Raw genomic sequence first — 72089 nt, 5'->3', positions numbered from 1 at the left:
TCTGAACAACTCTGCTTCAAAAGGCAAACCATTTATTTATTTATTGTGACAAGAAAGATAAACCCTTTTTTTCTTTTTATTTTCCCCCAAAGGCTACACATATGGGTGCTGCATAACATTATCTTACATTTCATTTCCAGATGAATTTGAACCTTGCCACAAAAGCCAAAAAATATTTATTCCCAGCTTGTATATATAAGGTGTAAGACTGAAAATTGGCAAATCTTCCTTGTCTGTTAGTAGCAAATGCATCGTAAATTATGGTGCATAGAAAAATTCAGCATTTCACCTTGCATAAGCATATAATTCATAGAATACTGCAGATGAAGGAGCAGAGATCTCTTTTCTCCACTACCAATAAATTAACCTCCAACTTTGTTTTCTACATCTGCCAGCACAGTGGTGAACTGAGGTGTTGCAGGCGCCATTGTGATGGACTAAGGAAATGCTAAGGTCTGGTGCTTTACCTCATCAATCTGGAACCCGAATGCAGCTTTCCCTGAAGGTTGCCTCCAAACACATTCCTGAGGAGCACTGACTGGTGACCAGAGCGTCTGGCTGGAAAAAAACAAGTTCTGCAGCATAGAAACAGTGTTAACAGCTCTTCACCAAGACGTGTTGCATCTTTAGGAATATCTTTTCAGCAGTGCTGAGTCAGGGGCTGACCTCTCTGCAGCAGATAAAATAGGCTGAAAGCAACACTCGGGATTTCTTTTCTTTTTAAATTAACAATGTAATACATTCACATGGTACAGTTGCACATTTTCCCCCCACATTGCTGAGGATCTTATCAAAGTTATAGACTAGACACGGGGCAGAGCCCACTTTTACCATGGGCCATAGAAAGTGCCATGAAAGGCTATTCCTTCCACAGCATTTAAGGCACCATATGGAGCTAGCTAGCAGACATGGATTTTGCTCTCAGCCTGTTCAGTGACCCTAGGGAATGCCTTCCTGCTTCACTTTCTTTATCCACAGCCTAGAAATGAAAACACTTGCTTTTTTACTTTTTATTCTTCTTTTTTTTTTTTTTTTTTAACTGTAAGGTTTCTAGCAAGAAAAGAAAAGAAAGATGTTAAAGAGGACAGTATAAATGTCACTATAAGGAATTCTTTTACCAACAAGAAGATTTAGCTGAGTTCTATCTACAACAGAGGCTAATAATAACAAACATTATTTACAAAGGATAAATTAAACTGTATAAACTGTCACTGAATTATCTAATTGGCATTTTCTCTCTCCCAAATGCACTCCAGATTAAGTATGTATTCACAACGTCTCTTAAGTCTTTAAACTATTTATAACTATCCTAAACACCGAAATAATGTATTTACATCAGGATTAATCATCACTATAATTTAATTAGCATTTGACAAGAATTGATTTGGCAGAACTTTTTCCCTTAAAAATAGGAAATGGCCATAAACCAGGGGAATGGCCATAAACTAAATACACTGTTTTTTCTCTCCATCTGCTTCTGGTAAGATGCATTCTTCAACTGCTAATTCAGTCAAGATCTCAGCTTCATTTATCCAGTTAATTAGAGTCAGATGCTGACAACATCAAGATGATAAATCAAATCTGGGTATGCAGGCAAAAAGAAAGCTGCTGCTAACACCAGTGTACATGTTTTGATTTCTTACAGACCTACATATGAAAAGAGGATAAACCAGTAGCACACTAGGAGCAGAATTACAATTATATCCCATAAAAGATGTTCTAAAAGTTGGTTACTAAAGCAGTAACCAGGTAAAAACCTGGACTCAACAGGCAGATCTAGAACCTCACACTACTGCCAAGCTGCAGAAAAACTGAAGTGGTGTGTCCCACTTTTAGGGCACTGGCTCCAGCTACTGTGCTTGATATAAGAAGTTTCTTGTTTTCTCCTTCATTTATGTTTCAAAAAACAGTGGTGCTGACCCCTGTATTTTGTGGAGAACCTGGCCATCCACTACTCACCAGGAGCTCCCAGATCACACCAGACAGATCCTTCCTCTGGGATGCAGTCACCCCAAAATGCCCCAGACTAGTGCAGAGAGGGCAGCTTGTGGCACACAGAAATATGCAATTCCAGAGTTCAAAACATCAAAAGATGTATGCAGTCTGGACTAAAACTGGACTAAAGTAACACATGTGCTGGGGTTTACAGTTTTGTTCCAGAGAACCCACAGGCATTTACACCTTTTCAGAGAGCAGAGAAGAGATGTAAATGATCTCATCTAATTTTTTTTGTGGTTTCTTTTTTGTTTTGTGAGGTTTTTTTGTTTTTGTTGTTGTTGTTGCTGTTTTTTGTTTACTCTGAGGGATCACATCTCTGTCACTAACAAAGAAAGCCAATCATAATTAATGGGAGAATGTGCCACTAGAGTGGCTCATCCTACATTCTATATTCATGCTCAGATCAACCAAGAACTCTGAGTGGATTGAGAATATGCCACAATACAAAGAAAACTTCAAAATTAAAAGATAAAACGTTGCAGCATATGATTTTCTCCCCACAAAACATAGCAAACAAACCAGCCCTTAGCTCTAGAGCAGTGAACAAGTTGTCTCAGAGCATAAAGAGTAAAAGGACCCTAGGGGCTTCTATTGAAACCATGTAACAATGTTGAGTATCAGTTCTACAATGATCTATATGCACAAAGCATACACATTGTTAAAGGATATATAGACTGCAGGGTCACTAAGTTCAGCCCCAAACTACCAAAGTGTTTTCCCATGTCTTTGGTAATATTCCATAGGTGAGCCTATATTTCTTTACCTTCTGCTTTAGAAAGAATTCTACTCAAATTAACTGACTAACTACAACTCACAGACAATCAAAAGCTCTTTTTCAAAATCCTTTTTCGGGTAGCAAAGGATTCATTTCAATCCCTAAACTTGACAAGAACTCCTCTGCCCATGAAAGCCTGCACTATACAATGACATCCCCCAGCCCCCATTCTCAATGTATCCTTTCTCAAGGTCTTGCAACGTTGCTGCATTTCAAGTCCTGGAGTATGGGCTCGGCATTGTTATCTGGTCACAGTGCAGTGATTTTCACTTTACAGACTACCAGCCCTCCCTCAGAAGCACAGGAGTTGAATGGTGGTTCTCAGAATCAACACTTCTGTCTTTTGAGCATCTGCAGCAGAAGTTTTAGTTACTCACCCAGCTACAGAGTGATTCCAAGTGCTATAATTCACAGGATCAGGAAGTTCACAACAAGAGATTATAAGATCATTTTAACTATATGTGGGTAACTTAAAGAGATAATGTTGGATACCTGAAGAAAAATAAGTTTATCCAAAGCTAATGTACCTTGAAACAGGTGAAGAGGCAAAAAGCAGACTTACACAGGAAATTGCAGTTTCTTTTCTGAACGCCCCAATTCCACACTGATACCATGTGGCACTCCTCTCCCACCTTTCTCTGGATTCCTCTTGACAGCAATTCACTGCTTTTACTTAAAGAAACTTTAACAATCTCAGACAGAAACATCTTGGCAAAAACAACGAAAAATACACCATTCATTCTGGCAGGTGCCACAGATATGTTCAGGTGCAGGACTTGAACAGCTCAAGCAAGAGGATCAAAACAGCAGCCAAGGTGAGGAATATGAGAGCAGGACAGACAGGCATTGTTATCCTGGGATGTGCCCATACTGGATCCAGGCAGTAAGACAATCTCAAATCAATCTGCCCAAAGGAAAAAAAACTTATATTATTGGCCATCCTACACCTCCACAAAAAATACTAAGTTTTGGAAAGAGTGGAAGTAAATATTTTTGGGAATCATTCTCTCTCCCATACTGTGACCTAATGGGGTGTTCTGAACCTTCAGGTGAGACACAGCTTATGGACAGGTCACACATAAAAAATTGCATTTCTATCCTGAAGCCTGTCATCAACCCAGTTTTCAAGGCAATATGCCACAAACCAGTAATATAAACTGGTGCTATAAACAGACAGCCCAGACTGGTCCTTGGCACATTGCTCAATTTCACTCGATGGTTTATGCACAGATCTTAACCCATGTTAATCTTACACAAAACTCACACAGAACTCCTGTTTCCAAAACATTCATGTTTCCAGGCTTTGGGAGGAAACTAACACCTTAAACCTTTTTCTTTCAGTTACAAAAGCAAAGATGACAAATTATTTACCTCAGCATACCCTTAACATTAAATCACAGTGAGTATTTTCACTAATAACCTCAAGTTTGTTGGAGTTTTTGGTCATTTTTGTTACAGCATGTGCAATCTATAAGTATCATCTCTAAGGATTTGGTCTGCACAGTATTCTACTAAACACAGTGAATTTCTCAGAGATGGGCTCTCATTTGAATAAGATACAGCAAAACTGTCCCACAATTAAAGTAAATAAATGTGAAGCAAACTTTACCTGACTATACAAGTTACACTCACCAAGACAAAGTAAAAAGGGTAACCTCATTAAAAACTCTTCTTGCTGCAGCTGTTTCTCTTGTGTTGAGTATAAAGTGAATTATCAGTTTGATGCCTCCTGGGTTTCTATTCTTATTCTTGCATAAGGATTTTTACATATTGATGTTCTCCAAAAGTGGGAAAGTGTTTTTATAAACACTGCTTAAATATACACAATGTCAATAGGAGTATTGAAACCTCTCAAGTATACATGAATATTTTACTTTTTATAAAAGTATCCAAAATTTCTAGTTGATTACTTCAAAAGTCTTGCTCTTCCTTAAGCTAAAATCTTATTTCCCATGATATCTGACAATTCACTCAGACTTCAAAATTTATACAAGCTATATCTCAGTTTTTACCACAGTATCAACATAAGCTATGAAACAACCTTCATTCCAAGCCAGGGAATGATCTCATTTCATACACACGTTCTCTATCTGAGTCCAAGCCCCTACAAGGCGAGCACACAATGCAATTTCCTGCAAAAGAAAACCACTGAAATTAGTCAGGGTGACAAGATTAGACTCGGCCAAACTGGCTGCTTCTGACTTCTAATGACACCTAAAATTGTGTTTGAGCCACTCCAGTTGAAGCAAACCCCTGTTTCTGCTCCAGACTGATTCCCTGCCACAATACCATGAGCCAGGAGGCAACAACTGACCTGCAATAACAAGTCCTCACTGAGGTGTTACATATAAAGACATTCATGTAGATAATCAGCAAAGTCCAGGAAAAAAAGTCTGCTGTAATCATAATTTTCCCAAAAAATCACAAGTTAAAAACTTCATGCTCACTTAAACATAACAATACTGCTTCAAAAATGCTGATACAAATGATTCATCAAATGAAATGCAAACACAAATGACAAAATGATCCCTGCAAACCAAAATATATTCTCCACATGAAAGAAGAGGTCAAGTTAAGATATAGTTTACACATATCATAGATCTCTACAGGAAATAAACCTAAGAACCATGAAAGAAGGGGCACAGCATACATATCTATATAATATTAGTATTTAAATATGCATTGGAAAATCCATGTATGTGTATTTCACTGTGAGTAAACTAAACCAGAATACTGAGAAACATGAAAACAATCTACTTATAGCTATTATATCATAGATTTTAACCTAATGGAGACAAGTTAGAAACATCTATTGCTCCACTGAAAACAAGCTGAACTCGCAATTCACTGCATTTTGGTTTTGTGTCCACATTTGTTGGCCTACAATAATTAATTAAATTAACAGAATGCATGGACACGATCAAACAGTTTCATTGGGCAAGCTCAAAACATATCAAATCATCTTCTAAGAAAGTGACAGAGTACAATTAGGAAGATTTAGTTTGGAAAAGTTCTATTAATGCATGTTACTTTTTTGGGACAGGAAAATTATCTGAATATGAATTTAAAGACTTTTTCTCTTTTCATTTATAACTGCACTCTAGTCTTTTTGCTCTTTCACTTTGCCTTCTCTTCATTTAAAATGAAATGAAAGTTATCTAACTTGTACTGCCCAGCATTAGGAAGAGGAGAAATCAAATTCTGGAATATTTGAATGCAGAGTTTGGGACTTTTCCAGGGATCTCAGGCAGAGGATGTGTGATATATCAACTCCAACCGATTTCATTTCAGGAGGCTTGCTTTATTTCCTTATGTTTTGGTTGCTTTTCCAAGTGAACACAAGAGGGCACAGCTCATGTGCAATCTCAGGCTGTATTCACATGCAGTGCATGCCAAATTCAAATCAGTTCTTCCTACATGCAAAGCGGCCCCCTGTGGAAAGCTTACATGCAAAAAACAAGGCAAAGACAGGAAATCTTACATACAAATAATTTCAGTGTGAGAGCTGAAATGCTGTAAGTGAAATAATAAGATTTCCATATGATAAAAGTAAATCAGGACCTCGAAAGTGATGTGTAGTGTGTACAAGTTAAAGTATCTATTTCAGGAAATCTGACACTGATTCAACTAACATCTGAAGATTCTTAATATAAAGCATCCTGGAAAAGGAAATACAGAATGACTCAGGAAAAGGACCAGTCTGATAAGGGTGGGGAAACAAAATGAGAATATAGGATTCTTCCCTGCACTAATCCCTTGAGACCAAGCTTATCAGTCTATTTTTGACACAATGATTATTAAAAAACGTCAGTGGTTGGAAGACTTACTAGTTTCTGTACTCTACAATAGTTAATCAGGTGTTCCACTTAAATGTAAAGTTTGTGCTCTAAGATAATCCAAAGCAATTGTAAAATTTAGTTATAAAACCTGTGTGATAGTCAATAACAGAACAAGCCTTTGTTAAGTTAAAAAGAAAGAAAAATTAACTCTGTAGGGCTGATAAGCAATACATGTATTCAAAAACTCCATACAAGCCCCAGGAAGCTGAACAAAATTGGGGATGAAAAGAAACACGCTTCAGAGGTGACTTAATTCTCATAGTTCAGCTTCCACTCACAGCTCAAGCACCTTCTACAAACATCTCCCAGTGCAGAACTGGACAGGTAAAACCCACCGAGTTCTAGGCCAAATCCTCACCACTCTGTGAAGAGCCTGGACTAAAGAAAAAACACCACACCACACGTAAGGCCACAGAAGTTTCCACTCATCCACAGATAAATCCCACAGGGCTGTGGGGGCAGCACTTTGTGCATCACCCTGTTCCTCAAAGCAGAGCAGTGATAGTCCCAGCAGGAAGGCTGGTCCCTTTTACCAGGTTGGCCAGTGCACCTTTTGCCATATCAGTTGCATTATTTACAGTCGTCCCTCCTGCCTTCAGAGGAGCCAAGCCCATCCATTCATCTGCTCAAAGAAGAAAGGTGCTCTTAGAGCACATGATAATGTTAATAATAAATCACTGGATCATTTAAGCTGAAAAAGACCTTGAAGAACATCGAGTCCAACAGCAACCCAGCACTGCCAAGTCCACCACTAAACCATGTCCCCAGGTGCCACATTTAAATCTCCAAGCAGCTCCTGCTTTTTGCACTTATTGACAATTCATATAAGAAGTGAACTGCTTTGTCTTCTTGGTTTAAAAGCAGCTGTCTTCACGGGGAAAGTAAAGCCTAAGGAAATTTACTGTGAGATCTGGATGAGAAAGATGCAGTCTGAAAAGCAGCTCACGAGGATCATGCAAATGAAAATAGGAGCTGACAGCAACCACACAGTGAAATCTGCTCTAAAAAAGACTGCAATATACAGGCATGATTGGGGCACAGGTTCAGTACATATGCTGTAGCTTCTAGGATACATCACCAATCTGAAAACAGCTTTGACCATAGGATTTAAACCTTTTTTACACTGTTGATCTTAGCATACCGTTTTTCTCTGAATAAATACTTTGCTTTTGCTATTAAAACTTTTCAAAGCCGGAAATGGACTGGAAAGACACTCTTGTCATGGCATTACTGTCAATGAGACATCAGAGAGTGTGGTTCAATTCACAAAAGGACTTGAACATGGCAGTGATCAGCATCAAAATGCTTTGTTGCAGGTCTGAAACTTCACCTTCTTCCTAGGTAAGACTCTTTCTCACAACCCAAAAACCTATCTTAGGCTTCAGATGCCTGAGTTATCTTGTTGGATGTAGATTAGTAGTTCACTTTTCCTTGAAAACAAGCCCAGTGAAAACAACACACCATCCAAGAGTAATCAGGTTGTCCAAAATACAAGAAACCAAAGAATAAAAACTCCTCAGTGAAAAAGAATTCAAAATATCTTCCACCTTCCATAAAAATGCCCTAACCTCTGGGCTGCAGACAGCAGGACAGTGGAGGAATCTGCCACCTCTCCTAGGAGAGCACACCACTGCACACAAGCAGGTTCTGATCACCTGAAACAAAAACTAGTATTTTCTCCTCCCTATTATTTATATTAGCAAGTTCATTACGTCTTTTTTTCCTCAGTATAAAAACATAACTGGAAAATGAAATGGTTCTCCAGCTCAGGTAAAAATAATGAGCAGCAGTTCTATTATGCCCAGAGTTGAGGGCAAAAAGGGAGCAAGTTCAGGGAAAGAGGACAGGAAATAGGAAGGAATAAACACATGAAAGAACAGACTGCTTCTTCCTATTAAGTTATCAGGCATGGTGTACAATTTTAAGCACAATGAAACAAATCTTAAAAACTGCAGCCCAAGACAATATGAGGCACATTTATTTGCTTTTGCTTACTTCAATAGCATGATATAAATTTATCACAGGAGCAGAATTAAATTTTAACTCTTTTCAGAAAGAACAGTTCCAAAAGCAGTAACAGGCTTCAAAAGAAAGCAAAGATCACTTCAGTGAGCATTGGTTTCTGGCTCCATTCTCTGAAATGCTATATGTTATCGTGCACATGTTTGTTTTTATCTGTCACTGTGGTTTATTGTTCAGGAAGTGTAGTATCAGCTGTCTCTTCCCTGCCATCAAAGCTACTTCGTTAAAGTTAATAGTGTTTGACTTCCAGAGGATCTTTTACCAAGGTAACACAAAAAAACTTCTGCTCGTCACTATTTTTGCAGCAGTAAAGGGGCCAGATGGATGCAGTATCCCTTTTACCTTTAAAGAAAGAAATCCACTGCACGAATTTGTTGAAAGCATTTAAGAGTTCTGTTTGTCACTTGCCAAATTACTTGAGCTGTGAGGAATCAAAATGTCGATCACACACCATCAGATTTCAGAACATGCTGTATTAATGAGTGCCTGCCTTGGCTGGTGAAAAAGTGCTGTACAAAGGATTCCTGCACCTGTGTGCGCTGCCTGCTGCCCTGCTTTGCTCCTAATGGCTTTAAGTGCTTGTGTTACTGTCATGCAACTTTCAGCAGTCCTGCCTCCAGCCCAGAGGAACACAGTGTGATAGTCTTAACTAAAGAACATTGAGAGAATATCTGTTAAGATCAATTAATTTTGGCTTGATTTTAATGATTGAGAAGTGTGTGATATGTTGCATAACTTTAAAAACTTTTCCTACGCTTTTAAAAGCATGTTCCTTTTTATGATATTGTCATTGCTTTTTAGTCTCTTTGTATTTATATCTCTTCTCATCTCTATTCTCTGGACAGTACTGTAACCACATCTGATTTCAAGAATAAGGGTCACTCCAAATAACTGACATTATCTGGGGAGGAGAGGCAGACAGGAACTGGCAATACATTTTATGATTTTAATCAGAAATCACCGCTGAAAACTACTGATATTTAAAAGCTACTTACATCCATTAAAATACTGCTGCTTTAAATAAAAGCCTCTGCATTTTAATGAAAGTACTTAAGGACTAAGTGTATCTTAGCATAATACACGTGTGTGTACTATCAGTAAAATGAAAAGGCATGACACAATAACCAGGAAATTTCATGTATAAAAATAAATAACGCCAGTAATGTCTAAAAAGAAAACACGGTTTCAGATACAGTCTCTCATATTCACTAATATTTCTTAAATCTAGCAAATATTTTTCAGCTCAAATATAAGAGGGCCCAAGCTCAAATCAACTTTACACCAGGTATGCAAAATATGCTCTAAAAATTTTACATACCTCAATAACCTGTATTAAAAGAAAAATTAAGATTAATATTTTATGCAGTATTAAGATATTTCCAATCTCCTAAAAGATATTACAATAAAATATCATAAAAAGAGAAAGGATTTATCTAATGCTTACAATTGTAGAATAAGCACATTATAACCATCAGTTAGCCCACACACATCCCCCTTAAACATGAGGAGGAATTTCTTGTTAGCCATTTTTACCTGAATAATCTCACTCTCATCTTTTCAAGATGCATCAAAACTATTCCTGGTATCTCGGAATACATGGGGTCATTTAACTGAGGAACAAGACACTAAGGCAGGTGGGCACAATTTATAGCATTTTACTCTGATTTTAAAAACACGGGTTTTTTTCAGTATGTTTCTCATTTTAATAAGTATGTTCATATGCATGTGTATATCGAACTGTTTCATCTCTCAGAAAACCATGGCAGCTGAAGTGTACAGATCCTAAGTGCAGCAAAACAACATTTTGTTCCAGAGTATCTGAGGTGCATTGACATCATGATCCCCTCCATGTAAAATTATTCACGGCAGCCAGGCTGACAATAAACCAACCTTGTATTTAGACATCCCAAAGCAGGCAGAAAGCATGGCCCGAGAGGGGCGGTGTGAGCAGAGCCGGAGGCAGCCAGCACCAGAGGGAGCAGTCGGGTAACGCTACCGAGGCTGGTGACCCTCCCTGCCAGGGCTCAGGGGAGCTTTACAGAACCTCAGCCTGCTGCCGGGACAGCTTCTCAGAGCACCCACCAAAAAATGAGAGCTCCCCACGCTCGCCCTCCACAGCGCAGCCCTGGCCATTTCACCCAGCTGTCCCACGCAAGGTTTGCAGCTCTTTGCCAAAAGCGAAATGGATGGTGGCAGCTGCAGTCTGATTGCTCTTTGCCCCCTCAGCTGTAATATCCAAATTTTTGTGGGAATGAGAGGATTTCTGTAGAGTTCTTTTATTTTGGTAATACAGCAACACTGCAAATCAAGTGAATTACAAGACATCAGAGGGTATCATACAAGTCTCTATGTGCTCCTGCATCTTGATTCACTTCTAATGCTACAAGTAAATACTGAAAGTCAGCTTTCTTTTACAGATTTTATTCCATTCTGAGGAAACTGGTAGGTTGCAGTGCATACTGAAACACACTGAGAGGAATTTATAAGTCTTGTGAACCTATTTGTTTTACTGACAAAGTGATCCTTCTGCAGAAATCTGGAAGATCCTCAACCCCAGTTTGTTGCCACAGTTTGCTGTGATGTTCTTCCAGATTAGCACAGCTGTAGCACTTCCTGTGTTTGCTGTCTGGAAACCACCTTCTCCAATACCCAGGACTCTTCCCTCTCTAAGGACTCTGAAAACTTTAGTTTCATATTTGCAAAACACAAAGTTCAATAAAACCATCTTCTGTCTGTGATTAGCAATCTTTGCCACTACAACTAAACACTGTTTCAAAAAAAGAGCTTGAAATGCAATCATCACTATAAAAGAAGTAATATTTACACCAAGGTGCCTAAAGAAAACTGAATTTAAAAACCCTAGAAACCAAAAACCAAACAAGCAAATAGATAAGAAAAATAGATAAGAAGCAGAGAAGCAGGCAGAGTTCACTTCTAATCCAGAGCTTCAATCAATAACTATTTTTATATAACACATATCTTTCATAAATTGTTTATCCTATTATAATATTTAAGTCTCCATAACAACTCTGAGAAAGAAAACTGTAAATTACCAGAGAGAAAAATCCTCCACCCAGCGATTATTCCTACAAGTACTAATTCTACTCCTCAGATAACTTTATAAAATAAATCCACAAGCACAAAACCCCACCCAAATTCCACAGAAGCCAGTGTGACTCCCTCCACAGAAGCAGAGAGCTTCACTGACTTCACATGGCTCACTGCACCACAATCTGTCCATTAACATTTTGAAAGCCATTAAAATACTAAAGGTAGGATACAATAAATATTTTTTTTAAAAAGGCTACACCTTTTCAATTCTTGCAATCAGTTTCACATAAGCTTTTTCATAAATTGAAAGGATTATCATCCCAGCTAAACCTTGAAACTACTACCCTGCAACACCTGCAAGCAATTTTTATCTCCAAAGATTTGCTGAAGTTAAATTTCACCAGCTGAAAAGACCATGATCATTATTAAAAGAAATGCAAGAAAATCCCCAAAGTGCAGCAGCATCTGAACTGCAGGTCCTATAAATCAGCCGGTTAGTTTAATTATAAAGAGTGTATTTACAGTGGAATCACTCCAAAAACATTACAGATAGGCCAATTAGTTACAGGCTTCCCTCAGAATAAAGTGAACGTAAGCTGTATTCTTACTTCTGTAGGTTACATGAAGATTTTCATCTGGAAGAAAGTTTAATTATTTAAATTCACATTCTCCTTTTTTTTTTTTTTTTTTTTTTTTCCTTACTGCATGCTGTTGTTAACCAAAGGAAAGATTTAAGGGTTTTTAACCAAAGTATCTGCTGGAAGTTCCAAGTAAAGCCTTGACAGGGCCCAGCTTGCCAAGAACTGTGCTTCTACCAGTAAGCAAGGAAATCCATCTAGCTGCTTTTTTTTTTTTTTAATAGAAAAAAAGGACATTTCCCTTGGAATTCATTTTCTCTTCTAAGGATTCTGTGTGCACAGTGCCCGAGGGAAGCACACCTTTCCCAAGGACAGGAGATCCCTGAGCACGCAGGGCCTGTGGTGGCGGCCATGCCTCAGCCAGGGCAGGGGCCTGGCAGCCGTGTTCCCCCTCCGGACACAGCCCAGGCCAGGCCGTGCTCCCCGTGTCACCCACCACTTGTTCCATGGCGTTTTTGGTGAGGAAACCCAAGGTTTTGGTGAGGAAGGCCCAAGGTTTTGCTCAGAAATACCGTGGCCTCCCATGGGTACGGGCCTAGGCCGGAGGCGGGAGGGGCAGTGCAGGCCCCACTGCCACAGAGGCTGAGAAATGGCTGGGGGTAGGGAAAAGGTCCTGACCCTTGAGTGTGTGTTTTAAGGAAGGGGGCAGCCTCTTCAGGCCTTGCATTTGACCTCCTTACCTCGGGAAAATGCTACAGTCCTTCAGTATTTCAAGGATAATTTGTTCTAACTACATGTATCATCAATGGAGAAATAAAATGAGCATTTCTATGACACATCCTGTGCAACATCGACCACTCAATGAATCCAAATCACACAACATCCCTGATGTGCTCATGAAGGAAAAAGACACTTGTTTTATCCACATTAGATGGCATGAAGGTGAATACCAGGCTGTCACCTCAACCAAGGCTACTTTCAGCACAAAGCAGATCTGTGGTACGTAATTACCTGAGGTTTTCTACTCTATGGACACTATTGTATCCCACAGAAGGATTTGTACCATCTAATGAGAAAGTGGTGGGTGTATCAGAGCAAGATTGGCTTTCAAGGAAGTATTATTAGCCCTGGGCAGGCTATTAAAAGGGCCTTTGGAACATAGTCATAAAAAGAGGGCTGAATTTCAAAGGTAACTCAGCACAACAGAGCTGAGCAGGAACAACTTCACATGACTGCCAAGGAGAATATGGCTGACACTCAACAATTCAAAAAAAAGCAGAAACATGATAAGAATAGAAAGGATGTTCATTTTCAAGCAGAAGATAAGATACGGAATAAAGTTCATTCTCAGAATAGTGCAGAGAAAGATTTTATGGCTACATTATCCTCAAGCCAGAAGATTCCTTAGCGAGTTATTTAAGTAATAGGGTAAACTGAGCCCCAGTGCTTACTGTACACAACGTGGGCTGCTGTGGGGTATAAGCCCTGGCATGCTTACACCACTGGGGATTTTGGCAGCCTTTATTCTGGAGCTCTGGTAGAATTCGTTTTTTATAATCTTTACATGTCCATCTGATTTTATATACATGGACTTTGCATTTATTCATTCCTTTAAGTTCTTTACCTCAGACATTCTGGTTTTAGCTCTCCCTCAAGAAGATGCAATAACCACAGAGAGGATGGCAACTCTGTAACCTTTTACATGCCAGTGATGTTAACTTTCCTTCCTTTTCTTCATTATGTGTAAATAATTTCTACCCATGTACATCTTGGCCTCGTTAATACGTTGGTTAATACATGGGAGAAAGAGAGCTGGGGAAGGAAGAGGTTCTGCACAACAGGAGTCAGCTCAGAGAAAGGATTCCTCATGTCTGTTGAGCATGGCACACCCTGCAAAATTAAAATTTACTGGAGAAGCAGAAAACAAATGGATTGCCAAGGCTTGTGACACCTGCAAGACAAGGCAGGGAAAAATTAATTAGGAAGGTAAAGGCAAAACTGCACATGGTTTTTAAGCCAAAAAAAAAGAGAAAGTTAAAATAGAATCAAAGTCTACTAAGAAATTAGTAAAATTACATTAAGTTTCCTGTAGACCACTCTGCAAGTATACATTTAACTTCCAGAGTGATCTAGGACACTCCTAATGCATAGAGTGTGAGTGTATGGAGTCTGTTATCAAACCAGGAATGGGTATGAACGATTTTTTTGCTGTCAGGAAGCTGGCACTGTAATTGTAACCTGATGGAAGAATTGCAGCTTTGCATGCTGAGTCTCAGTTTCATCATCATTTCAGATTTCTTCATGCCCTCGGACAAATCACCTGATTCTGGCAGGTCTCTTTCTTCTATAATAGAAATCTGTTGGTAATATTTCCCTTCACCCACTCTTTGTCCAAGCAGACAATAAACTCTTCCAAACAAGAACAGCCTCCTGCATAAAAGTGCTACAGTAATAAAGATAATGATTCCTGAGATTTTTTTCAGATTCCAGTAAACTCTTGGTTAATTAAGGAGGAATATCCAGGTTTGAAAGATCTGATAATATTTGAGAATGTTATTAATTATTGTCTAAGGAGATACACCAGAATTCATCAGAAGTTCATTAGTATGTGTTAATATGTACATTCATTAGATGTATTTTGATTAGTTTTATGTGGAAAGGAACAGCAGAATTTTCCAGTGCCCTTCTGTCCTACTGTTCCTTTCATATTTTTCTCCCACTCTCAGCTTCACTTCTTTTTCCATGTTGCCTCTTATAGTTTGAATAACTTCCCATCTGCCACATGCCAAATCTCCTTTAGATCCTTCCTTAAAACCACTTCCTTCTCATAGCCTACTTATGCTGATATTTTCACCAAGACATCTCCATTCATTCCCCATCTGAACTATTGTCCCATAAATCATATTTGTCTTGCTTAGTTTGTCAGCACTAAACATAAAGCATGTCCCGGACATTCTAGCAGTCATTCCTAGTCTGCTGCCACATGAATGATAGCAGGGTCTTCTATCAATTTCTGTACATTTCCCAGCAGGACAGAGGAGAAAAAATAATTCAAAGAACTTCCCAACAGCCCTCAAGGCTTGTCTGTATTACACAGCTGGGAACAAACATTTCTTCCTCCTGTGAACTACAACTCATAGCATTATTAGTTAACCAAAGGTTAAATGTAAGTAACAAATGTTTGTTCCTATTACATCTGACAGTTCCTTACACATATACAAACATCTCAGCAGATACTTAAACATGAAGTTTAAGCCAATGTTTCAAATCTGGAAGCCAATGTTTCAAATGACATTGCAACTGAAACTGAATAGGAAAAAACTTATTAGTCCTTAAAAGTCAATAGCAAATAAGAACAAGTTAAAATTTGATGAGAAAGATCTGTTAATGGTTTTCAAAATTAATTTTGTCAGGTCATATTTAGTCAACCAGCTCTCTATTTCAATGGTGAAGATTAATGCTTTTTCCATGAAACTAATGCCAAAACTTTGACTCACTGGAAATAAAACATTAGTTTAAAGAGCTACTCACTATCATTTGTTTTACAGTAAAAAATAAATTTCTTGCATTAAGATATAAACCATTCTGTCACGTAACAGTATACTGGAGAAGACATGGAAGGTGACCTGTGTACAAACAGCTCATCCACTGGTGCCAAGTTCCCAACTACTGCAACACTTGCACAGTTCACATGGAAAGAGAAGTTTCATTTGCTCAGACTGTTGACTTAGGTTAACTTAACCTGTGTAAAACAGAAATTCCTATGCATAGCTTGCAGGAGCTGGGGATGACTGGCTGTCATTTTCCTTATCCACAGGATGCAGGATGCTCCCTTAATATCAGCAAATAAAATCCTGGCATAGGGCAAATGTTTGAACAGTTTGCAACTACAATGTAACGAGCACCTCTGGAAAATACCTTTACACCTTCAGTATGTATTGCTGCTATGTGAAAGACACTAACAATAGATCCTGAGATCACCTTCAGGCCTGCAAAGACTTCATTTCCACAAGAAAGCAGCAAAACTTGGGAAATTGTGAATGGAAATGGATGGTGTCCAGCATCCTGTGGGATAAATTCATGTTTGTTTAAATCAAAATAAAAATCTTACTTGAGCACTGAACATCTACAGCTAATATCTAAATGAGACAAGAAAAAAGAAATACAGAAATGTTTATTTGTTTAATCTATAATTATATTAACTGTCAGAGCTGCAGTATGGTAAAATCACACCAGGAATACCTGCAACTTTTGCAAATACTTACCTTCAAATTCTCCCATATTTCCCAGAAAGTACAGTGGACAGCAGTTGTTATTCTTACATGTTTAGATGGATGTATTTCATTTTATACTGTATTCAAAGATTTATTCCTTTGTTGGGTTCTTTTTTTTTTTTCTTTGGGGCACATATTTTTGTCAATATTGCTCTCAAACCAAATTATTTTTTCAGACGTTTATCCTCTACAAAATATTTAGACTCATTCTTAACTTATACTGAGATCTAAAACTAGGATTTTTGGCTATAAGAATGCTCTAAAGTGACAAAGTTGAGAAAGTACTGGCAGATAATGCCTTTGGAAGTGGGGACAGATGTATTGCAAAGGCTGAGAAGCTGAGGAATCTGCAGAATTCCTTAATCCAAATGGGTTTAATACTCCTTGCTTTCTCTAAAATATCAATGCTTTGATGTGTGTCACATTTCTTGGAATTACCATCACTGTGAATCTTGGGATTTTGCACACTGTTAAATTTTTGCTTCTAAATATGCACACTAAATATTTGGAAACACTGAATTATCTGAAGAAACCACTGGTGACACCATTGTTAAAGTAAAGGCAATGCAGAGCACATATAAACAGTATGAACTGTATTCCCTGATGTTGCTGTTGTCAAAGTTCCTAATGCTGGTCATGTTTTTGGTTCTACAACATGAAATGAAGGTTGGGATTTTTCAGACGACAGATGAGTAGTTTCAAACAACTTTCTTTCAGAAAACAATAAATCTTTAGTGTGTCTCCACCTGGCTGCTTAAAAATGGAAACATTCAAAGTTTCTAGCTACCACTAATAAGTTGTGCATGTCGAAAACCACTGTGGATTCCTATGCTAACTGCTTCTTGTTCCACATCCAGAAGTGCTCAGTCTGGAAATAAGAAGTGATCTTTCTCTTCTGACAGCTTTCCAAGTTCATTTAGATCTTCATGTTTGAAAAAGAGACTTTTCACATTATTGTGGACTGTTCAGGTACATTTGTGAGAGCTCACCACCTTCATTTCAACCTCTCTGCTTCTAATTCAGGAATGTGCTTCAGCAAATCCATCATTCTAAACCGTGTGCAGACTACAGACTTATTCAGCAATTTTGTGAATGGGAATGTTTTCTTACAAACCATACAGCTGGAACCTACTAAGTGCTTACTGCCACACAGCAGAAGAAGGAATTACATCCAATCTTCCCAGGGTTAGCTGTTCTAGGAAGACCACATGCACACAAAACAAAAAACCAAAACCCCAGAGGAAAGATATTGTTTAGAAATAAAGTTGCTAGATAAAGCTGAAGGAAGAGGTTCCTTGAATGAGAAATTTTACATTGCCATTCTGAATGTCAGACAGAACTTGAACAGCTGAGTGAAAAACAGCAGTTACCTGAATGCAGACTTTACAAAACTGGGAGCTAAGAAGGAATCTTAGAGAGAGTGCTTCAAGGAGACAGTAAGATTCTGCTAAATTACATTTGATATTAGGCTGAGTAGCAGTAGTGAGTGACACTTTTGTTAGGAAGCCAGCACTGCTGGACACAGGGCAGAGTTAAATCCCATCTCTGCTGTGTGAGAGGGAGAGATTTAGTGCATGGCTCAGAGACAGGATGGTTACAATTGAGGATGATATTGTTTACATTTCAGAAGCCTGTGTATTTTTACAAAAATAACTATCATCACCATCATCTGATGCCAAGTCTGTAGTATATGCAGTGATTTACCTCCTGATTACAGCAAAGTTTTTGAGGATCCATGCTGCCATCCCTTCAAAGAGTGCCAATACTCAGAGTTTAGGAAAGCCTAAGTATTTTGTATTCACAGGATATTGTACAGAGCACATAGTTCATTTCTTGGTTCAATCAAATGTCTTTGTTGCAGTTACTCAGCATTGCCACAGGATTTCCAGTCTGCCAGTAAAGCTCAGAGCTGTTACCCCAGCAGCCTGTTCTGCCTGCTACATGACACCAAAATATTTCTTGTAACTGATTAGCAATAGATTGTTTTTATAACAGTGTGTTTCTGTACACATGCCCTCCTCCAATATCCCTTCTCTATTCCCAGGACACAGATACCAACTCAGTAGTCACAGACTACTATATTACATCAGAGAGCCTCATTAAATCACTGCAGACACAATTATCTTTTGTATCCATCAAACCATGAAAGGTTACCTGAGTTACTAAAAAATTCCAGGCGTGTCTTCCTAATAAACAACAGTATAGTGATTAATTGCTGAAAGAATCTGGTGCTTTAAGAGTAGCTTTTATTTGGAAAGTTTAACATACTCATTCACCAGACAACTGAACTCTCCACTTCTCACTTTCTCAGGTCACCTGCAAGCACTAAAGATTTATGTGAGCAAGAAATATTGTTACTTTTTAACATGGTGATGTTTTTTTAAGCAACATATTTCAGATAGAGATTTAGCTCCATGATGCATACAAAGAAAGAGACTTTGCCTTGAGAGGATTTGGTATGAACTGGGTCACAAAGGCAATTAAAAGTCGTAAACCAGATGTATTATGTCTGTTCTATCCTTTTCCTTTGTGTCAACGGGTGAAATCGTAGCATGGTACGCCCTGGTTCATTTTGTCATTCTAAAGCTAGAAATGATGTAAATAAAAAAGCAGCCTTTTTTTTTTCTCCTTTAGTATTGTGAAAGACAGTAATTTTATTCCACTTAACAATAAACTCAAAGTTGAAAATGCATGTGTATTTTTAAAGCTTCTGGTTTTATACATTTCATACAAGTACATTCCATAGTCTGTATTCATTTTTTGATTAATTTGTTTTCTTCTACATCCCCTAGTATCTATGCATAGGATGAAACATATGTAAGTAAATCACACCATTAACACTGTGTTTCCATTCACCTGTGGAATCCCTCATAGGAATTGCTGGCTCATTTAAAGGACACACTAACTTTCACGAGACTGAGCTGCACTTCCAATGTGCTTTCTGCTTCCATGGAGGATCAGTTAAACACAGGGAAATAAGTAAATGATGTATGTTGTTGCTCAGCATGGAGTTACTCAAGTTAATTACACTTTTGTTGGTTTTGGCTAAAAACTAATGCTACAATGTTTACTTTAATAATTTGAAGTAAGCACTGAGCCACTTTAAAATCACACTCTGTAGAGTGCAAAAACTGTAAACACTGCAGAACCAAGATTCCACTTGAAAACAGATTCATTACTTATTTGCCAAACTTCCTGCAGCTGGGGGAGGACTGCTATTCCAGTCAGGTATCTTCATACGTCACTGCTGGCTGCTTCAAAAACTTGGTGGCACTGTGCAGCTGTGCTGTGGCATCATTCCTAAATAAATGCTATCATTGAGAGCCCTTGGCCTCTTTGCTACCTAACAGAGTGGGGATCAGTACTTAGTAAGTTCATAAATCTATCTTATATGTGCCCTTCTCTGCTCTAGTCCCAAAGAGCCACTGTGCCTGGCTCAGGAGAAGCTTAGGATGCTGTGGCATAGAGGTGTTTCCTTCATTCCTTCATTTTTCCTGTATTTTCTGTGACATCAGTCCCTGAGACAGGGATTAATCAAAATGGGTAGAAATTTCCATGGCTGCACCTCAAAAAGTTCACCTTCACGAACCATCTGGTTCTTTCTTCACTTGCTTTGCTTGGGTCATAGCTGTGCTCTGATCTTCACCTGAGGGACTTTCAGACTCAAGCTTGACACTGTTATCTGCATTTGGTGGTGGATGGGGAGGAAATGCCATATGTTGTCCCTAAATAGCTGACTTTCCACAGCCAGACAGAAATGTGCCTGTAATTTGCTTTATACTGCCAATACTTTTTGTAAGAGGAAATTGTTGGGGCACTGGAAGTTATTTATTTTCCACTATATTTTATTAGGTTATTTCCTGTTTTTCTTCCTGTTCCTTTGCTCTGTCTAATTTGGCAGATTGATTTTCTTCTTGCACTTTCCTTCCTTTTAGCTTGTTCTCTGAGTCCTACTAACCATCCAAATTTTCTGGTCATCAGTTGAATCTTAGAAAGAAAAGTTGGCCAAGAATTTCAACATTTAAAATGTGAATAAAGCTTTTCAGCTTGTGTAAACCTTCAGGCTTGCCATTAGTCTGATGTTACAAAGCAGTAACTTCCACTGTGATTTTTTTTTTTTTTGCATATTAATTTTTTCCTTTTAATTTATTTCCCCCAAACTTATGTTAGGACCTGTTTTATCTTGTTCCTGCTCCCTCTAAAGTCAGTTTGACTGAATTCTCCTGATTTCTGCTTAAGGTATTAGCATATTCCCAAAGACTCGGGCACCTTGGTAGTTTGTTGACGCTTATACTGAGGGTGGTAGAGGGCAAAAGAACTGGAAAATAACAAAGCATTACCCACCTGATGAAAATTGGGTCAAAAAGGATATTTTTGGGCTCAGGTAAGCAAACTTACCTGGCCTAAGACTTTTATTGCTGAACATATTCCCCTTGCTTCTCTGTTAATATTCAGTTTTGGCCTCCACCTCCATCTCTGCATATTTTATTGTCATGTTAAGAAGTGAAAATTGCTGATTGCATGATGAAAATTAAGCATATTTCTGTGAAGGTGAGTTTTCCAATCTACCAGCTCACAAATTTCTAGTGAAATGCTTCAGGAAACGAGCCCCTCTGAACTTATGTGTCCCTCTAGACTGAGATAAGTTGAACAATATTAGATGCATCTATACCTTGGGAATAGAGATCACTAAGTTCAACTCACAGAGAAATAGCCCCACGGGACCTTGGACTTATTCAGGCTAGCCAAAGGCCACAGCTAGCACTGCAAAAATTCCAAAATTTGACATATTTAAGCTATTAATTTGAATTGCCAAATAGTCTTTAGGCATAACGTTACAGAGCCCTGAAGTGGAATTGCTTATCAGTTAATTTTACTCATCAGCTGCATCAACATGTGCTCAAGGATGGCAGGAATGTTGTGCTATTCCTGCAAATAATTTCAGTATTTCTTCCCTCAGAAAAAACAACTCTATTTGTATTTATTTTTAACAAAAGCATTACTTTTGTCATAGGTCTTGAAAATAAACAGAGCTATTACAGCACTATTGATTCACATGTCAATGGCACATAAAACAATTGAGTGGCTTACCAAAATGTTATCATTACAAAACCCAAATGAGGGAAACCCATTTATTTTAATTACATATTTAGTAGTAACTGTGCACAAGCCATAGAAACCGGAGAGGGAAACTCCTAACATTGCTTGCCTAATCCATTTCTGAAACATTATCTAAGTTCCAGCATTTGTTAACTAAGCACAAATTTGATAGTGAGGGTAAGCAATACACTCAAAAGAGATTACAGAGACAAGAATATGCTGTTACTAAAGGCAGTGAAAAAATATTTTTTATGCCAAGAAAGAAAAAACTTCGGGTATGACCTGGAAATTTGAACACTTGAAGAACAAGGGTTCAGCATGTTTTGTTTTTCATTTTTGGCACAATCCATTCACTCCAATTTACTGCTCATGTGTTTGGACACAGATTCAACTGTCTCCTGTATCCAAGGATAATGACCTAGGACTCCAGTGATTTAGCAAACCTCAACTCTGTGCAGCCACTCACCCAGTGATGGGCTAATCCCTTAATGGCCATTTGTGTCTTTCCAGTGCATCCTAAGGAGTTCTGCAACACTCGGATTCTGCTGCACAGAACTATGTGCACTTCTTCCACCCTCGTTATCTTATCAGGTAGCTAATTCCCACAAATGATCATGCAGTTTCAAGTTTAAGATGAAATTGCAATTGAACCATAAATTTGTCACTCTCCTGACAGCTGCTAAGTCAGTAAAATCTTGATCAAGTGGGGATTAGTCACTGGATTGAACAATTAAGACCTGTGAGTGCATCTGGCCCTCTGTCAGAGACATGTTTATTGATAAAAAAAATAGTTTATGTAGAGGTTTAAAATGTTATTAATTCTTAAGTGGGATATAATCCTTTATCTAGTATATTGTGACACATAGCTAACTATCCCACTAACATCTTGTTCTGCTCAATTGATTATTTAAACAGAATTAATCTTTTGAAATAATAATGACTGTGAGCCTTAAATTACCAGAGCAGAGTGCAATGAGAGATGTCATTACAAAAAATTGTTTGCTTCCATGACTGTTTTTTTTAATTGTAAAGGGAAATAGCCTTTCAGATAATTCCCTAGTTTTTACTAAAATGTTGAGATACACTAAGCAATATATTACCTAAATAAGAAAAATCTGTTTTCTGCAGAGAACTGCTGTAGATGTACATCTCTGAGCCTTGTTTTGGAAAAAAAATTGAGACACAATGGGATACTGGAGTGCTATTTTGCACTGCTCACTACATAATGGAAACAAATAAAGGAGATAAGCACTTCCCTCAAGTTAGTGACCCCTGTCCAGAGTTTTCTGTAGTAGATACTTCTCTCATTGTATCACGTATCCATGTTTTACCAGGATCTATTTTTGTTAGTTTATTGTAGGAAACAGTAGGTCTCTGAAACATGAAATGTGACTGTTTCGTGGCTGTAAATTTTACACCTCTTATATTTTTAACTTCAAGACAGTTTCTTAACTACAGGTATCTGTGGATTGAGATTCTGGTGGCTTCTATAGTTCAGTTATGGAGTTTTCATTGTGCTGTCAGCCAGAACTCAACTTGCAGAACAGAGCACGGACTAAAAGCCTCATTTCAGACATCCTACAAAGAGCAGCAATTTTTGTTCATCTTTGTGCTGACTGAGACCTCAGCTGGTAAATCAAAAGTAATGATTTAAGGTATGATTCAGCAATGATACCATGAGTGTCTGCAGTCTTGTTACCTGACAGATTCAGTGCCTGCTAGGTCTGCAGTAGGTGGCCATTGACCAAGCTCTCCCAGCACCAGCAGTATCAGCTTTTCTGATTTATCTGGTGTAATGAAAAAAAAAACAGCATTCCTGTATCTGTAGATAAAAATGTGATTTGCTTGCCTAGTGGAAATCTCCATGCTGTACTTGTTTCTTAGGAAAATGATTCACTGGAATTGCACCAGAGAAAGGAGAAAATTGAACTTGCACTTTCTGCAGCCCAAAATTCCATATTTCTGAAGACAAGACTTCTTTGTTAAGCAGATCTGTACCCTTCAATCCCTTTGCTTTTTTTTTTTTTTCCTCAAGATACTGAAACAAAACATTCAGTTTGGGGTTTGAGAGAAACATTTTGTTCAACTTGATGTAACAGTTTTCAGCATTTTATTTCTAAAAAATAAAAAAGGCCCCAAAGATTAAATGTATGTTTGGCCCAATTAATCTGAAATTTGGGCTAGATAACAAGGATTGGATGTCCATCTGAAAAATTAATTCATAACCTTAGTTAACTCAGAAATGTGCAATGTTTCAGAATTCATAGCCATATCAATACCACAACAATGCATTTATTCCACAAAAGAAGTCAAGAGGAATTAATGTTATGGAGGAAATTCTCCTGATAGAAACAGAGTGGTGATATTTTTCCTCACACATTTACACTGAACAACACTAAATGCAGCATAACATGCAAAAAATAGTCAGCATCATTTTTAGCTATGTGAAGCATTCACAGAGCTAGAAATAAAGGTTAAATAACAAAACACATGATTTTGTCAGTGCACAGTTACATTCTGTGACTTTAAAACACTCCTTATCCACCACTTGTTACTTCATGACTGCTGCAGCTCCAAAGTAAGGAGTAGAAATGAAACCAAGAGTGGTTGAAAAAGTTCTCAAGGAACAGCTTAGGCAGGTACATTTACCTGCAGTGTAAATGTCAGGTGGATTTAGCTGTGGGATTTGGTGGAAAACTTCATGTCTAAATCAACTCAAGGGTCCCAGCCATGTCTCAGACAGCATTTCTGCAGCCCATCTCACTCGAAAATCCTGCACTTACAGGTCACAGTCATTTCATTTCGCCCTTGCCTGTGGCTAATTAATGCAAATTAAATTTTATGCCAGTCAGCTCAAGCAGACTGTGCAGTGTACAGAAGAGTCTCCAATAGAAGGCAAAATTGTTTTCACCAGCTACTAACATTTTCAGAAAAGGTCAGAATTCCAAATGCTCTGATACAAAAGACATTAAACAATTCAATCACAATAATCTTTGATTTTAAAGTATAATTGAAAAATACTGTTGGGTTACTTAAGTTTTGGGGTTTTTTGTAGTTTTGTATATATCTTAATCAAAACATTTAAAATCTAAAACAACAACCCTGCATCTAAAGATGGATCTCCACAAAAAGAGCCAGCAATGCACTCTTATTTCCAGGGAATGGCCAAGCTAAACAATACAAATTGACAAAATATCCTCTGACTAAGAACAATGTTATATTTTTCATGATTATTCACTACATTGCTTCTACAGTGACTTCATGGTTTGGGACAGTATGGGTCTGAAGATTAGCTCACCCCTGTCTTCTAAAATTTAATACTCCTTTCAGGCAGACAAGGGAGGTTAAAAAAAACCCAACAAACCAACAACAAAAGTAACAAAAAACCTGCTCTAGCTTTCTCTGTCACCTGAAATTTTGTTCTACTTATATATCATTTACAAATGTTATCATTTTAAAGGCAGAAACACATACCAGAGGTACTGGGATACAGCTGAACTATAAAATACACAGAATATAATCTCAGTATACAGAACTTCCTGCAGTCTTGCTATCCATGTGACAGAACATGACAGACAGCTGTCTACTCATGTGGAGTGACAAGGACACTAAAATTGGTATAACCACTGAGTTTTGAATCTAACCCAGCAATTTTTTTTTCAGGTAAAAATCTTATGTGTATTAATTCATGAACATGGGGCATTTCTAAGTAGGAGTCTAACGTTGCAATTTCAGCAGAGGCTCATACTATTACAAGTGCATTACATTATATTACATTACATTTATTAACAAGGGAGATTAATGTTTTCACTGGCAGGTCTCAAAATCAGGGTCTTTAGCATGTTTTTGTTCCCTATAGGACCCAGTTTTAATAAATACTCCAGTGCTATTAGTAATTACATTGCATAAGTGTCTATTAAGTAAAACGTTTCAAGATGTAAACCCTTAAAAAGAGCAGTATATGCTTCACTGAGGTTATCCCTCTAAAACTGATTGCAGTGACACAATTTTTTTATATGATTTTGGATATCTAGTCCATACAAAGCTTTTGATACTCTTATTAGATAGAACAAAACAGCATACCAAAGGAAGGAAGGTGAAGTCTAGAGACTCTTCACTAAGAAAAATTCATTTCTTTGAGATTATTTCATGAAGAGTTTTAATTCTCTCTGAAATGTACAAGAAAATACTGTTCCCTAGGCAAAATTCACCTGTGTATCTGTGAGGTTTTGCTATGGCTCTACAGCAATCATCACTGAATAGCTGAATAATATTGCCAAGGTTTCAGCTGCTTCATTGTCATTGTGGATCTGGAATCTTCCCGTTAGCTGACTGCCTTTAATTTAGACCAAGCTCATGATAAAATATTTGGCTGGAGGACCAGTGGCTGATGTGAAGGGAGCCTGGGGCTATGTTTCAGCTTCTAGTGGCTGTATTCTCCACAAGAGCAGCCGTGGAGCACAAAAGCCAAAGACTGGGAGGGCAGGAAAAGCAATCTGTTACCTCCCCACAGGGTGCAAGTCTAGGACTCTGCAATGTGGATCTGAAGTACAGTGGTAAATGCCTGAAGTGAAAAACACCTGGCTATTGCCTATGTTGTGTAGCTGAAAGCAAGGCCCTGTCACTTGGGGCAGGAATATTTCCCTATCAGTGCACTCATTCATTTTTTTGCTTTTAATAGTTAATGATCTCTTAAGGAGACAATGGGAATCTCTTCAGTGTTTGATTCAGCTCTAGGAAAAACAGGGAAGTTCTCAAAGACTAGAATATTATACCTGTGTGTGGTAGATGAGAACTAAAGGGTTAAAAAGCAGCCATCAGGCAGCAGTGAGTAGCAAACACACTGAACACAAACAGGTGATAAAAGGCGATAAGAGAGATGAAAAAATTAAGAAAATAAAGAACTCTGTTATAAAGATTTATAGATCAGCTAAAGCAGAGCAAAATAAATGATAACAAACACAGATAAAAAATAAATGGGGCATCAGCCATATAAACATGCAAGGAACTTCAATGCTTCTGTATAATACTATGACACTGCTTTGTTTACACCAGCATTGACCTTTTGCTCCCAAAGAAGTTTATTAAGCATCTTGGTCTCTCTTTGTGTTGCTTTACTCATCAAGAGAAAGTTGTACAGGGTTGATTCTGATGAATGACTTTTTCAGAAAGTCAAGTTATCCTTGACTAGATGCAGATGGCCTAGTAAAAAATGAATGCTGCCAGCAGACATTGTCTTTATCAGTAGTAAAAGTTCAGCAGGGACTAGACTTCCTCATCTCTGGCCAGAGAAACCCAGCCTTCTGTTTCAGCACCATATCACATATTGTCCTAATGAATTCTTGTAACACACTGCAGCCCAGATAAATATGCTTATATTAATGTTTTTTGGCAGTCTGGGGCATGGTACAGAATTGACACAAGTGTTTGGATCCTGCCTGCAGCAGACACTAGGAATTTATACAGCTCAGAAATATTGGACTGTTGTTAGGCTGTTCGTCCCATGCAATGACCTTCAGTGTTGCAAACTGCAGCTCACCCTTCCCAGGCTGGCTTCACAGAAAGGGAGCCTGGAGCAAGGCATGCTGAAATCCTGCAGCTCAGAGCTGGGGAGGGAGCAGCTCACTCAGGGCTTCATCCACTCCACAACCATGCCAGTGCCATGGCACCTCTCCTTTCCTGGATTCTCAGCCATTTTTCCTTCCAATAACAGAAGCATTCATCCCCACAATTCTGAGGTGACAAACAGTGAGTAGTTTAGAGCACACACCCTCCAGAGCCTCAAGGACAGCAGAGGATTTGACCCTTGAAGAACACCCTAGGCAACCAGATCTTTGAAATTTTTTAATTGTCAATAGTTACCCAGAGTCACAGGGATAGAATCTGTGACTATAAAAGCAGCACAATGGCACACGTGGGCTCTGAACTACATTTGCAGCTGTATACCACAAGAGTCTGCAGCTCTGACTGCTGCTTTGTGAGGGCTGTAATTTTCTGCTGCAAGTTTGGAAAGTCCTCCAGCAGCAGCAGGGTCTTGGTTGGCCCCACATTCCCGGGATTACAGCTGTCCCAAGAGCCAGCAACCCCACTGGGCCAGCCCATCTTGTGGCTGGGAGCAAAACCGCCCTCCTGCTCTGGACAGGGCTCTGCTGGGCTGTGGTGGTGGCCATAGAGCTGAGGAAAAACCCCTCAGTTTGCCTTTACACTGCACCTTTGCTGTGCAGCCACACATAGCTTAACCTCAAAACCTCACTGATAGAGTTAAAAATATCAGAGACCTTCCTAGGAGGAAACATTAGGCAGATGTGATTATTGAACCAACAGAGCACATGAACGAGGACACATCATTTCCCAAAAAATTCTGGGGCAGGATTTTTCCAGGCAGCGAGGCTACTTTTTGGGGGAAGTTTTGGGTTTTTTTATTCTATTTTGTGGTTATGTTTTTCAACATTTCATTCAAATAAATGGGAGTTTTGGGGCATGACTCAGATGAGGATGAGCCATAAAAAGAAACAGTCTGAGAATAAATCCAGTTGTATTTCTCCCCTGCACCTCTATACTAAGGTGTCTCAGTGTCCTGTGTTTTCTTACAATTCCTTTGCATTAAAAGGGCTTTTTTTGATGCTGAGGAAGAGCAGTTTTGTTTTAGATTTATCCAGCCATTCGAGTCAGGATGGTCAGCCAGGTCTTTCTGTTATTGCTCAGCCTTTTTTTGCAGATTAGGATTTTGGTTCTGCCAGAGTTCATCAGAACATACCAAGTCTATTTATCATTGAAATAAAATAGTGATGTAATTAAATTATATTTATACCCTTGGGATAGTTATTTAATTATCAGAAACAGGAAAGTCCTGCCTGCAACAAGACTTTCTCATTCAAGATTTTACATGTCTTTAAATATCTGTCTTTTAAAACCTTATCTGTGTCCTGCAATCTCTTTCCTGCTACTCTGTTCCTACAGCACCTAGCAAAGCTCTGTCCCTGTGGCATGTGTCTTCTAGGAGAATACCATCTTTCAGATCATCCTCACTACCCAAAACCCTTTGGAGTATCAGAATAACATTTTTTAGCCTCAGAAGCTGGCATTTGTGTTTGGATTGCAATCTACATAGAAAACTGCACTTTGTTTATTTGATTCTCTGCTTACTTCCACTGGCTATGCTGGTCTTGGTTCTGTCCCCACCCTCATTTGACCACCTTGCTGTGCTGGTGGAACCAGCACCTGCTTGTCAGTGCAGAGATGGCCAAGCCAAGCACTTCAAACCAGGCTTCATCATGCTGCTATGTGAAGCCACAGAAGTTCTGCCAGCTTATTCTGTGAGAATCAACCCAAGCTGTGCTGACAACGTGGAAGTATGCAAAGCTCCATGCAAGCAGAGAATATAACCTCTGTATATTTTGTCTTTGCCTCATTTGAATCATATTCTAGCCAACCCTTTTCTTTCCTATGTTGCAAGTAGACTGTCATGAAAAACAAAAAGAAATAAAAGGAGGAGTTTTCTTCCTGGTTTTTTTTTTTATCTCTTTCTGTGCTTTGCATTGGCAACTTGCAACAAGACAAGAGACAAGCTGCTTGGGTAGGATTTCTTTAGAAATCTGCTTTTCAGCAACTTTCTCAGGGAATCTCACTTGCGAAACCAAGGGCAGCGCTTAGGATCAGTGCACTGAGATCACACCCATTGAGATCACACCCACTGCTGCCTACCAGGCTCACCTTCCTCTCAGATTGCTCTGGCACCTTCCCTTCACCCCTCACAGGATGCTGCCAGAGCCCTGGTAAGTCTCCCTTGAAGAAAGCAAGAGCTGCTCCACATCTCTGCTGAGCAGCTGGGGCTCCGAGCACTCTCTGAGGCTATTGGCCCACCACTGTCCTCTGGGTTTATCTCAACTCTACCCCCAGTTTTGTCACTGTATCCTTCAATCCCCTCTCTCCCCATAAAAGTGTCTAGCTGTCTCTTAAACTCACTTTACCATTTGCTTCTTTGACCTCACTTGGCAACTTATCCTTGTGTTTATTATTTGAGGTGGAATAGTTCTGGCTACATTCCTGGTTTTACTCTTAATTGTCTAATTTTTAGAATGGTGTCAGTGGGGTTGGGGTTTGGGCTTTTTTTAGCTCATCACTCTTGTGACCAGGTCTTCTGTTTCATTAGGCTCCCTTGTGTCATCAGGACTTCCAATAACTCAAAGAATCCTAATGAATCTTTTATTGGATCTTCCCAAATATTGCAGCTGGACTTTCTTGTCCATTAGTGCCATTTTGAACTGCATGCACTGCCTTTAATTACGTTTCTGTTAATTGGAGGGAAGGGAGGGGAATGAGGGTCTTCCCCAAGTAAGAAAAATCTCTAGGATTTTCTCTACTTGTCCCAGGGGGAAATTACAAACAGGGTTCAAGCAGGACTGAGCAGTAAAACTTTTCCATGTCCTCTGGCAGCTGGTGCCACCTGTGCCTGCTGGTGGCCTTTTGGTGCCCACCTCATGCTAAGAGGAGGACCTGAGGCCTTCTGGAGCCTCTCAACCTGCTCCAGAGTTTTTTTTCTTGGGCTTTTAGACAAAGTGCAGGGAGAAGCTTTCTTACCACGCTGGATTTGCTGTCAGGTCCTATGGATGTCAAAAACAGACTGCACACAACAGAAGTTTCTCAGAGCCTCTCTGGGGAGCAGAAAGGAGGAAGAAACATTGGTTTAAAGCACCTACCTGCATCTTCAGGAATGTTCCCAGCTGCTGCAAGATAGGTTGTTGGAGCAGTGAAATTAATCCTACTGACATCCTGAAACAGATAGGTCTGGTTGGAGTGGTTTCTGAAATGAACAACTTGCTTAACCCACCATGGAAAGAGAAGGAAAGAGTTACTTCTTTACATCCCCCCTTCCCTTACAGGAATCATCCCCTGTCTGAAGGATGAGTTGCCTCCAGGAGTGAAGAAACCTCTTGTTTGGTCAGCACAGTCCATTCCATGAAGACATGCACCTGAAGCAGACCAGGTGGCTACAACCCAGGCAGGTTAACTCTCATGATTTCCTAAGGCAGACAGGCACTTTGCTGGATCCACCTACCTCAAGAATATTCATCCAAGTCAACTCTTGAATTCCAGTTGACACAATCAGAGAGGGGAGAGATCACATTCCCTTACCTGCTCACTGTATTGTACCTTGTGGAGTAGCAAGGGAAAGGATAAGGGTTATGTATATAATTCACATTCTCCATTTGGGATGCTATAGAAGCCATTGGACAGGAAGAGTGTGCCAATCCCAGTAGAGACATTAACCATCAGCCAAAATAACATCAGTCACCATTTTCAGTTTAAGAACAGAGGGCAGAGGCATAAAAGATTTGCTCAATAAATTGTGGGATTGAACATTTTCTGCAGAGCTGGGGATACTTGTAAGATACAATAGAGTGCAGCCCCCTCATCTCTCATGTGGAGGTCAAGCTCACAGAAACTCAGCCTGCTGATCAATCTCTGCATGTCCCAAAAAGAGGAATTGCATGCTGCAAGAGCCAGCATCTGGGGGCTGCTTCTGAGAAATTCATGCAGTAAAGCACTTCCATAAAGGTGGATTACCTTGCTGATAGAATCCCAACAACAGGAAAATGAAAGGCAGAAACATGAAATGCCTCTCATAACAAACACTGTAAAATAACTGTGAATAATTATTTTTTTAATCTTTTAAACATTTACCATTGTCCTCTCTGTGCCTGGCAGGTTGGGGGGCGTAATGATCATCAAATAGCAGAGTAGCAGTAAGTCTTTCACTGAAAAAGTGGTGACAGCAAAAGCAAAAGGACATGCTCTGTCACTCATCAACCCACGCTTCGTTTTTTGTAGCCATCTACTATTATTATTCGGCATTCAATTCCCCAAGCAGCAAACCATGGCTGTAGCTATTTACAGGTCACTGCAAGTCTGGCCTGTGCTGCAGTGGAGTTTTGGTTGGATTTCACAAAAGATAGTTTTATTTATGTTTGACTGATGCAGGCAAAACTGGAGGCTGATTTTTCTTTTTTTGGCTTTTAGTATAAACACTCGTGGCAGCTCTCTATTTTGGGTGCAGACTGAAAAACAGATTGTTTTGTAGTTGCCGAGAACTGCTGGGTAAATCAGAGGACATTGTTATTGCAGCTGAACTTTTCTTTCAAGAAAGCAGGAGGAGTTGCTTTATTTTTTAATTCTGTGCAGTTTTATGTACACCACTCGCTCCAAATATTTGATGTTTGCCACACTTGTTATGAGTTTCTCCAGAGAGATGCAGTCTTTTGGCAGCAAAAGATAAAGTTGACTGATATAAATGAGTCACAGTACCCCAACAGTAATTAACAGTGATGCAATACCCAGGCGAAAAAGAGGACTTGAAGAATTAACTGTTGAGTTTTCTTGACGATGCAGCTGCACTTTAAGAGAGAAAGCTCAACCCATCATAGAACTCCATTGTGTACATTAGAGAAAAAAGCTTGGCAAGATACATTAAAGATTTTTGCTAAAGAGATACAAATATTTTGCAAGGGCAAAGGGCGCTGAGGCAGGCTGTACTTACTTCCAAAGAAAAGTAGGCAGTATGACAAAGAAACAGTAATATTTCTTTATCTTCGTTTTCACACTTCATCATCTATGAAAGACTGTCTTTTTCAACCTGCTGAACTGATTTAAGCCACCCCAACTCTAAATTAACTTTTACTTAAAAGTCAGTCCGTGACATCCTAATCTAAGAAGTTATCTGTGCTTATGGTTTCAGCCCAGTTCTACAGAAGGCCAGTTCTGCTATTTATAAATGGGATTTTACTTGTTCTATAAAGTTCTTACACAAATCTCACGGGTCGAAAGAGAAGGAATGGTTGGGTAAGAAGACGAACGATTGAAGCAACTGCTTTATAGCACAATATGAAACTTGACACTGTTTTCTGCTGCCAGTATGATTCCCAAGTGAGATGGATAAATTGTGGTCAAGACCTGGACAGGTTAACTAGTGGTCATCAGTGCTGGTGGTACCTTTATATACAAAAAAAAAAAAAAAAAAAAAAAAAAGGATGCTATTGGACAGGGCATTTGAAATTTAATACCAGACATGAAACAAGACATCTGTTGGACTCTCATTTGTTTCTCTTTGAATGGGCTTTAATTGAAAGCTCAGTGAAAAATGAAGGTTACATTCTTAGTGTTATCAATAGTTTGTAACAGCAACAACATCAGAACAGTGATGCTTCTAATATTTATACATTTTCTAATTGGAGATGTCTAAGAGCAATACATTATCAGATATATATATATACACACAATTTCAAGCAATTAAAAGTAAATAATAAACCCCTCCTCCCAAAACCCTGAAATAATATATTTCCTTACACTAATAATGTCTTTTTCACATATACTTGACAAAGAGTCTTTTTTAAGTTACTTATCTTAAGAGTAATCTGTTAATGGAGATCCTGGACCAGCCCCATTAGAAGTTCAGTTTTAAGTTTATACAGCTTGCTAGCCACATAACCAGTGTGGCTTTACATTGTAAACAAATCCCAAATGTCTACAATGATTTGAATTAGTTTTGTGTAAAGGAGATCTATGCATCTCATGATAGAATAAATTTAAACCAATACATTAAAAAGAGAGAGAGAAAATGAGAGAGCTAATTGACAAACAAAATGGTTTTGAGGGTTCAAATAGGCAATTCTTTAAAAACCAAGTTAACTTAATTGTAAGATTCTTACTTTATGTACAGAGAGGCTCTGGTTCATCTGGCTTTAGCTGCTCTAGAAAGATAATCTTTCAAAAAGGTTTGATTTGTGAAATTCAAAAGCAGAGCTTCCAACTCTAAAAGTCTGCCTCTTGGCAGTATGAGTACAAAGATTACCAGAAGTATCTCAGATGACTGTTCCTTCGTTTTGTGAGGAAAGCTGTAGTAGAATTCAGGAACCTCAGCATATGCAGGGGTGATGGAGATGTAGAGCTAACCTTCAACAGGGAGGAACCGTCCTACCCATTGCAGGAATTAAAAAGGTACAGCAATCTGTACCTCGAAAAGTTCAAGTGAAAGTAACACAAAAAAGCTGGAGACAGACATGAAATCTAAGCACAGTTGCTATTAATCTTGAAACTGTGGCAATCTCCCCTACTTTTGTACAAAACCACAAGTAAATATCTCTTGAATGTATTGCATAGGAACTTGTGTAGCTCCAAAGGGAAGGCAAGGCTGAGCAGAATCCTACGGTTTAGTTAACTTGTGTCAAATAGGATGCGAAGGCAGCTGCAGCTCTCTGACAGAGGTGATCGAGGATGGCTGAGAAAGTTTGCAGTAGCTTATAATGTCCCATCTGGTTTTTTCACTTGTTTGAACTGTCTAAAGGGCCAACTGCAGTTTAGTCATGTTCCTCTGGTGCATGTTGTGATGACGAACTAATTCATCAGACCTGGCAAATTTTTTTTGACAGCTGGGCCACCGGCAACTGAAAGGCTTTTCACCTGTTAACAAAACACCCTGTTATTAGCTGAGCATACAGCTCATCTGAGACACTGCTATTTGTTTTCTTTCTGTGGGGCTGTGAGGAGCCGGCAGAGCCCCTGTCAGGAGGAAAAGCACCCCGGGCTGTCCTGAGAGGGCGTGGGAGTGCCCCCAGCTCCTCTCACATCAGCGCCTGGTGCTTCCCTGCCTCTGCCTCAGCTGATGTTTAACAACAGCCTTTGTGGGTGACGTAGGACTCCCAGCAGTGGCTCATTCCTGAGGACAGGCCCTCGCTGAACACCGTGCTGCCATCATTATGCTGCTCTTAGCTCTCGAATGGCCAAGTTTCAAAGTCACTCTGGCACTCGCACAAGCTCCAGCCCCACCTCGGGCGGTGGTGCAGACGTTCTCTTAGTCACTGTGGAAACTGTCAGTGGCTTTTTAAAGCTTGACCTCCAGTCAAGGGGAGGTTTTTCCAGCTAATTCAACGAATTTTGGCTGAAGTTCTTTGAAACTGGTGAGTGTAAGTGAATATGGTAAAAGCAGCAGAGATCAGCATGAAGTCTGCTGAGCCAGACCCAAAGTTTTCCACTACTATCTGAATAAAGTGGATTCACATCTATTGGAGACATCAAATGCTCAAAATAGCATTTTTCTAACATTTTCATGAGCATGATATTCACTACAAATAACTCCAAGCAAAGCACATTCAAATTTAGCAGTCAATGCCACCATTTTTAACAGTTTAACCTGGTCCTCGATTTCCTACAATGTGTAAGTGGAATTCCAGGCTGTGTTTCTGATGCCGCAGGAATGCTGATGGAATGCTTTCATTAGCTCAGAGCAGTGCCCGGTGACTCATGCTTCTTTTTCTCATTTTCTTTCTTTTTTTTCCCCTCAAAATAAATACAGTATTTTAAAGTATGTTCAGCTCTGGGGCTGGGCTCTTCAGTACTGTCTACACACCTCATCCTCCCTAACACACTCCAGACACGCTGGGGTGGTACAACCTCACCCCAGGCATCTTCTCTTCTTATTTATCTCACACTTTGGGCATTTCACAAACCAAATCCAAATTCAGACAAAAGGGGACTTGCAAAAATGTGTATTTCTCTTTGCAAACTCCCATGCAAGGTCTTTTAGGTGGGAGGGAAATGCCCAAAATCTATTTTATCCACTTAGCATAGATGCTGACAAAAGCATCACGTATATCCCACGAGTGCATAAAACAGTGTGGGAAAAAATTGATCTGGTCAAAAACCACAGCTTGTATAAACTGGTCTCCTCCCATCAGCATTAGCAAAACCATCCTGTGAACTGAGGCGAGGTATCTGTAATATCTGTAACTCACCAGCTTCTCACAGAACTACCACAGAACAGCAGCACAGCTCCACTGCTTCACAAGCAGCCCTGCTTGTCCTCTCCCAGCAAGGGGGAAATAATCTCTATTAGTTCTGGGCTGGGCATCATTTACTTTGTACTTCATGGTACAGATATCAAGAATCACATTTCCATTGCTAAACATGTCTATGGATGGGTAAAACTTCCTTTGTTTGGGGTTTTTTTGTTTGTTTTTGTTTTGGTGGTTTGGTGGTTTTTTTGCTGTCACTGTGAAATTACTTGTGAAGAAAAAAATCCATTAATCTTAACAAATAGTTTGGCAGTTGACTTAAAATTGGGATAGAATTGCATGGAAGCCACCTGAGCTTTGCTTCCTCAAGATTCAGCATAGATTGAGTTAACTTGAGCTAGGTGCTTTGTCACAAAATTTAGGGACTAAGAAAAAGAAGGAGGAATGAAGCTGCAGGGCAACGTGAAGATGAAAAATCCCCACCCACCCCTTGTGCTCATTCCCCTCATGAGCTCACACATCCAAAAGTGCTGCCAGGAGTGGCTCCATAACATCCTGTGCCAGTGGCAGGCAGCAAACCCACGGCACTCTGAGTCTGTGGGGCTCAGATCACAGGGAGCCACGGGGAACCAGGACAGGGAGATGCAAAAAAAAAAGAGAGCAAGTGCTTCACTGTAGCTAATCTGGGCTAAAAAATTTACTGGAGTCATGCAAGTCCTGAATTAGCAGATCAGTTAGCAATGAAATGTGATGGGGAATGTCGTTCATCCCAGCTTGCCAGCGTGTTACAACCACTTGCCATTTTGTCTCTCCCAGAACATTACCTCTTGCTGGTTAAGAAAACATCTTTCTTCATGCAAATGCACAGGGACCCAGGCCCTGCAGCTCAACAGGACCATGGGGACAACCCAGGAACACAGCCTTTGCCATTTGCAGACTGCAAGTGTAGATATGGCCATTGGGTGAAGCATTTATTTGGCCAGAGCCACAGAAAATGCCATTGTTGTCAGGTGAATCATTTCCTTTATTAAAATTTCTCTTTTATTTTTGGAAGTCTGAAATGTGTGTTTTTATGGTCCAGAAGAGAAAAAAGATTTCTTAGCAGGGAGAAAAAGATTTTCAGGCTCCTTGTCCATCTGTACAGAGACTGAATTTAAAAGGTTAACACCAGTATGGAAAACACCATGACACCCAACAACATGCCAAAGTGCTCAGCAAACAATTACTTGGTAAAAACACTGCATACATGGCAGAAGGAACAGCAAATGTCAGTATACAGGACAAATTCTAAAGCTTACAACTAAAATACAGAGGTTGCTGCAGTTGCTCCTTAATGGTGTTTACATTTATGTGAGGGCAGAGTAGATAAAATGGCCTCCATTTTTTTTTCTTTTTTTCTACCCTGCATTTATATGAAATACTACGGTTTCTACAAAAAAAAAAAAAAAAAAAGTCCTTGAATACTTGAGTAAGCTTTTACTTCAGTGTCTGTCAGTGTGAGTTTGCAAAAGGCACTGCTTTTATCTGCTGGAGAGATTACAGTACAAGCAGCAATAGCAAGAGCTTTGCCGTGCTATCCTGCATTAGGCTCAGCTGACACTTGGGAGAAGCATGAGTAGGCACGAATACTTTAGATTACAGACCTTTGGCTAAAGCTAGAATTAAAATTTCTATCTTGTAGGGTTCTTTCAGTAAAGGCAGTAAATCAACTTGACATTTGTGGGCTGAGACCATGATGCTCATTTCATAATAGCTGACAAAATTTATTTTGCCAAGCTGAAATTTCTTTAAACATGAAGGAAGAAAGCATAGTTTCTAAAATCACCTAAATCCCTTTGTGAAAAGTGACTGTCACGCTTGCCACACTGAAAAATCAGCGCACTCTGAAATTGTTTCTGCTGTTTTGAATATTTAAATCCTGGTTAAGACACTTTCTAATCATGTAATTTACAACAACATTGATTTAAAATTAAAAAAAAAAAAAAGAAATATAAATGTGAAGAAAAGTTTACGCACTTGTTTTACCTGTATGAGTCCTGGTATGAGTCTTCAGATGATCAGATCTGGAGAACTTTCTCTGACAGGTTTTACACTGAAAGGGCTTCACACCTAAGAGACATAAAAAAAAAATCTATTCTTATGTCCCAACGTTTTTGGAAGGGTGAATGAAATCAGATATTTCTGAAGTTTCAAAAGCCTGGATTTTTTTTTTTGTTTTTGTTCTAGTTACTGTAACTGCACCTCACAGCCCTGTGCCTACACATTACAGAAAGTTAGTCATGAATGAAGACACCACCCCTTGTAACCTCCTCTTCCAGTGCCTGGGTCTGAAGCATCTGAACAGCTCCATCCTAAACAAAGCCCCACTGAAAGCATTGCACCAAGGAATGTCTGCAAACATTGTTAACCCTGAGCCTGTGCTTTGGCACTGTGGGTATCCTGAAGGAGCAAATAGGACATAAGAAAAATCAAAGTGCAGAAATCTATTTTCATGTGCTCCCAATAAGTTTAACTTATTTCACACTACTACTTTACACATGACACATATGTCTTGGGCAAATTTTACACATTGGCAAATTTTTCTTGCTGAACTATTTAGTTTTAAACACAATATATTCTCTATATTGGGCACAGTGTATAGAGCAAACAGTTTAATTATGAAAATTGTTTCAAAAGATGTGTCAGGGTGTAAAACCACCTAAACAGCCAAAGTAGTGCTAAAAGGCCAGTTAAAAAACCTAGCCACAGCCTTCTCCTAAAATTCACTTCAAGAATTTGGTGTTATGAGCAGACAACATCAGAAAAATAGAAAGAATTTCAAGAGTGTAATTTCAGGATCACAATTCCCGTATACAGATGAACCCTCGTTAGTTGGCAAGTCTTGTCCACAAACCTGTGTGTCGTCTTTGGTGCCTTTTGAGTTGGTCTGAACGAGAAAATCTTCGTTCACAGTCTTTAAAATCACACTGGTAAGGTTTTTCACCTGGAAAGGAAAACCAGTTTGTCAGACCATGGGGCAGAATGAGAGAACACCTCAAACTGTATCTGGAACACCTCAATGCTGCTCTGAGAGACTTCTCTGCAGTCTGAAGCAGCCCAGGGGCACACCAGGACTGATTTGTGATAAAGCCATAAAACTGTGTTGGAAAATCTGGCATAATTCTACTGCATTGACACTGATACTGAATCTGCTCCAAGAAAGCAGACTCTTAGGTTTAAGCTGCAAAAAAAATTTCCACTTGAGTGCATTTGGGTTTTTTTCTGCTGGAAAAGAACAGGAATGTCTTGGTTTATATTTCTCTAAAAACCCCATTAAACCCTTTCCACCTGTTTCAGTAGCACATAATTCGTACAGGGGAACAACTCACAGTTTAGACTAAATTGGGTTTAAAGAAAAAATTAAGCTCCATCCACATAGGTGACAGTTTTAACCACATTAAATTAATTAGATGAAAACTGAGCAAAAAATTCAACCTCATAAAAAGGCATATTCTTCCCCAAAACACAAATTCGGTTTCTTCCATAAAGCACCATTAAACAGAATTTCTCACATAGCTGCACAGCTCCCACAGGCAAACCCATGAATTATTGCAAAGCCTCATGTAAATATAAACTCTTCCCCTCCTCCCATGCAGTTCAGTAGAGATCCTCAGGGTGGGATTTCTCTGGGATGAAAAGTAAGATCCTGAGATTTTTAGAAAAAGAAATCCCTACAATCCAGGGTCTCAAATGAACATGGACTTCAATGCAAAGGACTTCACCAGCCACATAAATATGCAAAAAGAAATGCAGCAAGTGAAGAGTCTGAGGAAAAAGGGAAATACTGCCAGCAGAGCACAGAGGTGGTGAAATTTGGACAAGTTAAGCCAAAAAATCCTTATGCTGTTACAGGAGGAGCTCTATGATCTTCCAGGTCTGACTTAGTTCTAAACTAAGGTGTCTTTGCACAGCGCTGGAATCCTGCTGAAGCTGCAGATATAATTCCTTTTATTTAACCAGACACAGAACCAAACACAACTTCTGGTTCCAGTGCCACAGCACGGAGGCCCCAGCAGAGCAGGAGTGAAAATTCTCCCACTGCAAAGCCGGCAGGATTTACCCTGGGCTTTATCTGGCAGGGACACACGGGAGCAGCTGAGACCTGCCCTGTGTGCTGTGGGAAGCTGAGATGTAAACCAAAGGTCCTGTGGGAACGACCCACAGGAAAACACCACCTGGAGCAGGCAGCACGTTTGATTTGTTTAGTTTTAAAAATGTATCACTTCGATAAAGCTCCATTGCAGATGTCTGCATTTCTGATTCTGCTGTGGTGAGGAAATAAATGTATTCTGGTTGCACTGGTGTTCTGAGACACCAAAGCAAACCAGTTTTAGTTTAAAGCTGATGCCTTTTGATCCAGGTGTCAGAGAATAAGCAGCATATTAAGGAGAGCTTTCCAAATTCATCCCAATGTAGGTAAAGTAAAGATTTTACAAAAGCAACAAAATCTGCAAGAACAAGCTAACTTCCTGTGACAGTCACCCCAAGGAGTTTATTGATTCTCAAACTTAGGTGTGGACAATTTCTATGTCTGCTGTGCTTAATTTATTAGCATAAGAGATTAAAGTTGCCACAGGTGTTTGAAATAGTTCCATACACTTTGACCGCAAGGGCTCCCTGGGGGGTGCCTGCTTTCCAGAAACCACTTATGTCCGAGGAATTCAGCCTTTGGCAGATTTAAGAGGGGGAATGTCAGCAGAGCAGAATGCAGTGACAGGATGATTGTCTGCTAATTGCAATATAAACTTAGAAGATGGTTTAGGAGGTATTGGAATAAAATAGCATAGAGGGTCTGATGGCATGCACGTGAAAGTAGTTCTTTAAATATTTTGGAAAATAATCTTGATTAAATTAAAGTCAGATTTAACCCAGGCAGATATTAAAAGAATCAATCTGAAATGTTTACATAGGGATGTGATGACACTGGGGAGAAAACAAAAAGCAAATAAACAAAAAGAGGCACAACATTCAGACAGAAATCCTAATTTCCCTTCCCTCTACATCTTCTATGGCAGCTGCCAAAGCTGACTGTCACATGCCTGTGAGCTCCCATAAATTTCCTCAGAACAGGACAACAGAAACATCCCAGATTAGAAAAAGTCTGTTAGTTCCCACCTAAATTCCCACACAGTGAGAGTGTCTCATTTCCCCAGGCCTATCAAAGCCTCTCCAGTAAAAGGTTAAAGTCTCTTTATGTATGAAAATATCCAGTAATGCTGTCACCTTCCTATGTGAACACTGACCCAAAACAAAACAGGAGATGCAGATGGAGCTTCACCAGCCCTTCTGCCTGAGACATGATTCCTTACACTAATGAAAGAGGGCACACAGAAGAAAGCCTGAACTTAGTGCATAATGAAATAATAAAGATGAGAGAGGGTAGAGGGAATGGCATGTTTTTAATATTTAGGAATTTTTTTTTAAAAAAAGGTGAAGAATTGTAAAACAAGCTTGAATCTGCCTTTGCACATATTGCAATAAATGTTTCTAATAAAACAAACTGATTTTGTAAAAGTAGTTACACTAAGGGAAGTGTGCACATTTCCTCTGGAACAAATCCATTTGCTCAGGTGCATAGGAAAGCAGAAAATTCTACTGCTGTAGCAATTGCACAAAATATTCAGTCATGGCTTTTAATTAAGGAGTTCTGCAAGAGTAAAAGCTGTTGCTAACAAGAACACATGAGAAAAGAAGGCTGATTTTGAAACCAGACACTGCAAGTGTGAATGAGAATCTGAAGGCTGAACTCTACATCCTTCACCAATTTAAACCCCTCTTCTAAAATAAGTGTACCCACTTAATCAAACAAGTCCCATGATCACAGCATTGCCTTGCTAATTCTACATATTTATTTAATATAATTTGCTTTAGCAAACTCACACAAAATAGGTTTGTTTATTTACTAGGGAGCCTTTATAGTTAATCTTTTCTGTTGTCTTCACACCATAGCTCAGCTGTGACACGCTGTTACTATTGTGAAATTAATCTTGAATTTTAGATCCCTAAGTGTTTTTATTTTATGCTGTAGAAGTATCAGCAAGGATACAGCTTGACACCCTACCATAAAGGACAACCTTCCTGACCTCCAGATTCTCATTCTCCATTGCAGATCATACCTGCAGCTCAGCCTCTTTAGGTTAAAGAATATCCCTGGCAAACAGGCAGAGGGTATTGTCTCTGCAGACCTGCTCAGCTTTGTGTCAGGATAAATCCAGTTTTCCCAATGAGTGGCACTGAACCCAAAGGGTCTCTGGCAAGAATGCTGATGCTTCCACCAGAAGTGAAATTTATGGGGGTCTAGACATCAATTTGTTTCTGCAAGGAAGTGCCTGAAGCCTGTCACAGAATGCCAACTCACATTATTTGCTGCAAAGTTGAAAAGTTAGACATATTTCTGCATTTCCTTTCAGAGGCCTATCTGCTGCAGCAAAATACACCAAGATAAGAAAAAAGCTTTTTTGGCTGTACATGTTTCAATAAAGGCATTGTTAAGAACAGATAAGCAGCCTCAGAGGGTACAAAGTGTTAACATATTTTCAACTAAGGCTATTTGAAACATTGGTAAAAACTGATTACAGAACCCAACTTTGTGTTTCAGGGCCTTGGTTGGTTTTGCAATATAGCAACTGGGAAAGAAGGATGGAAGATCTGATGAGCTAGTCCTTTGTATGTATCTATTACAGAAATAAAAAATATAATCTAGAGCCAACAATATCCTGCAAAGATACAATCTGTTGGTTTAATATTGTATATATGTAACAGCTTGTTTTCAAATCATGTGCTCATCATTTTAAAAATGACCAAAATCGTTGGCCCACCACTACACTAAGATAAGGTGGAAGAGCTCCAAACCCATGGGTGTGTCCAGAACCACCTTACAGGAAGTTTAATACAATTTTGTGTTTGATTAGGAGAGGTGTGACAAACACAACCACACTGTTTTTGGAGGAAGCTGGTTCCAAATTTTGCCTTTAACATGTAGGAGAAACAAATCAGGGTTAGACAAACACATGCACAGGAAATAGATCTGCATCACAACAGTGGGTTTGACTGCCCTGGACTCCTGAAGAGCATGGCAGTGGAAAACCTTCATGGCCACTGAGTCCAGACCATCCACACATCAAGCAGCCAGGAAAATATGATAACTGGGAAGATATCCCATCCAGATGCTCCCACAGGTCACCAAACACTCCCAAAATCCAGGACTGACAGACCACAGGAGCAGACAGGAAATGAAGAGTATGATATTCTAAGCCTCTACAGCAGCTGGGAATTTGGTAAGCAGAATTCCCAGACCATAATAATAGGAAATGTCTAGCACCCATTCAACAGGCTGAGGACAAAACCCTGCCACCTGATAAAGAGGGAAAAGCCCCTTCTGATCCTAAATGTGAATGCACCAGCCAGGCAAGCTACCCAAGCACTTTCCATTCCAGCAGTGCACCATCCCTTGCTTCCTCTCTTCAGCTGCAACCAGCCTCAAAATCTCACACAGCAATGCTGGCATCAGCAAACACAAGCTTTGGGAAACAAGCTCGCCTCTTATGGAAAGAAACTTGCAAAGATTTGAGGAATAAATAATTTTACTGTCAATATATCAAAATGTGTGTGCAGAAGGATCTGTGCCCACCTGTACAGAAAAGGTGTTTGAGGGGAAAAGTTTTTTTTCCTCTACCCAGTTCCACTGCAGCATGGAGCAGAGGATGGGCATGTAGGACCTCAAAGACAATGGGAGAAGCCTCTCTGGGGTGTCAGACAGACATAGGCCTATCCCCTGTGTCTTTTGGGGGTTTTCTGACTCTACAAGCCTACATTATATATGATCTAATATTAAAAATCTTCTCCAGCTTAGGAAAAAATATAACATATGTAAGCTGAAGTCCTTGTGATTGATCCAGAAATAACACTGGGAAAGCCAAACAACTAAACGGAATAAAACACAGGACCAGAACAAAGAAATAATGACTGCTAAAACAGAGAGTAAATCAATTTAGGAATGAAGGAAATAGTGATTATGAGAAAAATTCAGAACTGTGTAGGCATAATGGAGAAAAATACTGAATTTAATGGCCTTCAAAAGATTTCCAAATGTTCTTGGTTCCAATTTATTTATAGAAAAAAATAGCATTTCTGTAGATTTTCCTTGCACTTACAGTCTAAAGTATCTTAAATTTTTAATTTCAGCAGCTCTGAAGACAGTTGTCTCAATATTTTCTGACTTGCCCATTCATTAATTAAAAGTGCTTTGTGTGCACTTCTCAGATTTTACACAATTAACTGACTGAATGGTCTCCAAAAGGAGAAGATTGCAACTATCTTTTATGAAATGTTAGACAATCTGCTAGGTCACCCAGCATGGGCTGCCTTCCTGCTCTCTTCCATCCCTTTAATCTTCCATGATATCAGTGGTTAACTGAACATCCATAATTACAGATTATATCCACTGACTTCTAGGTAAGCACAGAAAAAACTTTCTAAATAAAAATATAACAGGCAATCAAAAAAAAATTCAAAACCCATAAGGAACATAGCTAAAGATATATCATAATTTTACATGTCCAACACCATAAATCTCCCAATAGGGGAAATAACTCTGTTTACTCTTTGGCAGTGTTCAGCAAAGCATTTGATTTCTGCATTTTGAGGTCTTATTTCCTGAACTCAGAAAGAATCCAGACATCAACCTACAAATGACTGGCTTCAATTCTTCATGGAAAGATCCCATAGCAGGGAACCTATTTGCCAATCCCTGCCTACACTCCCAACCAGAAAAGGTTTACACAGGAGAACTAGAGGATGCTGAATGTCTAGGTTCCTCTTGCAGAGGAAACTTCTTAATTATTAACATTAGACGAGATTTGAAGTGAGATTCAATGGTCCCAAATGAGAGGGGGAAGAAGAAAAAAAATTAGAAGTGAAAACAACTCATAGCCCTGTAAGAGAAAGAGAGGGAGGGAGGTGATCTACTTGCTGTGTGTGTTTGTCTTAGCCAGATCCAGAGAGCTTCCAGCTCCAAAAGAGGGGCTGCCCAGAGGACAGAGGGGTTGCCCAGAGGACAGAGAGGTTGCCCAGAGGACAGAGGGGTTGCCCAGAGGACAGAGGGGTTGCCCAGAGGACAGACAGGGGTTGCCCAGAGGACAGAGAGGTTGCCCAGAGGACAGAGGGGTTGCCCAGAGGACAGAGAGGTTGCCCAACTGACAGAGGGGCTGCCCAGAGGACAGACAGGGGTTGCCCAGCTGACAGAGGGGTTGCCCAGCTGACAGAAGGGTTGCCCAGCTGACAGAGGGGTTGGCCAGAGGACAGAGGGGTTGCCCAGCTGGCAGAGGGGTTGCCCAGATGCTCATTCATGGGATGGATCCTCGCGCTCCCTGACGTGGCAGAGCATTTCTTGCCCCTCGTGCTATCTCAAACTCCCACCACCCCACGCTGCTGTGCCGTGATTCACACCCACCAGTGTGCTTTCTGCTGTGCATCTGCAGGTGGGACAGCTTGAAGTATCTCTTGTTGCAGCCAGGGTAGGCACACATGAAGGGACGCTTCTCGTTGCTCTCGCTCGCCGACCGCACGATGGTCGGGGCCACTCCGGGCACGCGCCGCACGTCCTGCGAGGACAGAGACCTGCTGAGGCCACCTGGGTGCTCCCAGCTTTGGCTTCACACCTTCAGGCCACCCAACACCTCCCCAGCACAAAGAGATACTTGGGTAGACCATACTGGAAACATGAATGTTGGTTGTGTTCTACACCAACAGCCTCAATACGCCTCAATCGGTTCTTGCCGAGCGTTAAAATCATCTGAAGGTGGAGCACAGTGAGCTCTACTCAGTGAATTCTCCCACCAGAGTCTGGATGTGAGATTGAATGGCCCACACTCTGACCTCATGTATAGCCACACAATCCTGGCAGAACCCTCATCGTCACAGAAAACAGTTTTAAGTTTAACAGTTTAACAGTTTTAACAGTTTATGCCAGGGCAAGATGTAAGAGCACGAGATGGAGGAGTATTGTCCTTTTTGTTTTAAATACTTTATTTTAAATGCTTATTAAAATGTTCCATATTTTAAATAATAAAATATTTATTAAAATGAATGTTTTAAATATGAAGTTAAAGGACGAGGAAATTGATGTCTTGGATTAACACAAACTGATTAACAACAAAACAAAAACAACTGTCTAGGTGGAGCTGGTGAATAGTTCAGCCTTAATGCATTTTGGCCACTGTCACAATGCTCCATCAAAGGTGATCTCCTCCTTCTGAGATAATTAAATTCCTTAAACAATGTCAACCATTTACTTTTACTCACTCAACAAAAGCTGGCTCAGGAGCCTGTTTCTGAGAGCTTGCCACTGAATAATGACTTGCTAAACTACAGAGAAAAGGAAAAGGAGAAAAGATGCTATCTAAAACCACTGATGTATGCTGACAACACAGAGCAACACAGAAGAGACAGATACTCTGTAATGACTTTGCCATCAGTTTTAACAAGGTATATCTTTTACAGGGTATTTAATAATGATTTGACTGTCTCAGAAAGGGAGGAAATGAACTCCCATGAATGGCAAGTTCCTCCCAAATATTCACTAATTACTTAGTTATTGGGAAACAATTGCATATTTCGTTTTAAGGAAATGCATTTGAATTAGTAAAGTTTCAGAAACACCTAAAAACAAGATGTCATCTAACACTTTCATGTATGTAGTTATTAGATATATTCCATTACAACCACAGAGGCTTCACATGGCCAGAGTGATTGGAGCTAGAAGCTGGAAACTGGATCACATATTTTGGCCCATCCTGAGAAGCTTGTAAGGAATATTGCCTTGTAGACATACTTCAGAAGAAGAGATGAGCAATTTTAAATGACTGTGTCAGAAAGAAACCTTATGTTAGAGTTCAGTGGCTTCAGGGAAGTCAGGACAAAGTAAAGCATTTCTTGACAACATGGGGAAGCAGCAAAACAAGGATGGGTTTACAAACACCACTGAAGCAGTGAATGAGAACTATAAACAGGCAGAGTTTTACTTCCCTGTGAAGAATGCCCCACAATACTCACTTGTATGCCTCTAAAGACTCCGTGGGTGTGTATTCTGTACTGGGCCCCACAGCTGTACAACATGGGAGCACTGTGGTTCTCATTTTCGTATCCCGCTGTATGTCTGTAAGTAAAAAATTAATTTCTTTAAAAATTAAATATTTTTCAGTATTCAGCTCCATGTGAGGGGTTTCTTTTCTTAAGTCGGTGATAACATATTCAGAGTTCACTTTTACAGCCGTGATATCCAAGTTCAAGCAAAATTCACCAAAGGAAACCTGCTCTGCCTTCATTCACATGGATCTGCTCCCACTGGCACAATGCACTTACTCCATACATACATCTATTAATATCCATTAAGGCGTCCAGGGGAAAAAGAAAAAAAAAAAAAGAGAAATTGTCATGATTTGAACTCTGATGTATTTCCACAAAGATTTTAGGTAAGAAGAAAAAATTCACATAGCAGCACAACGGTGTCATGTGAACATGTTCACATTATTTATCAGTCAAACGTGGGGCTGGCTATTGCTAATATCTTTTGGAATGAGCAAAATGCCTCAAGTTTCACATTAAGTGCAGTGGATTTTTGTCAGCACCTCATGACTCAGATATTACCCGATACTACCAAGCAAGTGATGACATTTATAAGAATAGCAGTCATGTACTCATAAACAGAGATTACAAATCAGTGTCTAAACTATTTATCCCATGTATCAGCTTGCAGGATGCACTACAAAGTAACCCTTTATAAAAATAAAATTTAAAAAAACCCCAGCCTATCCTTACTAGGTATAAATTTTCATAATAATTTTAAGAATTCGTAAATTTTGGTGCATTTTGGGGTTTCCACATGTTTTGTTTAATTATGTTCTTCAAAATCCTATGTTCTCCTGTCCTGAATGTTGGAACATTGCTGAGTCTCCTGTCTGCAGCCTTCCTAATGTCAAAATCACGTAAATGCATTTTAGGTTTAATTTTTGAACGAGTACGTTACATTATCACTTGTAGAAGTATACATTGGCAATGGTAAGTGTACATGTTTTACACAACACCAGAAATTAGAAAGCCCAGAACAAAACCCCAGGGCACACAGCTAGGGACAAAGATGGATATGTAGGATGTTATCCCAGCCTTTGCCAAATGCTTGCAATAGCAATTTGAAGGGGTCCCTGAGGTCCAGACTCTCATTTCACTGGTCCTTCCTTTCCCTTCACTCAAAGTTCATGTGCAGAGTAGAATTACAAGGAAGTTTTAAACCTCTTAAGTGATTTGCAGAACAGCCAGTGGAGCTGGAATGCGGGACATGTCCAAGGGTTAGTGAGCCTGGGGGCAGAGGAGGGCAGCGTGTCTGGGAGCAGCTCTCCCTGCACAGGGTGGGCTGCACTCCTCACCATTCACCTGCAGGATGCTACCTGGCACAGGTGTTCTCTGAGGTCACTTCTTCCACTGCTCTGCAGTGCTAGTTTCAAACCCTGGCTCCACCTGCCTGTTTAAACCAAAGGCTACATCTTTTGGCAAGGTATGCTCTGCTTATTTCAATTTTAAGTTCGTTTTAAGGTGATCGTAATGAAATAAGTTATGGCGGGGTGGCAAGAAAGGATCTCTGTTCTGTAGTAATGTCTGTAATAATAGATAAAGAAGATAGCATTTACTGATTTTAATGGATTAATGCTGTAGACGTGCACCACGTCCAAATAAATAGGGTCCCTTCCCTGCCCAGAGCTCACAAGTGGCCTTTTGCAGCCTAATTCAAGTAACAAATTACCATTTGCTATCACCATTTGATCAGCACAGATTCCCCACCAGCATCAAATTTTCCTCTCTGTTTAAAGGCAGCAAGTCTGTACATGTCAAAAAAAAAAAAAAAAGCAAAAGCAGGGGAGAGGGGTGTTGAAATCCCCCCAACCATGGGTGATACCCATATTGATCACAAATTACACAGTGCATCCTCAAACAGGAATGGAATGAGAACCACCATTGATAAGGAGGAAGCTCTGCAGCAGAAGCTGTTGCTGACCTGTAGCACAGCAGTAAATCAAGGGTAAATGTGAACTTCAGCACTGGTCACCCTGAGTGTAACCTCCCCTTCACGCCTGTCCTAACAACCTTAAACACCACAATAAACAACAGACACAAAGGCAGATAAGAATTCCCAGGACTGAAACTTTGTAAGGAGAAGCAGGAATATGTAGTAAAATCTTACACCATAAAACACAGCCCCACTTTCCCTCCAAATTCTCATGGTTTTCATCTTCCAGTGATAACCTTTTTTGTAAAGACCAGTCAGTTCTGAAATAATTCCTCCCAGGAATAAAAGGCAGAACAAAGACCCTGTCTGTGCCCTAAGGAATGGCTCTGTGAATAAGAAGTATCCTCCAGATGATCTCCATCTCAGTTTTTATTTCACAGTTGGGAAGCCTTCCTCAACAGCCAGCCTTTTACATATTTCCTCCCCTTATTTCTAGTCAAACTTCACTAAAACTGCACATACAACTGCAAAGCCATGAAGATTAAAACCTGTTTTCTGGGCCCCTTGACCCATAATATACTAAGTCCTTAACCAGCTCCCTAGGAGAGATGCTTTAATAACTAGAAGCCCTATTTCCCATTTTACATTGGGCACATTTCCATCAGCATTGGCTGGTACTCAGCATGGCCATATGGCTGCTGACAGCAAAATGGATCATGAGAGATTTCTTGGTTAAAGCACTGTTTATTCATTATGGAGCACTGTGGAATAATCTGACCTTTGGGGGGTATAGAAATTAACAGGTGGATATTCTTAGCAGTCAGTGGGAAAATGGAACACTGAAGGAGGAGTTTTCACAGCCTGTCCCTACACCAATGCTCTCTTGAAGTTTAGCCTTCACTCTGCATCCATTGTAACCTCATGGGGAAATAGAGTTCTTTCTCTTCCAGCCTCTTTACTCCATGCTTTACCCATGATTTATGCCACAAACTGCACACCATAGTTGGCACAGTTGGCTTGTTTCATATGGCTGCAGTTTATATACTATCATAAAAGCAGGGGTAGAAGAACAGATTCAAATCTAAATCCATTATTAAACTCAAACACCTGCTTTATTGCATGCAGGAGATAATGAGCAGATGCAAAGCCAGATAAATGAGGAATACAAGTAATTGGTGAATTTATACCTGCAGTACATTAACTAAATGGAAATCTCCAGAGGATAGGACAGTCCTTAACTTTCATCTTTTCTAGTCAGGCACTCTGTGTTTGAGTAGGCAAAGAGACAATGCCTTATAAGCTCAGCTGAATTAACCAAAGAAGAAAAAAATCCAGAAAAAAATCCCCAGTAAGGCCCAGAGTCCCACTTAGGAGAGGCACTAGACTGATCCCTCCACAGGTCCTAAAGGGACTCCAAATTAAGCAAGACCAGATGCAGCCAAAGAGCTCTGCCAGGATCCAACACAAATTTTGTTTGAGCAAGGACTGAAGGATTTGGCCTCACAGTCCAGGTATGCCATTATTTGTAAATATACAACTCCCTTTAACTTCAACTGGAAGTGCTCAAAGGCAGAAATGGACTATGAATAGTTAGAGTTTGCTGAAAAAAGGACTCAGTGTATTTTGCTCTCTGGATCTAGACAGCCAGACCTGGAAATGCAGCCATAAAATGTAATTCTTGATAACTGGGAAACAGGCTGATACTTACAAAGGAAGAGCTCTGTGCTGCAGAGAATTTAGAAGTACTTGCATTTACCATTAGCCCAGCAAATCCTTAACACTCGCAGAGTAGCTCTTTTAAAATGATTAATCTCAGAGTTGTACAGATCGTACAGAGATTAATAAAAATGAAGGGTTTACAGATGAGAATGTGTGATGAAAAACAGAGCAGCTTTAGAGAGTTGTATCAATCTAAGTGGTTATAAAAAAAAAACTCATAAAAGATGACATTCTAATCTGAATATATTAAAAAATAATCAAGCTGCAATTTCTCTCTCACACCATTTTTACTTTGTAAAACTGAAATTGTCTGTCTAATGTATAAAGCAGCTACAACTTAATCTGAAGAGTTAAGCTTTTTATTATTATTTCATAAACCAAAAAAGGGAAGCTTTAGGGCACACTGAGGAGAGCTAGAAAATTTCAGATGAAACATGAATACACATTGATTCATGAGATTCAGACTTGGAAGAATAAAAAAAGCCAGAAAGCAAGATTACATAAAACAGGCACCACATTAAGCTTCAATTTAATTGTGTTTCACTGCAGGAACAGGAATTTTAGGGTTTAGAAACAGAGCCAAAAATGAGGCAAAGTGAGGGTGTGGGCTAGTCCTGTTGATAACAGAACATAAAGGAAGAGAAGTAGAGTTAATTCCTTCTGCTAAAATATTTACCATCCTAGCACCCTGGGAAAAATATGTATGGAGACAGAAAAAGATCCTGATTAGCTATATAGAAGATCTTGTTTCTGCCTGGTTTTTGTCTAATACTGTTACAGAGGGTGGAGTATGAAGCTGCACTTTTATCTGCCCTTTCCAAGGCAAAGGAATATTTAAAAATGTGATTTCACAGATTTGAGCCCTTCTGCCATCGTCAGTGGGAGAATCAGCTGGCTAATGAAAGGAAGGCTCCAATTTTTCAGGGGACCTCTGTGTTTCTGACTTCAATAGTCCTCCTTTGGTTTGGGATTTTTTTACCATCAACCTGAGTGGAATGAGGATTTCACCAAAACCTTCCCTTCAGAACGAGACCATCAGCTACTGGTGGGAAAGCATAAATTCCATATTAAAGACTGGAGGTTATTGCCCATTTCCAGCTCATCTCAATTGCAGAACTGAACTCAAGTTTTGCACCTCCAAATTTTACTAATAAATAATACCACCAAAACTAAACAGAAAAACCTTTACAAACCACTCCTAAACAAGAAAGGTTTTCACTGCCTTGTTTTAGATGTGGTTTTCATAGTGTTCTACAGAGATCATATCTAATATTCCTTACTGTGAGCATGAGAAAACAGCAATAAATACCAATTTCCATGGAACATGCTGAGTGTTTAACATCCAAGCAAAACCAAAAGGGGAAAACCAAAATGTTGTTTGGTTCTATGCCTGATTTTCAGATGACTGTGAGAAATATGGAACAAAGCTTTTTACTCAAGCAGCTGAAGAGAAAATTACACTGAATCTTGCTGTTGGGAATGTAGCTACACTTCTTGTCTGCCATGCTGTATCACTTCCTGCTTGGTATCAGTTATTTCTATGTCACTTTTACACTTAACTCATCAAAATATAAAGGAGAGTTTTATAGTCCTAAGTTCTTCCTCTTGAACCACTGTGGAAAGAAGCAGTGGTTTTCATATTAGACAAATGAAAAAGCAACACAAAAATATGAAGGACAGAAACTGATGGCAAAAGTGCCCACTAAAGTGGAACATGAATTTTGAGATGTCTGGGACCCACTGGCTTTCCTGCAACAGAATAAATTTAATCCCAGCAGCTCCAAACAAAATACAACAAACAAGGAACAAATCATCAGCAGTCTGAGGAGATAAAATCCAGTCCCACAGTGAGATTCACCACCTTAACAATGAAACTTTCCTTTCAGATTCCAGGTTGCCAGTTTGTGAGACAGCTTGCAGACAAGCCAGCCCCCCCTCTGGTCCACCCAAAGTTCAGAAGGTGACAGAGTGATGCCTGGACAAACAAGCCACACAATTAACACACACAAGCTCTCAAAGCACTCCTCTTCCCTCACATGAGTTTTAAGAAAAACTTGAGCTCAATCAGAGCTCTATCAATTTGGAATTCTGGACTCAAGTGAAAATCTAAAATGCAGATTCAAGTCACTTGGGCTGTATGGTAGCAGTAGTGGGTTGTCTTCTTCTCGAGGGACAGCTCTTGGCAGAGGGAAGGTCATCTTGGGCCATCAGTCATGCCTTTAGTTTGCCAGTGAGTGGAAACCTCTAGAACTCATGGCTGCAGCCCTTTCCATCTGCTTCCCTGCTAACACCTCTCTCCCCTTCCCCTGCCACTCCATCACGGTGCTGTACTCTGGCAGAAGACAACATCTCAGTTCACTTCAGATGTCTTTCCTCACCATTTAGCAATGGCTGCTCAGGATCTCTGCTCCATACCTTTCCCTGCCCACCTCTGCCTTTCTCCCAGGCCATGCCTTCCCCAGATTCCTAATGCTTACACCTCCTGAAAGCACTCAGACCAAACTCCATGATATGTGGAAACTTCTTGCTCTCAGTTCCAATATCCAATATTCAAATATGAAGGAAAAAGCATTCAGGAAAAGCAGTCTTCCATGGCCTTAAAGCCACAGGCTGAAGCAGGCTCTGAGCAGATGAAATCATTCAAAAGTTTCAATGCCAGGCTCTTGCTGCTGCTGACACACAAGCTCATAAGCTTGCAACTCAACGGGAATGATTTTCACAATGACTGGAAAGGACACAGCTTTGGCCACCTGACAGTACTCTTTGCCTAATTTCAAACTTTTAATCTTGATTGAGGAGATTCTGGAGCTGATCACCCAAATATTGGCAGGACTGTAAAGAGCTAGAACCAAGATGCTCTCAGATAAACTGCAAGACAACTTCAGCCCAGAAACTGCCAACAAACTCTACCTAAATTGCACTGCAAAAGCTCCATTTCAGTGTGTTAAACTTATGCTAAACATGAACCCAGAAAAGCAAGCTACTGGCCTGGTCTGCTGTCAAGTATAAAGACTATGACCCATAAGTTTTATATAACTGTAGAGCTCTCTAACTATTTGCAGAACTTACTGGCAATGTTTTCTTCCTTCTTATAATGTGCAAAAGTCTCACTGAAGCCAGGAAGAAGTGCTGGGGAGAACTGAAGGCAAGGAGCTGAACAGGGACTGTCATCGTTGGACAGAACCTAGAAGCTCCATATTTCAACAGGAAGATTGACTCCAAAATTCTTAAATTACAACTACGAGATTGAGAAAAGCATCTGAAACACTAAACGCCTGGGAATCACTTATGAACAGTTCATATATTTTAAAGATGTAAATCTTGGGAAGAATACCTTATGTTCATGGCAACTGAGATTGGAGGTACTGTGTATTGTAACTCTCAGCCAGAAAAGACAGATAACTATTTTGGCTCATATTACCAGTGATGAGGCTATGTCTAGCACTGATTTTCCACAGATTCTACAATCTTGGCCTATACCAAAACTTTCAGCTTTGTTTTACCATAGATCATTCATCTTGATTCTTTCCCCCTTTCCATGCATCCTAGGTCACATACTTTACACTGCTAACAGTCTGACTCCTGGACAAGTAAGAAGCCATTTATTTTGTTCAGTACTCCTTTAATATTCCTATTGTGACTTTTTTTTTTTCACTGAGTTCCCCAAAGAATAACCTCTTCCTTGCTTTAATAACTTGGACCTCAGTCAAGGTTGATGTGTTTCTCCATTTTGCAGGATATTTTCTTCAGAAGAGACAAAACAGTGTCTAATATTGCAATGACTGATCTTTAAAGGGTACAGTTTCAAGAGGAAACCAAAAAGACTTACAAAAGAAAAGTAGGAAACAGCCTTTAAAAAGAGGGGATTGGCAGCAAAGACAGTGAGCTGTACACAACTGTAGGATTTTGGGATCTTCTTTAACCAGAAGAAAGCTCCTCGACAGATTTCTTCAGGCTCAATTCCCTTGTCCACTTCAATACAGATAGTTTACTACTCTACTCCCTCTAACCTTCAAACACCATTGGTTTATGAGCTACGAGGAGACCTGTAATATTTTTTTTCCTTTATCGCAGTACAGTAGTGTACACAAAGTCCATCTTGAGCAGGATTTTCACATCCATGGACAACTGCATGAAAGCACAGACCTGTGCAGGCTTTTATCAGCCTCTCCCGCTGTTCCCTCGGGACTGCACATGCTTGGACACTGAGAACATCTCAGAGTTGGCAATACCTGCCTTCGGTGGGGGAGTTTTCAGAGCCAATTATCTCCTCAGAGCAGTGAATTATCCACTCTGAGCAGAGCAGACAATCAGTGCCTTTTGATCCAAAGGTGGCTCTGCCGCTCAGGGCAGCGGCCGCGGAGGGGCCGAGGTGAGGATGGGGGTCCCGGGGGCGCGGGGGGTGCCCAGTCACGGCAGAACCGCTGGAGGCACCGGGCACGGAGGGCGCGGAGATGGAGGCACCGGCCCCGGAGCTCTGCCTGCCCGGCAGCGGCCGCCAGCCCGGCGGGGCCCCCGGCGCCTCGGAGCCTTCCTGCCCGGCCGGCCGCAGGAAGCCCCGCGGGGGAGGCGGGCCGGAGCCTCTTCCCGGCAGGTGGGAGGGCGACAATGGCCGGGAGGAAGGAAGCCGGGAGGCGGCCGGGCCGGGACACAGGACGCAGGGCCTGGCGAAGGCAGGGAAAGGGAAGAGGGATGGTAGGAAGGGGCGACGGCTCAAGGAGGAGAGCGCGAAGTGGCCGCGGCTGCTGCTCCGGGAGGGGCTCGAGCACCGGGAGTGGGCACAGCCCTGCCCTGCCCTGCCCTGCCCGGTGCCACCGGAGCCCCGACACACCCAGCCCTGCCCGGCCAGCCGGCTGGGGCAAGGATCATCAAAAACAAACTACAGCCAGGTGATGAGCCACTCTAAGGACATGACAGCATTTTTTTCATGCAAGTGACCGGATTCAAATTATAAAATCCAAGATAAAGTTAGCTCAGCAATGCAGCTTCACTAGGGCAACAGCTTAGAAGAGAACAAATCTCCTTACCCTTTCAGTGTGGATCCCAAGTTCATTTGATTCCATGTCATGCATTCAAGCTGTGAGGTCATCTGGTATAAATTGTCACTGTTGTGAAAAGACGTAGAATTAGAACTAAAATTGCAGCTATCAAATAAAACCCAAAACATCAGAATATCAACAATTTGTTTGTTATTTGTTTTAAATATGTAACAGTAGAAAGTTAATTTATTTTATATAATCCCTTTTATCGATGCATTATGAATTTTTAAAAATTAAAGGAAATAAAAGAAAAGGAAATTTGTCGCTCGAAAAGACACTTTGAATCTGCAAGCCTGACGATTTGTAAAGAGCTGGAAATAGAAACATAAAACTTTTTACTTCCCGAAAAATAATATCCGATATTGACACATTGAAATGAATGAAACGAATATAAGCAGACCGGAGGGGTAACGCGAAAGATTATTTGTTTTAAAAAGTCAAATCTGTTAGCTGTTTTAACCAGGAGTGTGAGAGACCACGTGGGTAATGGAGTGAAACAGCTATCGTGACTCGTGATGGATGTTGCTACATAGAGGGGCTTGACAAGCGGGAGAAAAATGGAGTGGCTGAGCGATAAACGAAGCTCACCGCTGGAGCAGGCGCTTTCCCCGCCGGTACACACGGCGGGCAGCCCGGGGAAAGCCGCGCCTTCCCCGGCTCCGCTCTGCGCTCCGAGCGGCAAACGCGGCCGCGGAGCGGGGCGGCGGGAGGCGGGCACGGAGCCCCGGCAGCCCCGAGAGCCCCGGCAGCCCCGGGAGCGCTCTCCCGGCACGACAGGTCCCCACGAGGCCGGGGAGGTGCCGCGGCTCCCCCGGGCCGGGGCTGTGCCCGCAGCGCAGCTCCCGCAGCCCGGGGAGCGCGGGGGGGGCGCGGTGCGAGCCCCGGGCGCTGTGATGGATGCCAGGGAACAGTAAACGGAGTCTCCCCGCTGATTAATTACACCTAAATTCGCTGGATTTATACGGTGAATTTATATAATTTTGTTATTAGGAGAGGGTATTTTTTTTCTTCTTTCGTGGCAGGTAGAAGCGACCTAAAAAAGACAGAATCCAGTGGGAAGCTTTTGCATATAAAAACAAATTAAAGTGACTTCAATCTCGAAGTATGTGTAATATCATTTGTCAGTATCACTGGACACTATTATTCATTAGTGTGTCTGAAGTGCTATTATGCTACTACAATGTCCTGCATATCAGCTCAGGAATTGTTAAACTCTCCTGCAGTTTCCCCATTTGCAATAGCAGTCCGTGCTGGTCTGTGCCAACTACGTTTTGCAATTCCACGAATTCTTCCTGTAATGCTGCTGTAATTAATTCCTCCAGGACCCTGATTTTTATTAGAAGTGCCCGCCCGATGCATTTACAGCAGGAGATTTCCCTTTAACTTTCTTTCGCTTGACAGTTCATTTATAAGAGCCTCCCCCACAATATCCACTTTTTTTCCCCCCCTCCTTTGCTTTTTTATAAAGCAATACACTTATTCATCTTGTCACAGCTCGCAGCCACTGTATTCCATGCCGCCCTTGGGTGACAGTGTCCGAGCCCCGGCGCCCCGGGAGCAGCGCGGTGCCCGCCCGGCCAAACGCGCTCCCCGCGGTGCGGCCGCGCCCCGCTCCCCGCTCCCGGCCCTGCAGCGGAGCCCGACCCCGCTGCAGCCTCCGAAGGGAGCCCCGAGCGGTTTGGGGGCAGGCTGAGCGTCGTGGAAAACGCTGGGAGATGGACGGGAGCAGAACTCCGCTGCTTGAGCTAAACCCCGCTCTGCCCCGTTTGGTGTCTCCTGAGCGCCAGGAGAGACCCTCAGCCCTCGCCCCTCGCCTTGTCCTCCTACTGCTGGGGGCTGGAGCCGGGGAATGAGTGCGGGGGGAGCAGGTGCCCGGCCTCAGACCCCGCACCAGCCCGGGCCGCGGTTCGGGCTCTCGGCACGGCCCGAGTTCGCCACACCCGGGCACCGAGATGCCCACGGAGTGGCACCCGAGCCCCTCCCAAGGGCTGCAGGTGTGTCTGTGCCATCTCTGCGGCCGGCAGCGGCCAAGAGGAGGAATTTCTGTTCCGTGCTGAGCCACGGAGCTGCGAGGTTCTCATCTCGAAAAAGCCGGGATTGCCGGAGCCTTTGGCTAAGCCGGCCCCGGGCGAGAGGCAGGTGGGCACCGCCGGGCTTTGCGCCCCCTAAACCCGGAGATAAGAGCTGCCCCGCCGGCCACCGCTTGCCCGGGGACCACCGGGCCGTGGCTCGGATTAAACATCTCACATCTGACATGTGACAGAGAGCAGGACGTCCCCTAACGCCATTTACGTCTCGCCATGGTTTATTATTGACAGTACCGTGAGATGATCTCATGGAACCAACAGCTCCGCTCAAAATCTGAGCTTTGGATGGAGTTTGAATGAGGAGGAGGAAAGCGGGGTCTCCAGGGATATGCCTGCCCTGATTCCAATCTGAATCCTTGGCCCTTCGAGCGGCCACAAAGAAGACACTAAAAATAACTTATTTTCATTACAAAGATGCTTTTAAAGAGAAACGAGAGGAAGGGGGGGAAACATTTCTACAACGGGGATTAATGTAAGTTGGAGTGGAATAAAAGGAAGTCAACGCTGAGCAAAAAGGGAACTTAAAAGGAAACCAGTAGTAGATCATATAGAGTTTGTTTTGGCCTGCACTGCAGTATTACCGAGTTCTTGACCTCTGCACAGAAAGAGCTATAATCTGAACCGAGACTCCTCCACTTTTAAAGTCTTTGCAAGTGTGACTCACAGTAAATTTTCAACATCGAGCATGTTTACTACATTAAATAGCGCGAGGTAGAAAAGTTCACATCACCATTTTTAATGGACCCACAAACGCACGCTTTGCCATCTGCGCGGGTTTCTCATCCGTGTCCAGCTACCAACCACGGGCGCGGGGCTCCTGGCAGCGCAGCGGGCAGGGCCATAAACAGAGAGCAAGTAGTGGCAGGGGCAAGAGATTTCAGAGATAGTAATTCTTAGGCTGGAAGCAAAACTATCTTTCAACCATTTCTTTCTTCCCGACTTTGCCGCTATACGGGAGAGAAGACGAGGCTCTTGAGCCCCGAGCGCCTCCGCACTGCAGACGGGCTGGACCCTGCTGCCCACGCCCACTCGGACCCGGCCCGGCTCCCCGCGGGTGGGGCTGGGGCCGCGCTCTGCGGAGAGCGGGGCAGCCGGGAGGGTTCCTCGCACCCAGCTGGGGAGATGGAGATGAGCGGGAAGCGAGAGCACCAGGTGGAGGTGACTCCCTCTGCATCCTCTCCCTCTGCTCCCTCCCTCCACCTCCGCCCGCCGAAGCATCACCCCTCGGGTCCTGCTGGACGCGGCGGGTCCGGGACGGGGGTGGCGGAGGGACTGCAAGGCGGAGCGCACCCTCAGCCTCTGCTGGGGCGAGTGGGCGAGGGACCACAAACCAGCGCTGCTCGGCGACCCAGAGGACGCAGAGAGGAGGCGGTGCAGCGAAACAGCGGCCGCCGCATCCCGCCGGGGACAGAGGCAGCACCACCTCCCGTTCCCGACCTCTCTCTCTCGCCACGTCCTCCCCTCCGCACTGCTAAAGGCGAACGGGAGCGCCTGCTGTCCCCAGCCAGTGCGAGGGAGGACAAACCCCGCTGAGCACCGTCCCCTGAGCGCTCATTCTCTGAGCACCCCGCGCAAAGGGCGCCGTGTGCGCAGCGGGCTTGAGAGAGCCCCGGCACTCGGATGCGGCGACCGAGCAATCACTTGACAAAGCAGAGCTGTCGAACTTGACCTGAACTGCGAAAGGCAGAAGAAATCTTCGAGAAGGAGGTGCGGAATTAACACTGTCTTTAAAAAAAAATAATCACGATTTTGCCAAATCAAGATAAATGTGGATAAGGACAGTGCGGTCCAGGTGTTGGCAATGTGGCAGATGAGTCCCACCCGTTCCTGTACCGCAACGCCTCATCCACTTTTCTAACCACATTTTCCAGGCAGTTTTGAACCTGGGACAAGGGGACAAGGAGAGGCCGCCCCGAGCTCAGCCACCTGTGCGGGCCTCGCTACGGGAGCAGGCTTTGTACAGCTGGGGCTGCCCTCGACGGGGAGCAAGCTCTGCCTCGCTCACACCCCCACACACCAGTATTGGCTCCTGAGAGGTTTAAAGGCTTAAATCCTTATCTTACTGGAGTAAGCCGTAAACCTCCCAGGGAGCAGGGCAGGATCAAGGCTGAGGTCGGGAGGAAATCGCCCCCGTGTCTCAGCGCTACCCACTAGCGCCGGGTGCGGGACCCCAAGCTCTGGGCGGGAGGTGGCCGCGTTAGGGAGGCGACCTCTGTGCTCACCCCTGCCTCGGCGGAGGCACATGGAAGAGAGAGCTCTCGACACTATCAGCGTTCTCCTATCGGAATCACACCTCCAGGTGCTGCCACTTCCAGGAGCAGGGCGAGGGCGAGCCCCGGGACCCGGGGGACTGGGGAAGGCGGCGGCTGCCCGCAGCCGTTCGGAGCTGCCCTCCTCAAGCCTCCTTCAAACCATATTTATAGATTTCCCCGCGCGGGGAGCAATCTCTGTCACTTCAGCGCAGGAGTTCGCCCCGCCAATTATTCTGCAAGCTAATCTCTCTGGATAGGCTTCTTTCCTTCCTTCATTACCTCATTCCCTCCTTCCCTTGACGTCAACTCACGTTCATTAGCGAAGTGGCTTCTGGAAGTGACAGAATTTTGTTGTCTCACGTCCAGTGTCGATTAATCTGAGATGATATAAGCGGCCTACAAGAGGAGCCGCTCGCGGCTTCCTTCGCAGAGGCACATTGTTTTGTGTGCGAGAGTTACTTAGCAACTCCGAGATACGGGACTGGCTCCAAGTTCACAAAAAGTTGAGGAATAAATTTTGGGGAACTTCTTTTACTCACTAAACACGTTGTAAAACTCCAACGCCCAACCCCTATGTCAGACCGAAAAAAAAAACAATCCGGGAAGCCGTGCTTGCCACGGGCCCGTCTGTTGGCAAAGAGATTTCGTTGTTTGCAGCAAAGCTCCAGACGCACCTTTCTCACAGCAAGGAAATCCGATAGGTTTATTGCCCCGATTTCAATAAATAACCTCCCTGCAGGCCAGCTCCCATCACTCCTGGGAGCCATCGGAACGGCTCTTGGCCTGCAAGATGAAACCCTTGGACGGAGCTGAGTTTTAATAGCCTGTACCACGCTCTGCCCATGGCTGCTGCTCACCAGCCAGCACTTCCACACCTTCCCGACCTCGGGGAAGAGCTTCGGGGGCTCCTAGAGCAAGGAACGGTGCGGGGCCCTGCAGCCTGGGACTCTGCCCCAAGCGCTTCCCCCCTCTGCGGCTAAGGGCAAATCCCAAATTCATTGTACCGGAGGGCTACGGGACAGGCCCAAGGAGTGCAGGCAGCCCAGCTCCCGTTCCCCAGAGGTGGCCGGCACCTGCTGCCGGAGCGCGACTCTCCCGTGCTCAGCCGGGATGCTCGGCCAGGTCCCAGCGGCGCCGCCGCCCCCGCCAACCCCGGCTCGGCAGGGCGAGCCGGCCGGGAAACCTCCGAGATACAGCGGGGCCCGCGACCGAGGGCGCGGCACCTTTTTTTCGTTTCGTGGGGCTTTGGGGATGTCGTCTTGTTTAGGTATTTAAAATTTTTTGTTGTTGCTTTCTTTGTTTTTGACGGTTTTTTGCTTGCTTGTTTGTTTGTTTGGGGATTGAGGTGGTTTTGCCTTGGTATGATTTGGGTTTTAATCGCGAATCTTCTTTTTGGGGTTTGGTTGGAGGTTTTTTTTTTTGTTTCGTTTTGGTTTTGAGAAGGGAAAGAATAAAGCTGTTTCCTTGCATAAAGGAGAAGCTGTTTGAACGGCATGCGGGAGAGAGAGCGCGTCCCAGCAGCAACCCGCGCACAAGGAGGGCAGGCACAGCTCCCAGCCGGCCCAGGTACCTGTTGTAGGGCGTCCGGAGGAGCAGCGCCTGGCTGCCCGTGCAGCTGTCGGTCGGCGTGTGACAGCCGTACACCGGGGGAGGCACCGAGTATTGCTGGTCCCCTGCGGAGAGAGCGGCACACAGTTAACCCTCGGGGCGAGCGCCCACCCCTCCGCTCGCCCTGCGCTGAGCAGGGGTCCCCAGGGCCCCGTCCTCCAGCACTGGGCAGCTCCAGCTCTGTGCCAGGCCTGCCGGGGCTCGGGGAGGGTCCCTGCGGGTTGCCCGGCGGAGCCCTGGGTGCGGAGCCCCGCGGAGGCAGGAATTAGGCGGGAATTACCTAGGGAGGGCTGCTGGCTGATGGGGTCCTCGTGTTTGAAGGAGTGGTTGGTGAACTGAGCGGCGGGGTGGGACGGCGTGTGGCCGTAGCTGGGGGTCCCGTCAAAGGCCACGGTGCTGTAACCTGGCGGAGAGAGCACAGCGGGGTTAGAGCAGGAGCTCCCCGAGCCCCTGCGAGCAGCCGGCGAGCGAGAGAGGGGGGCTCATGGCCACGAACCGCTTCGCGTCTGATCCCCCCGCGGGGCTGCTGCCCACGCAGAGGACAAGGACAGGACCAGGCTCCCTGAGCCCCTCCGGCCCCTCGGCCACCGCCCCTCGGCGCTCGCACATCTCTCTCTGCCGGCACAGCCGCGCCGAGCAGCGCCCGGGCGCGGAAAGTCGGAAGTCTCGTTCGTGTTTAAAGAGAACAGATCGGCTTCGGTAATAAAAAGGATGTTTCCATTAATTGTTGCTCATATTAAAAGAGGAAGATTCCCATCTGCTCAGTGTACTCATCTGGCGCTTCTAGTTTAGAAGTTACCCTTTAATCTTGCGCTTTTTTTATTTTGTTAAGAACGGCTTTCTGAAGAGTCTGCAATAAAGAGGCGGAATGTTACGTGCAAAAATAAAACTCCTCTTTTCAGCGAAAATTGCTCTCCAAAATAATAAACACTCTATTTTGTTTCCTACACCGAGCAGATTCAGATGGAAAGAGCCCACCTCTGCTGACCCCGGGCCGGCACGGAATCGTAAATCAGGTGCTTGGACACCAACTTTCATTAATGACTTGGAGCTGGCTAAACAACTTCAGCTAAAAAAGTAATTACAAAGTAATATTATCTCAGAGGCTTCTCAGCTCATCAGCATTTACCCCGAGAACCAAGCTCCTCCGAGAGACTCTTAAAAAAAAAAAAAAAAAAAAAAAAGAAAAAGAAAAAAAGAAAAGGAAAAGGAAAAGGAAAAAAAAAAAACAACAAAACCAAGCAAAACAAAAACCAAACCAAACAAAACAAAAAGTGCTGCGCGGGCAGGGGAAAGAAAGCAAAGGGACGACGAGCGCTTTCTCCCTCACACTCCTCTCCTTGAACCCGCTTATTCCAGCATGGGCATCCCTCACGGACCCGTCTGGATGGGGCGTGTGGCTGTAGAGTGATTTTGTCAGTCGAGAGGGAGCACTGGGGGCCGTTTCCGAGCAGCCTGTTCTCTTTCGGTGCCGGGTGCTCGGCGCTGGGCAAGTCTCTGCTTCACCAAGGATCCGTAATCACAGCGGGTTTCAGAGAGAATAAAACGGAGAGGCAGCAAAAGGATTCGAATGTTGCTTCTCCGTTTTTATTCTCTCTGCTGACAGGCTGGATCCAGAGATATTACAGAACTTCATTAACCTGCGCGGAAGAAATGGAAGGAGCCACAGCGGGAATGAAAATATTCCAGAAGACTTTAAAACCTTCACCTTCGCAGTGGTTTTAAGTCGGCCCTTAGGCTGCTGGGCTGGGATGGGAGTGGGACAGGCCTGTTCCCGGCCAAATGTCCCTCGCATCCCCCTGGCCCTGCGAGCAGAGCTCCTTTGGGCAGCGTTGACAGGCCGGTACCTCACGGGCTCCCATCCCACAGCTGTTTCTCGCTCCTTATCTCCTCCCTCAGCCCTCAGGGTAGAGCCTCAACCTTCAACTCCCTTTCCCCCGTTTCCCTCTGTGTCTTTTTTAACTTTCAGAAAACACTAACACTTTCTACGTTACTTTTGGCCCGCCACAGAGTTTCGGTGACCTTCAAAACTCAGCTCGGAGCAGGACGAGGTTTTGGCCACATTTTCCGGTGTTGCCTGACCCAAAGCTTCAGGAATGTGATAAGAAAGTTGAGTTCTGAACCGAGCTGCCGATAGTGAGGTCTCTTTAATTAGGGCGTTATCAGAACTAGGCCTGATTAAAATGTGCTGAAAATAATTGAAAGTTGTACATCTGCTGAGGAACGGGGCCCGCTGGAGGCATCCAGTTGTTGGAGGAGCCCAGCTGGATGAAAGAGGCAGGCAAACGAAAAGAGGAAAATTGGGCAGAGGTTTCAAAGCCTTAGTTTCCTACCCCCCCACCCCATCCCAGACTTGGCAGAAATGTCATCGCAGAGCCAAGGTAGCGTCTTTCCCACGGTCGGAAAAACCGTTTTAAAAAAAAAAAATAATAAAAAGGAGTTCAACCTTGAGGAGAGCCAAAGCAAGAACATTTTATCCATCCACAAAAAAAAAAAAAAAAAAAAAAAAAAAAAAAAAAAAAAAGCAGCAGCAACAAGCAAACACCCTTTGCCGAATTTCTCCTTCCGTAGGAGCCCTCTCCCTGCGTGTCACCTAAAATAACTGCGGCTAAGCCTCAGGGCTGCACTTGGGGAAGGCAGCCCCGAGCCGAATGGACCCCCCTGCCCCACGGCGAGGCACCCGGCCTGGCCGAGCATGGGAGGGAGCCGGGACACGGTCCCTGCTCCCCGCTCTCCGCTCCCCGCTCCCCGCCACTGCGCCGTCCCCGGGCTCCTGCTAGGCCCGGATGCTCGGGGCTGCGCGAAGGGCTCGGTGCGCTCTCGGCCCGCACAGGTGCGGGTGCGTGCGGGGTGTGCGGGGTGTGCGGGGGTGTGCGGGGTGTGCGGGGTGTGCGGGGTGTGCGGAGGTGTGCGGGGTGTGCGGTGCCGCCGGACCCGAGCAGAGCCCAGCCTGGGCTCCGTGCGTCTGGGCCTTAAAGGCTCCGTTTCTCCTCGGGGTGGGTAAACCCGGACGTCAGGATGGCGCGGGGTCGCAGCTATTTTGTCTCTCGCTAACTCGAATTTATGTCCCTCGCCCTTCTCTCCGCTTTCTCGTCGCTATTTCCTCCCCGCGATCATAAATTCCCTCCGATGTCTAAAATCCTTTCAGATGTCTTTCAAAAGTGCCTGTCAGAGTCCCTGTCCCGGCGAGCTCTGGGCCGTTCCCTTCCCGTCCCGCAGCTGGAGCTGGGACCCCGCGGGGCACGCAGCGGCTCCGGGGCCTCGGCACGGCCGAGCCTCTCCCCAACTCCAGGGACGCTGCCGATTTTCCCAGCCGGGATTGCAGCACGGCCCGGGAACCCCGCTCTGCGGTTTCCTACGTCGCAACCCGGAGCCGGGCGAGCCCCCGGAGCAGGGGCCGGGGCTCGAAAGCAGCAGCGCGGTGGCACCGAGACCGCGACCCGGCACTGCCCGGGGGAGACCACGCTACTGAACAACCCCTGCCCCTCGCTGCAAGCATCGCCCGGGCCTCGGGCCACCCCTCGGCGGCCAGCACCGAGCGCATCCCCGGCCTCGGCCTCAGCTCTGCCCCTCGCCCTGCAGCTCGAATGGCCCGGGACGGTCCGTCCTGGCCCTTCTGTGGGTACGCGATTGCCCCCGCGGGGCACAGTAATCCCGAGCTGCGGGCTGGGTGCGGGGAACTCCATGCCAAAAGCAGAGAGACCTCGGGCACTCATCCCGCTCCGGCAGGGCCACGCACACTCCGCCGATGCCCCGGCCCCGAGCCTTGGCTGCCCGACTCCCCTCGCTCCAATTCGCCCGAGGCCGAACAAACCACGGCACTCCGCCGCTCCGGGGCCAGCTGAAGGAGCGGGAAGGAGACCCGAAAGGTCTCTTACAAGTTCTCCGCACGCTGGCCCCTGTTTCTTTCTTCCTCGCCTTTGCACCCGCAAATGTTTATACTGCAGGCACTGGAAGAAAAAGGATTAGATGCTGACCCCGATGCCACGCGCGAGCGTTCAACCCTCGGGAGCTTCTCCCCATACACCGGGGACCGAAGGGAGTTACGGCACAGCCGGTCCTGGCCGCGGAGATGTGGACAAGAAACAAGGAGTCGCCCCTGCTTGTGCATTCCAGCCCGGGGATATTCAGCCCTCCCGAGGTTATTTCGACACAGGGCTTGAAAACACTCGTGTGCGGACAGCGCTTTTCGGATTCAGGAGGAAGTTTGGAGGTTCACCCCCGCCATCACCCCATCACCCCCGAGATGTGAAGAAGGAATTGTCTCGGGCCACGGGCCCCAGCTCCATTCCAGAATTTGTGCCGTCTCCGGCCCGAACAAACCTTTGCGAAGGCGAGAGGCTGCTCCAACCCGGGGAGGGGGCCGGGGGGCTCCAGCCCGCCTGGCAGAGCCGCCCGCTGCATCCGCTGCCCCACGGGAGGGGTGGGAGGCGAGCAACTCGTGGCTCCTAAAGCTCCCGGGAGCGACGTGGCTGCCGCACAGGGAGGGAAGGGAGGCACGGGAGAGCTGGCTCGCCTAACCCGGCTCGGCTGCCGCGGAGAAAGACTGGGCTTGGTGTTTACATCAGGCGCGGCCCTGAGGGGCTGAGCGGGCGCCTCCGGGGGCCGCCCCCCGAGCCCGGGGCGCCCGGCAGCGCGGCCCTTACCCTGGTTGCGGATGGCTTGCTGGCTCTCCAAGCAGTTGGGCAGGTAGGGCCCGTTGGGGAACATCCGAGCCTGGCCCGAGGGCGGCTGGCTGGGCGGCGGGGCGCCGAAGGGCCCGTAGCGGCAAGCGCCGGCCGTGCCCGTGAACTGGCCGGAGAAGTGGACGGTGAAGGCGCTCAGGTATTGCTCCTCGTGCGGGTCCGATCCGTTCCAGCTCGGCTCCTGCTTGATGAAGGAGTGCGGTCCCAGCGAGCCGTAGGAGGCCCCCGGGGGAAAGTCCAGGACGGGCGCCCACTGCGCCGCGCTGCTCACCGGCATGGTGCAGTTGCTGTTGCCCGGCAGGGAGGGCACGGAGGGCAGCAGCGCGTTGAGGTCTCGGACGTCGGAGCCCATCTGCTCGCAGACCTTCTGCCTGCCGCCGGGCAGCCAGTCTCCCCCCGGGCCGCACTTGTTCCAAGACACCTGGCCCCTGCCCGCCAAGCCGGAGGCCGGCTCCGGCTGCAGGCACCAGGCCGGCGAGCTCAGCCCTTTGGGGGAAGTTTGCTCCGCGACGCAGCTCCCCGGGTCCAGCCCTGCGGGAGCCGGCAGCAGCGACAGGGAAAGGTTGTTCTCCAGGATCGCCTCCGGGCTTGCACCCGCTCACAGCGCAGCGCAGGGCGCGGTGTGCGTGTGTCTGTGTGTCCGCGCGTGTGCGTGTGTCTGTCTGTACGAATGTCCGCCTGTCCGAGCTGGGGGGGCACAGCCGTCGCGCACGCCTCACCTCGGATGCCTGCTCGCCCTCAACTTTGCAAAGCTCAAATAGAGGCGCTTGCAGGGGAGGAGGAGTCAGCCAGGCCGATCCTCCATTCACACAACCTCCGCCGAGGGGCTGCCCACAGTCCGCTCTGCTGAACCCAGCCGGACCAGACGCGCAGGGGGGAGGGGAGACACAGGAGAGCCGGGGATGGAGGGGGAGAGGTGACTGTGGGAGAATATATCTCCCCTACACATCACTCCCACCCTTCTTCTGGTGCAAGCGCTACTAAATCTCACCCTAACGTTTCCCCGCTTTAGGAGAGACTTGCAGGACTGTTAGAAGGACCCAGGTGGCCAGTAAGTACGTGCTGGCTGACTTCCCCCGCCAGCTCCCTGCATGTCCGTGGGGATTCCCGAGGGCGGCCAGGTCGCAGGCCCTGGGGACCGCCTGGAGAAGCCTCCGCCCTTGCAGGAACCGGGGAAGTGACACGACCCGGGGCGGGCGGACCCCGTTCCTGAGAGGGGAAAGTGTCTTTCCAGGTGCCTCTCCCGCTACGGGAGGAACCTGCGTGTCCATGAGCTCCTGCGGGGTGCGAGCTGCCTGTCCTGGCGGGCAGGGCAGGGCTGGCCGGCCCGGGGTACCGAGGGCTACCGAGGGCTCGGCCGGCGAGGGGAGGGGTGGGCGCCCCTTGCAAGGGGCCCGGGGCCGGCGTGTGCCCGGCTCCAGCCCTGTTCCTCTGACCTGCCTGTGTGTGAGGGGAAGGAAGCAGCTGGGCGGGCGGGGGAGGACAGCAGCGCTGTGAGTAACCTGCTTTTGAGAGATTCACCTGGCACTGCTCCCGGGAAGGCCCGGAGTCTCTCTTTCCTCCCCAGCCTCCTGCACAGCGAGTTCTCAGCGTCCATCCCGGGGGCGGCGGCCGAGAACCCCCGAGGGCGCCTTACACGTCCGGACTGTCCTTCCTCCCAGGAGACACGGCGGGGTTGGGGTCGGCCCCGGCAGCGAGGGGTGCCGTGGTTCTGGCGGTGCCGGAGCCCACCTAGACCGGCTGCCCAGCCGGGAAGCGCCGGGGCGGGCGGCAGAGCCCCGCGGTACCTGCCGCGGGCAGGACACGCTCTCTCCCAAGGCAAGGAGGGGAATCCTGCCGCCCTCCTGCAGAACTACTGACGAATAATCCCCCGGGGGTGGGGGATGCTGCTCCTACGAGCAGCTGCCGGCTCAGGGCACTCGCGGAGCCCGCGGGGTCGCAGTGGCCCCGCCGCCCTGTCCCTTGCGCGTTGTCACCGGCCGCTATCAGAGCCGTGGCACCGCCGGGGACACCGCCCGGCGACACCCCCGCGGCTCTCAGCCCGCACCCTCACAGCGACAGCAGCGACAGAGGCGCAGTGACACGTTCACCTGCCGCAGGACACGCCGAGCCCCTTGTCTTGCCCGTGACAATGTACACCTCGGGATTTCCTTTCCCCCGCGGGCATCAAAGGTTACCGCAAGCATCGCCAGCCTTGAAGAGATGTTTTAAGATTCAAAGGGTAAATGTTACAACAAAAGAAATTAAAAGAGGTCGTTATTGGAGTGGCCAAGTACAATTTCATTTTCTCTTAAAACTAATTAGTCGTAACGGTCGGGTTTTGTTATTAGTGAAATTATTTTTTTACAAACTATTTCAGATAATTCCCTTTAAAAATCTGTCTTTTGGCGCATTCATCTATGTATTACAAATATCCACGTGTAAACTAAGTGCGAAAGATTTGTTCATTATTTTTGCTGATATTAAATATCCTCTAAGTTTACAGGACGTGCCAGTTCAGAATCCGCGGCAAACTAAAGCACCCTCGGACGGCACTTGTGAAGGCAGGCAGCCCGTGTCCGTGCGGGGGGATGGCGCTGACCCTGCTGACACCGCGGGCTCCGGCGCTGGCTCCTGCTCTGGCCGCACCGGGGCTCCCGCACACCGCGGTCACCCCTGCCCGGGACCCGCCGGGAGCTGCGGGATCGGGACGGGGGCTGCTGCTGGCTCTGCTCGTTTCTGTGACGGATCGACACACGAGGTTGGTTGAACTCGGTACCTTGAAGGTCTTTCTCAACCTAAACGATTTTATGATTGATTCTATGATTTCTGGCTCTGCGATGGACAGCGTACATACAGGAATGGAAGTCTTTGGCCAACCTAAGCGCGGTATTGAATTTCCCATGAAAACTAGAGCTCTCTAGGAGCAAAAATAATTGGGCTGTTTTTCGAGCTAGCATGAGGCTTTTCTCTTTTCTCTTTTCTTGAAATAACCTAGCTTGATAAATCATCTTGAAAGAGAAAAAATGTTTTCTTGATCGCTTAGTTCTGCATTACTCCATCTGGGAGGAAGAACTGTCGTTCCAAACCTTCTCCTCTCGTGTTTTCCAGCAGTGAAAGAAGACGAGCCCTTGGCCATTAGCGCATCCTTCCTCCCCGCGGCTGCTGGCGAGACCAAGGGGGACTTCGGAGATGCCAGCTCGGCTCGGCTCGGCTCGGCTCGGCTCGGCTCAGCTCAGCTCAGCTCAGCCCAGCCCTGTGCTGAGCCGAGCGCCGGCACCTGCTCCCTCCGGGCCGCCTCAGCCGTGCGGGGCACGGAGCGCGCCCGCCGCCAACGCGTCCGGGGCCGTCCCGGGAGAAATCCTCAGAGGGGCAGCCCGAGCACGGGGAGGAGAGCCCGGACCCTCTGTCCCGGAATGGGCTGAGGACTTTTGGGAAACAGCCGGCGCCACTTTCCTCAGCTGTTCTCGTCTAACCAGCGCCAGGGAGAGAGAGAAATCTCCCTCCCCGCTGCCCTCCTCTAGCACAGAACGGGGGCCTGTCAGCAGCTCCCCTCGGGGGCGCACGGCATGCCGAGAGGAGCTGCTCCCTCTTTGCAGGAGGCATTTGCCTCTTCCCCAGAGATCCCGACCCTGATTCCAGTCACACTTCGGCGTAAATCACTCCATGGTCCCGCACACCGGGCGCCCTCCTGGATTTGGGTGCCCAGTTAAAAGTAATGGCCGAGGAGAGGGGAGCTCAGGGACAGCATCTGCTTTGTCGGTTTCCAGACCCAGGGGATCGGAACATTTTGCTCTGTCCCCTTCGAACACGGCCCGATCCAAAACCCAGACAGACTTCATTGCCTGGTGTTCCATAGCTATGGCAATTCCTGATAACGTTCAGTCTTCGATTGTGCTCGAAGGCATACTCTGCAAGGTTAAACAATAGCTGGGGGAGGATTATTCTAGTGAGAGTCTCGAGAAAAACGGGCTCGGGAACCTGCTTCACCCTGAGCACCGCTGCCGCACCTCCCCAGCCGGTTTTCCTTCTGCCATGCTAACCAGTTAAGGGACTGGTAATTCTTACTAAACGATCTCCCCGCGAGACTGACTGAAACAGAGATAAATCCCCATCCCTTCCCCTCCTGCTCACGCCGCTCACAGCACGCAGGGGGATCTGTCTCCTTTCACTCAGGGAGCTGATCAGTGTTTGATTATTTAAGTGCCAAAAGCAGCAGAAACAAAGCTGCGAAGCATCTCGCAGGGGGCAGAGGGGCAGGAACTCATCCCGGCGGGCCCAATCTCTCATCGCTCGCTGCCGAGCGCTGCGAGCACCGCGGGAGCCGGGAGCCGCCGGCAAGGCGGGACCAGCCTTCCCTGTGCGGGCTGACGTGGGCACTGGGACGCTTTCGAGCTGCGTAGAGGACATTTTGTTTATCCCCTGAGCGTAAAAGAGGGTTTTTTTTGATGCACAGAGAGGAGAAGATGCGTGACCTCTCCCCGCAGCTGAGGGGAGCGGGGCGCTGCTGGGCCGGGCGCTGCGCTCCCTCCGAGGCGGGACCCGGGTGCGGGGATGGCCAAAACCCCCGCGGGGTCCTGCGCATCTCCCTTGGGCCCGGCTCTTCCCCCGCTCCGCCGGGACAGCCTCCCCAGCGCCGAGCCCGGCGGGGCTCGGGCCATTATTGTACCGTAAATCTTGGGAACGCTGGAACTAATTACGGAGAGGATATGTCTCAATTTGTTCCGCATTAGTGCCGCGCCGGGACGCAGGCACCGAGCACGGGAAATTGATGGGCCCGGCCCGGCCCAGCCCCGCCGGGACGGCGGCCCTGACCCCGCGTTCAACCCGGGGGCGGCCCCGCTCCGCCTCCCGCACCTGCGGGGCCCCGCAGCCGCCCAGCCCCGGGCGGTGCCCGCAGCAGCGCCGAGCCTGCGGCCGGCAGTGAGCGACCACGCGGGCTCCGCGAAATTTATTAGCGTGCTGCTAGGACGAGGCTCGGTATAAATCACGGCGCTGTATAGGGCCATAAAGCATCCCTGTGTATCCCGCCCTCGCCGGGGTTCTGGTGAATAGGAGTTCATGGAAAGCTGGGTATCAGTAACATCTTTCAGATCTGGAGTATGTGACGTTTTTAAAGTCTTAGATATACAATGGGATATAGTTATGGAGCAGCTAAAGCTATGGCGTAGAATTTTTATAGGTATTTTGTACTTATGTACAAAAGAAATTTTGGGGAAAAAAGCTCTTAGGTAATATGCTCAGTTCTTGGCATTACCGCTAATGGCTTTGAAAGTAATAAAATTATTATTTCGGCAGGAGAAAATAAAAATATTCTAAAACGTAGTGCATTATAAATGGGTGTCGGGCAACTGAGACTTAAGGAATTAATTACTCCCAGGTCGTAGCACCCAGATCCCATTGTAAAGGCACATTGAACTCTAAATACAATAATATATAAACACATCAGTAACAATATCTGGCATGGACACGGATTCAAAGAATTCTTTGAGCCACCTGGGACACAATCTTTGAATATGAGTACATGCTGGAAATGTAAACCAAAAATTTATACATTCAAAAGAATTAGAAAGGCTGCAGCGTCCTCGGTACCTCACGGGTAAGGAAAGGCGCCCACAGCCTCAGGTCTCACTAACTGTAGGGTATTACAGGACAGGGATAGAAGATGACTTGTCCTTTACCAATTTCTTCAGAGACTGCCCACGAATATGTTTTCCTAAACACTAACCATCCATGGCTTTTATCTATCCATTTAATTCTTTAACAAAGACACTTCAACAACACAAAGCAAAGTCCAAATCTCCCTTTGTTCTTGCAAAGCCCTTTTGCAGCCCTGTGCGAAGATATCCAGTTGTCCTCAGTGGGAAACAAGAGGGCTCCAGCAGCTGTCTTAGCTGAGGGTCTAAACCCCTTTTCACTGCGTTTTGTTCATTGTACGCACCTCAGAGGAATCCATCCATGCAAGCCCCTGACTAAAAGGGCTGTAGGGCAGGTGCTCCCACTGAAATCAGTCCTAAGGATGTCAGTCCATGCAGTGGGGAAGGCCAAGGACGTCCTCTGCCTGAAGATGTTTGGTGAGTGTAGAAAACAAGCAGAGGGGACAATGTGCCTGATGCCTAAAGCAGAAGAGAACCAAAAGCTCCTGGGTTCTGTTCAACACCTTCTGCACCCCCCAGAGAAATGGGAGAGGTGACAGCAGTTTTGCCAGATAAATGGGGGACTCCAGCAATATTTGTGGAGTGCTTGGGTAAGCAAAG

General features: G+C 44.2%; 1 protein-coding gene across 2 annotated transcripts; it reads right to left on the bottom strand.

Moving 5' to 3' along the window:
* Positions 1-32730: 32730 nt before the first annotated feature.
* Positions 32731-66583, bottom strand: WT1 (WT1 transcription factor). 2 transcript variants are annotated; one of them, XM_014884597.2, is made up of 9 exons: positions 65815-66583; positions 61449-61571; positions 61131-61233; positions 55210-55287; positions 46516-46618; positions 44915-45065; positions 38318-38407; positions 37441-37533; positions 32731-34093 (listed from the first exon to the last, which is right to left on the bottom strand). In XM_014884597.2, the coding sequence occupies exons 1-9, from the start codon at positions 66203-66205 to the stop codon at positions 33972-33974; spliced, it is 1254 nt and encodes a 417-aa protein (XP_014740083.1). In that variant the 5' UTR covers positions 66206-66583; the 3' UTR covers positions 32731-33971. The 2 variants fall into 2 exon arrangements, with proteins under 2 accessions (XP_014740083.1, XP_014740084.1); XM_014884598.2 differs by having other exon boundaries at positions 37450-37533.
* Positions 66584-72089: the final 5506 nt, after the last annotated feature.

Source organism: Sturnus vulgaris, chromosome 18, assembly GCF_052056855.1.
Source record: "Sturnus vulgaris isolate bStuVul1 chromosome 18, bStuVul1.hap1, whole genome shotgun sequence".
Classification (NCBI taxonomy): Eukaryota; Metazoa; Chordata; class Aves; order Passeriformes; family Sturnidae; genus Sturnus; species Sturnus vulgaris.
Note: the sequence above shows the minus strand (reverse complement) of the source record. Positions and strands in the feature narration are given on the sequence as shown.

Excerpts from the sequence above, each read along its gene's own strand:
- WT1 (XM_014884597.2), bottom strand. The coding sequence starts at position 66,205 with ATGGGCTCCGACGTCCGAGACCTCAACGCGCTGCTGCCCTCCGTGCCC. Across the intron at positions 61,234-61,448 it reads CAGCCAGCAGCCCTCCCTAG|GGGACCAGCAATACTCGGTG; the intron begins GTAATTCCCGCC and ends CTCTCTCCGCAG. Across the intron at positions 45,066-46,515 it reads GAGTCTTTAGAGGCATACAA|GACGTGCGGCGCGTGCCCGG; the intron begins GTGAGTATTGTG and ends CTGTCCTCGCAG.